Here is a 70,085-nt window from a genome sequence, read left to right as displayed (position 1 = left end):
TGCAGCGACCAAATGGTCGCAGAGTTTGAATATGCAACACATTCAGTCACTTTTGATCAAAAGGCAAATTGCACAGGTTGCACTGCAATCAGTCTGAGTCAATCTGCCCCAATGAAGGCAACTCGTGCAGGATGTGACACATCTCTTTGCAATAAGGATCTTGACTCAACTGGTTGTATTCTGGTTATGCTGCAGTTATATCGCTGTTCAACACCAACTTTGTCTCTATTTATGGAGGAATTTCTGTTTCAGATCTGTGTGATTCTGGCTGCACTCACCATGTAAGTAATTAATGTCAATTTCTATTTAATGTAAATGTCTGTGTATGTAGATAGCAATGGATTTGAGATTTTTCCAGAATCATCACAGTTAATGGCAAAGACAGATTGCATGTAATTGCCAACTTGATCCCATTCAGTCACAAACTGATAACAAACTGGCACCACTTTGGTGATGCACCAAAGTCACTTTGAAGACAAGACCTGGTCCCTTGCTGAAGTAGCCATTTCAAAGGCAACAAGATTGCAAGTTCATGTCACATTTATGCCCATTGTTTTCTCTAGTGTCACAGGGGACAAGCTAGTTTATGACTCTCAGTGTTGACCTTGAGCTTTCTCTAACTGTGGTAAACTAGATTTAACTGCCAAATTCAGCTATCATTATCTAGGGAGGTGGCAGAAGAAAAAAAAAAAGGTCTTATGAGTTTTTAACAAGGCTGTGACTAATGTCGCCATTTAGAGAAGCGAGCTTGTTGAATGCAACAGCTCAACAGTGTAGACAGGTCCTCTCCACTGCAACAGTGTTCTGCTGTGCTGCAGCAACATATACAGTTACGTAATGAGTTTCAAAGCAATAGTTAACATTCCTAACACACACACCCAAGCGCACACACACGAGCACACAGACACCAAATCCGACTTTGTTAAACCTCAGCACCTCAGTTATCACCCCCCCACCCCTTCCTTGCACCCTCCCCTTCTCCCTCCTCCCTCATTCAGCTGTATCATGATTCTGCAGCTCAACCTCTGCAGCATGACTCCACTTTCCTCTCTGCACCTCAGTCCCCCTCTATTTGTTGACGAGTCCAGGAGAAACAGAAATGGCTTAAAATAACTGGAGGCAGAATAGTACTATAGTACTTTCACACTTACACACAAATATCACTGTCCTCTCTTTGTCATACATACAAGCACTCATACTGCAGACTTGCAGCATGACCACAAATTCTTGCATACACACAAACATCACAGACAGCACACTTCATACTAAGTGGTACTTTAAACATCACAGACACTTTAATCTTTCCTAATGTGGTTAACGGCAGACTGAGATATAACAATACATAGCTATGTAATGTAGGTCTATAATGTACTTATAATGTAGACCTTATAATATCCTTCAACACTACATAAAGAGCTTCATCCTCCATGCTCTTATTTAGAGGAGAAAAACCTCCACCTTTGTCTGTATTCTTTACACAGAGACGAACCTGTTATGACACAAAAGCTGAATTCTATTCATTTTTGGCATGAAAGCAAAGGAAAAAGTACAGATTTGAACAGTTTTTTAATACAGTTAAAGCATTAAAAAGTTTTTGAACACATTTTTAAACCATTATTTCCTAAAAATAAAAAACTTGTTTTGTTGTTTTTTTTGGGTTTATTTGTTTGTAAGAAATCTTCAGGTTCCCGCAGTTTTCTATTTTTTCCTAATATTATAGTTGCAAAATTTTCAGAAAATGTAATTTTATATCTGAGACCAAGTGTTTGTAATGCAATATCACAGGCAGTGTGACATATTTTAAAGCATTTTGTCTCTAAAAGTTTTAAGAGTTTTGGTTCCCCATCTGTAAACAGGATAGGAACTCCCATAATCTTGTGATTTGTAAAGAAGTGGTTGACTGTTCTGCGTGAACACAAATCTGCATATATTTTCCCAAATCAAATGTTTGAGGGTTTTTTCTAAAAATAATTTGACTGGCCATGTTTAATTGTACTAAAAATGTTTGGCTTACTGGGTTATAGCATGTCATCGGTATATCTAATTATCTTGTGTTGTTGTCGTTCATCATAATTATGTTGCTCCAGGAACAAAATGGCAACTGACCAGTGAAGTTGTTGTGACATCATAGCTTTGGAGTGTGGTGGGAAAGAAAAATCCTTTTGTATATAAAACTCTCTTCAGAACCAAAGAAGCTTTTATGGTGTTTTTTTTTTTTTTAAGCAATATAACAAATAAGGTTTGTAAGGTTGGATTTGCTGTTAGCTATTTTTGTTTGCTTGTGATAGTTTTTGATGACATTAGGTACAGTAACTTCATCCACAGGGATATCAGATTGCGCTTATGTTATTACTATGTTACTTTGCACTTATTTGTGGGTACCTGCTTTTGTGCATACAACCCATGCAATAAGTTTGCATGTTATTCAAACATACTTGCATTAGCTGATACCTGAGCCTCTCAAACCAGTCTGTGAAGTCACTGTGGCTATGTTCATCTTTTATGTACAGTTTGTGGATTTGACAGTGCCTTCTAGCACCCTGTTAGCACCTGTCAGCACACCCTCAAGTCTTTTTTTTGCTTACAAATGAGAGCCACAAACCCACTTTAAGACAACCAACAGTGTCTACAGTCCTCAGCACCTCAGGGCAATCTTGTCCCAACCTGATCTGCCTGTTTTGCTGCCAGGTGCAGACATGGATACAATTTGATGGATATGAGTGACATCACGCCTTCATTCTCGGTGCACATTTGAGTTGACCAGAAAGATGTACCAGAAAACACATTATACAATCACCCATGCTGTGTACATTTCATAAAGAATATATTATGCATTGTCATGATGCTGTTGAGATGCTATTAGCACAGTTATATCCAGTTTGTTCATGACAGCTATACTAAGTACTATAACCTAATTATAAAAAGCTAAAGAGCTACAACACTATTTTATAGGAGAAAATGACATTGAAAGTTCACAGCAAAAAACATTAAAGCAAAAACATTAAAGACACTTACCCCCAAGAAACTTTTAAGTCTCATTACCTTTTATGTCTAATATTTCTGACCGTTAAATTCAGCGTGGTCATGTGTGGGCGTCATTTTCATTTCCATTATTGTGAGTACACATACTGTAATCTATTCTCAAGTCTTCCTTTCAAAAGAGAACTTCAATGTGAGCTAATTAACAGCTACATTGTCTTATTTTTTTTTCTACTTTTCTGGTTTCTTCATTTGCCGCAACAGAAAATACACGCTGAGGTAATTTCCTCATGCATGGGTAGTGAATAGACAATCCACAGAGGGCATAACACTAAAATGTCTCAAAAATGATGGAGGTGGAGGATGGAGACAAAAAGAGAGACAGTGAATCTGCTACTGTGTAGGTGGAGACAACAGAGGAGGGAGGAGGGTTGCAGTGAAGGAGGCTGATGAGTGACTCTGCAGATTAAAACCATAATGTCAGAGTACTACAGATGAGCCAGGATATTGGAGATAGATGGCTAGAACTGGAGCCATGCTGTTTGCAAGCGACTGACATTTTTAGGAAATAATATCTGCTTACTTTGCTGAGAGCCCTGAACAGAGAAAAAAAATTAACGGGAATGCACTTTAAGATAAACACAATTAACTTTTGTAGTTTAAAATAGAAAAGAGTGGAATAAAACATCAACACAGATTAACGGGTTTGATAATATCAGTGACTTTACACAGAGAAGGAAGTATTAACATTTCCCTCCTTCATCTTGTGCACTGGTATTTTTATAGCCTCTGCAGATAGTGAGCATGAGTCAGGTCTTTGGGACCTTAGGGACGCACCTGGTTACTAGATTGTTCTTTTGGATGAATGTTTCTTCTTTGTTTATAACTGCTAAAAAACTGTCAGATCAAAGGCATTTCAGAATGAAGTCTAATGTATTATGAATGTAAGAGGCTGATTTTGTGACAAGATAAGAGAAGGAGAGAAGGGAAGGAAAAACTGACACTGATGAAATAATTAAGTAAGGGTCGCAGAGCATTTTCCCTCAGTGGGGTAATTGGGTTTAGTCTGCTCTGCTTCAGCTGATCGTTCACTTCCTCCTCTAGACATCCAAAGCTGCTGACTTCAGCTTTAAATACCTTTAAAGACTCAATATGAGGCATTGCCCCATCAGCGTGTGTGATGCATCGAGGCAGGAAAAGACGGGACACAAATTTGCTGTGTTCTCCGTGACTGCCTTGACCCTGAAGAATGGCATCCTCTACAGGGATTCTGTGGACCTATTAGCAAACTGCAACATGTGTAAACGAATTTGTCTCAGTGACATTGGTGCCAGGACACATCGACAACTGGCACAGCCAGTACATGCTGACACACATGGTTCAGGGACAACAAGGGCTCACATATCCAGGAACAACACTGCTGAAGGCAGAGGAAAGATCTTCAGCAATAAACATTCCATACATCCTGAAGGTAGTTTTTATGCATAGACATAACAAGACAAAGGAAGCAAAGCAGAATACGCTGACATAAGATAAGGACTATCAAAGTAAAACAGGAAGCACAAGACATTCGCAAAGATGAAGACTCAGAAACACAGACTTGACACTGAGACATGACTGACTGGATATGCAACATGGAACACATGGAAGACATGATGTGACTGAAACTAGGGGCTAGAACTACAGCTATAATATAAACAGAAAACCAAAGCCATGAATAACAAACAATCAAGGGATATAAGTTAAAGAAACACATGACCGGGTCACAGACCCAGTAACGTGACGTGAGAGTCAGGATCAATATTAAATTAGTAAAATTCAAAAATTTGATTTCATTTTATTTGATTGAAATTTATTTAGCTATCTGTGAAGTTTATTAGATGAATATGACATTTTAGTTTAATTCTACTTTGCTTGTGACTTCAAATGGCAGTTTATAAGTAACTGAGATCACGCTATTCCTGCTATGGAATTTTTTTGAATATTTTTAATGGATTTTACTAAAATACTGTGGTAGTATGGAAAGATTCTGATACTTTAAATAGTTCTCAGAAATATGGTTGTGAATAGGTTTGTTCTGTCAGTCAAAGAATTTGTTGAAATAACCACCCTAAAGTACTACTTTAGTACAATAAAGTAGCACTTTATTGTACTAAAGTACTATTTTATCATATGACATTTTGTAATACAAAGCTGAATTTGTATGTATTGTCATCATCATCATCATCATCATTATTTATCATTCTTCTTCTTCTTCTTCTTCTTCTTCTTCTTCTTATTATTATTATACCACTAATCTAACTTGATTTCTTGTTTCACAAACACTGTTCAGGTATTGACCAGAGACTGTAAAAAACAAAAAGAAACTGGATTAATGTTAATGAATAAAAGATTCATGTAGAATAATTAGTTTTTTATTTAAATGCAAACCCCAAATTAAACACACAAACACAATTGCAACAATTAAAAATAAACATAACAATTAGTTCTGAATACTTTTCAAATACTTTGTTTTACTTGTAATTTTGTTTTTTCTTTGCTTTTTTGTGCTTTCTTATTTTGCTCTTCTTTATTTTCTTTATGTTTCCTTTCTTCCCTTTTCCCTTTTATAATGAAGGTGAATGTGAGTACTGATTTTTCCCAGCACAATCATTATTGTATCCCTATGCCTGAACAAATGTAATGAATCATTTAAAACACACAACCCAGTATGACACCATCACATGCTGAGTGGTTGTTGTACACCATAAGTTGCATGGCTCTTTGTACTTCTATGCCTGAAGACAAATAATAGTGACACTTCTATCAGCAACAGCAAATAATTATACAGCGTGGCTTTCTCAAAGTAACTGTAAGGTTTTCACTTTCACTAATCATACTGCTTGCTGTAGTGTGATTATTAAGAGTGTAATATCTGGATATCTGGAGTCCAACACTTTCAGTGACTAATGGTGGTCTGACAGGAGGTCTAAGCAAATATTATCATAATATATAGCATAAATAGGCAATCTCATCATTAGTCTGAGCTCTAAATCATTTATCTGGAGCACCAAATGCTACAGATAAATGCCAACAACAAAATAAATCACTGCCTAGGCAACACTGTGTATTTCCCTTCATCACAGGGAAACGAGAAAACATGTTTAGTGGGATATAACGTGTTTGTGTGTGTATATATGCTTCAGATTAGTTTTGCAATTTTCTCAGCGAGCTGACAGATTGATACAACACTCCCCAGTTTGTTTGTCATATATTTTGTTATGTAACTTTATTAGAAGGTGAGTGATTGAATCTCATGTTGAATTTATTAAAGGTTTGATGGCTTCCCTGCTGAAGAAGTATGTTGAAGGGAATCACTTTTTTCAGGTTGCTTTTCAAACATTTTCTAGTGGAACAAGTGATTTGTGTATTTGTGCATTTCACATATACCCGTTTTCCCCTATTGATTTGTGGAAATAATCAAACTGATTTAGAAACTCGAAGGACTGAATATTAGCATTTTCCCTGCTGATGCCTGCTCCATACGATCAGTGTGTGTGTGTGTGTGTGTGTGTGTGTGTGTGTGTGTGTGTGTGTGTGTGTGTGTGTGTGTGTGTGTGTGTGTGTGTGTGAAGTGACAGGCCTGTCTTGGGCTTTTGCCAATCCTTTTCCCTGTGTGAGGAAAATGTGGAACAGTTTTATTTCTGTCTGTGGCTACTTAGCCATCCACAGAGGATCGCCTATGAGAAAAAAACTCTGCTCGATGTTAACATGGACATACACACACAGAGAGAGAGAGAGAGAGAGAGAGAGAGAGAGAGCGAGAGAGAGAGAGAGAGAGAGAGAGAGAGCTACTGATGCATTGCAGATAAACTGCAGATCCTAGTGTAACCCCTCCCTTTCTGTTCTCCTTTGCAAACCCCTTCTACTGTTGTTCATCTTTTTTTTTTGCCCTCGCAGTATCCATGACATCACTCGCTCCCCACCTCCCACTAGCACCACCCCGTACAGCTATCTACAAGCTGTCACACCCTGCTTACCTCCCCACAAGATGCTCTTACCCTTCCACCTCTCAACCATCCATCTCAGGAGGCGTACAGCCAATCTTTGACCTTTGCAGAACACTGAAGACGAAAGTTTTCAGATCCTCTACAACATAAGATTGTTTAACAAATCATTATTGATTTGGCCTTGAGCCAAAAATCCATGGTTATGCAGACTCTGGCTCTTGTTATTTTAAAAGTGAATTGTTACCCCACCTAAGAAATCTGTGGACAAATAAAATGTTCTGGAAGTGTAATTAAGGTGTTCATTTATATGAAAATTGACGATTTGTCACCGCCACCACCAGGACAGTGAAGTCTGGTAAGTTACAGGAGTGGATTCAAATGATTTTAGTTGCAGAATATCATCAAAACCCTAAAAAATTGACACAGAACTGAAATTGTTTTGTGTAAGTTTACTTTTGTATTTTTCTCAATTATTTTCACTCAACCTAAAAGACAATGTACAAATAGATTTTCTTCCCTGGTGTGTGCATCAGAGCAGCTTTGAAACCCACCGGGGAAAAAATATGTTAATCAATGTACAGGGCACCTCGAAGGGGAGCTGATGAAGCAATAATGTAAATTCACCACTGACACTCCATGTGCCTGTGAATTGCAATGTATGCACACACGTAAACAAATTGAAATGAAGAAAGCAAGTGATACGGTCAAATATTTTGACATTGTTTTAGAAATTATGTTATTCATTTTAAACCAAAGGTTTAAAATAAAATTACTGTAACACAGTCTTTCATGCATCACTTCAGAAAATCAAGCATGCATATATATATACACATCAGTACAGAGTTTTAACCTATGTATGACATTTTTACAGTTTGGTGCTTTGAAGGACACCAGTGTTACAACTGCTAGTACTGTAGATGAATTTGACAAGGTTACCAAGGTGGATGAAAGTGTCATGTGTGGCTGTGTGCAGGCAGGAGTGGTGGACCCAAAGCGCAGACACAAGGAGCAAAAAGGTGAACTCAAATGCAACTTTACTGGTGGAGGGCTGACTGGAAATACAGGAAACTTAAACTGGCAAGCAGATGGCCAGAACACACAGCATGGGATGATGGAGATCGCAGAACAGACAAAGGAAAACACAGGGCTTAAATACACAGAGGGAGCAATCAGTGAATGAGAGACAGAAGGGAAACACAGCTGGGGCAAATCAGGGCTAACAAGACAGGGGAAGCAAAACTTGATACAATAACCTGAGACACAGACTTCAAAGTAAAACAGGAAACATAACACAGAGACGCGGACTTGACAAGGGGATACAGACAGACAGTGGAGCAACTAAGAAACACAGACAGAAACCAGAAAGTAGAACACGAACAAAGAAACCAAAAGACTAGAAATGATAAATTAAGGCAAAATCAAAGTACAATAATAATGAAAACCCAAAACTCTGGGTCAATGACCCAGGTCTTCTAACAGAAAGCAGATAGTCAAAGATGTGACATTTGATCATTAATCCTTTTAGACATAGTGGTCACTACAGTGAACAGCTATTCAAAGGCTGTTTTCTTGTATTTGTGTCAGTGTTGATGGTATACTTGCACATAAACCACTACATTGGACACTGTTGTGTCACTCCATACACATCAGTTGTCCACATAAGTGGACATGTAAAAAATTCTTTGAAAAGTGCATGCTTAAAAAAAATGAAGTTCAAAAATCTTTTTTTTCATGCCTAAAGATGAATAAAAATACTTAAGAAAAAATCCTGATTGAAGTTGTCATAATTCATGCATGAAAGGGTTAATCAAATGTCCTATTTTCATATATGGACCTACAATATAATATAAGTGTATACCTGTGAAGTCTCTCTGTACTGAGGAGCTGAGAATTATCAGCAGACGTCTTAATTAATCTCCCTGTGTTTATGTGTGTCTGATTATGTCTCAGTGTCATTCTTCCTCTCCTCTGGCTCATGACATATTGCTTCACCCCATGAATAAATAAGTGACAGAAAGGCAACAGTCAGCCATGTTAATTGCATGAAACATCGAAGCATTATTGTGGTAAGTATTGCAATTATTTAGTTAAGCTATAGATTCCCAGTCCTCTTGAATACTATTACAAGAAGGCTACATTAAAACCTTTAGGTAGATTAAGCTCTAAATATAATACTACAATTAGAGATGACTAAACTTGGTGACTACACCAACTAACACTTGTAAAGTCTCACTTTGAATCAAAATATATGTATTTTGTAAAAAGCAGTCTTAACTCCTGCTAATTGATGGTTACCTATTTTCAAGCTGGGCTTTAGTTTGACAAATGTACTAATAAATTGTAAATTTGAATACTATGCCATGGTTGAATCTGGAAGTAGTCTGACTTATTGACTTCACAAACACAAAGCATTTGTCATTATCCAGTTATTTAATTCAATTCAGTTTTATTTGTATAGTGACAAATCACAAAACACAGTTGCCTCAAGGAGCTTTATGTTGTAGATAACCCTAAAATAATACAGAGAAAAAAAGACAAAATCCCAAGAATCAGATGACCACCTATGAGCAAGTGACAGTGGGAAGGAGAAACTCCATTTTAACAGGAAGAAACCTCTGGGAGAACCAGGTTTAGATTTGACAATTAAACAATTGTTTGGACTTTAGTATATGTGCTCTGTGCTTGAAGCTATTGTCTCTCCGATTTTTTATTCAGTGTAGTTGTACCAAAGTACAAAACTGCTTCACAGTAGGAGTACTTCAACTTAACCAAAACTGCTTTAGGGAGAAATATATATGTGTACATACATATATTCCATTTAAAAGGTAAAAGCCATATTTCTATCAATGAAATGTATGTATAACTATGTATGTATAACTTTGAAAGTCTATGGCTATAACTACATGGAAGTCTACGGAATCATCATTAGTGCAAATATATTATTTTCAATACACACTTAGCGTGTAGAATATGGAGTATGAAATTATTTCATAGGACATTTTTAAGCATAAAATATCACTCGGCTTAATGTAATGCAGAAAGTGAGCATGTGTTCACCAATCATATAAACCATGAACACATAAATAAATAATAAATAAATAATTATGACCCACTATCCATGGGAAAGTTGAAACTTTAGTGTTAGTTTTGTATTTCATGACACTTTTAGATGGGAGAACTGAAGCAAGTAAGATTATTCAGATAGCCAGGTAACCTCTGAAACAGGATGCAGCAACATCTGTTGATATTTGTTGATTAACAGTAATACACCTTTAAGCACTATTTCTTTTCATTAGTGAACTACTTTTGCAAATGACCACCTCTGGCTCTACACAAAATGGCAAAAAAATTAACAGCATGTATGTTCATGTGTATATAGTTTACACATGAATGTGAAGCAACCACAGTCAAGGTATTATAAACTGTAGTTGAACGACTAGTTTCATTATTAGTCAGTTGATTATGCAAGGATGTTTATGTGTTAAGTTTACAGGTGAATGTCTTACATATGTATGTGTTATTCTGTTATTACAAAAGATTGCTATGCTGCTGCTCATTTTTATGATCCACTCATATCGGTTTAATAAAAGGTCACGCTGACCTTGCAGCTTACTGTGAATATGTAACAGTACACCTCTACACTATACAACTTAAGGCTGTCCGCACCTTGACCCCATTAAAACAGGGTACACTTCAATACTGTGGAGGGCTCACTGCAGGTTGCAGGCTGGGACAGACTGGGGCTGACTGGGATGGGCTTGTCTCCTTGTTAGAGCCTGTTTCTACTGCAGTGCTATTTGAAAACACTCCAACCCTTCTGCAGTGCGCTGGAGCCCAAAACTGATGTTGAATGACTCCCCTTTTTCTGCCCAACCCACCCACACTCACTCTAAGTTGTACATCACACCACCACCGCCCTCATAGGGCATTCAAAAGCACCTCAAGGTTCTGAGTCGACAGCCCTACAGCAAATATATCTGTCTGAAATCCTGCAGCCAGTATCAGGGCCTGAAGAGAACGTCATGGGACAGTGATCAAGGGCACAGTAAAGTCTGCAAACAGAGAGACTGGGGTGTGGCTCCTGGAGTATAATCACTTACAATACACGATGGCGCTTAAAATAGGCAGACATGCACAAACAGGGCGAGAAAGTCATTGTGACTTTCTCTGTATCCCTCTCTGTCTTCCTCTCTCTCTTTTTCTCTCGCTGTCTGCCTTTCTGTCTCTGGAGCAATCTAAAATTGGCCAAGCTTGATGCATTTGTACTGCTTGACTAAACCTTTCAGCAGAAGGAAATGAGGGGGGGGGGACAATAAACTGTAGATCAAGGTGATAATTATTATTATTATTATCATTTGAAAAGCTTTGAATTCAAAGTGCAATCTCCAGATGTGCAATAAAAGTTTCATGTCCGCACTGGCTTTGCAGGATTTTAAATATGGCTGCACTTGCAGAGGAGAGGTTTGAGAATTTTGACAGAATTAAATAAGCAGTGGATGGGAAAAAAAGGCGGATGCAGCTGTTTGTGGTGCATTATCTTCAACAATCATTTTCACATTGACCAAAGTCACACGATATTTGAGTGAAGCTTCAGGATTGACAGGAGATCAATACCCTGATGGCCCAAGCCACAATGCAGCCAACCTACACAGTGAGGCTTCATTTGTTGAGGGTGAAATGTTCTTATCAAATGCTTCGATAACTCACAAATCCCATGCAAAAATCCTACTAACTTGGAAGAAAGTTTACGTGCAGCATGTACAAATATAAACACTGACTGTTACAGTGTTGTAGCTAAAACACATCTCTGTGTAGGTTGTACAGACTAATTTGTAAACAGTTCTGTAAATTAACAAAGATTATATTTCGTCATGATGGAGATTAAAAAGAAAACAAAAGTGGGTTAACATTTTAGTTTTCACATTTCACTGAAGTTATCCCAAGTTATTGAATGAATACCTGATGTCTAGACATTCAATTACAAGAACAGACTGTGTCAGGAGTTGGAAAATTCAATGTACTTTGTAGCTGTGCCTTAACCCAAACAGACTTCTCTTCATGAAAATTAATCCAGCTTCTCTATGATGATATTTTTCTTTTCACAGAAGTTTGGAAATCAATTAATGGTTAGAAGTGTCGGTAAACAGAAAAAACACTCAACTTTAAAGTTTGAATTATCTGTATGTGTGGCCATAGATGTTTGAAAAGGTAAGTTATTTGTTTGGGATGGAGTGCCACTATAACTCACTTGGTTGAGCAGGTTGCCCATATGCCAAAAGGCTTCTAGGGAAGGCACAGGCTTTATTCCACCCTGGGCCGTTTCCTGCAAGTCATTCCACCTTGATCTCCTCCTACTTTACTATAAGCTCTTTACTGCTCTGTCCAACAAAGACTAAAAATCCCACCCCCTCAAAAAAATGGCTTGTTTTTGATTACCCTGGGGAGCAGTGATCCAAAAATACAAACTATGGACAATATTAATGTAAACACAATAAAAGTCAATTAAAAACATTGTCAGTTTAAGAAGAAAACAAAATAACCTGAATGACTATTTAATGTTTCAACACGACATAGGAAATATTGGTAATTACTACCTATAGTTGTCTGCCGCACAGAGAGAATACAACATGAAGACAAGTACACACACACACACACACACACACACACACACACACACACACACACACACACACACACACACAAGCTGTGGATCACTGGGTGGGCACTCCCTTTTACCTTCTTTATACCGTATTATTGACAAGAAGGATCAGGAAGTTTCATTTTTCAACCGAGAATAAATACAACTGATACTGCTGTTGAACTGCATGTTGCTGTCCATGGTGCTGAACTAAGAGGGGGCTACATCTATCTATCTATCTATCTATCTATCTATCTATCTATCTATCTATCTATCTACTTTGTCAGGTTACTTTAAGCCGGACACCCACGTAACCCGTATAGCCCACGTGGTTCAGGCTGAACGGGACCCCGGACCATTAGCAGACGGCCCGAGGGGGATGCGCCCTCCCCTCCCCCTCTTTCAGTGGATGGAACAAAATTGCCTCATACTTGCTTTGGCAGCTGCAGAGCCTCGGATATATAAGGAGCACGCAGAGGAGGTCTCAGTCGCTGTGAGAGCCACACACCCCTCACCTGCACGCACACATACACCCACATAAACGTTCGCCACACTCCTGCACGTCCTGCACCGTCCTCCTTCATTCTTGCGCACATCCCCTTCTGTGGTCTAACCGGATGAGTTACCCGGTGGACACTGTAGGGAGTCCCTTCAGGAGAACTATGGATACTAGAACGACCAGCTATGGCTACAGCCGCTCCAGCGGCACCCCCTCCAGCGGCTTTCGGTCCCAGTCCTGGTCCCGGGCCAGTCCCGGCTCCACCGTGACCACGTCTTACAAGAGGAGCGTAAATATGCCGGTAACCCGGGCATACAGCTCAGCTGTGCTGAGCTCCGCCGACAGCGTTGATTATAGTCAAACCTCTATCCTGAACGGAGACTACAAGCGTTCTAACGAGAAAGAGCAACTTCAAGGGCTCAATGACCGCTTTGCTGTTTACATTGACAAGGTGCACTACCTGGAGCAGCAGAACAAGCAGATCGAGGCGGAGATCCAGGCACTGCGGCAGAAGCAGGTGTCGCGCTCCCAGATGGACGACCTCTATGACCAGGAGCTGCGGGAGCTACGGGAGCTGCTGGAGCAAATCCACCATGACAAGGCACAAATTCAGCTCGACACGGACCACATCGACGAGGACATCCAGCGGATCAGGGACCGCTTTGAAGAAGAAGGTCGCATCCGAGAGGAGACAGAGGCCATAATCCGTGTCCTGAAGAAGGACATGAGCGACTCGGAGTTGGTGAAGTCTGAGTTGGAGAAGAAAGTTCAGTCGCTGCAGGATGAAATCGCCTTCATCCGCAACAATCACGAGGAAGAAGTCAGCGACCTCATCGCCCAGATTCAGGCGTCTCAGGTGACAGTGGAAAGGAAAGACCTCCAGAAGGCTGACATCACCGAGGCTCTCCGGGAGATTCGAAGCGAGCTGGAGGGCCACTCCAACCAGAACCTGCAGCAGGTGGAAAACTGGTTCATGTGCCGCTACGTCAAGCTGACCGAGGCTGCAGAGCAAAACAAGGACGCCATAAAGTCCGCCCGTGACGAGATAGCCGACTATCGCCGTCAGCTGCAGTCCAAGACGGTGGAGCTGGAGTCCGTCCGCGGTACAAGAGACTCACTGGAGAGACAGCTTAATGACATCGAGGACCGCCACAACAGCGACCTGGCCAGCCTGCAGGTAAGAAGGCAGCCCGGTAAGAGCGGTGAAGGTGGGCTGAGAACAGACGTTCAACTCTAAAACAGGGCAATTCTGTTTTGAAATGTCATAGATTATTCTTAAAGAATTGTGTAGCCTGTTTTTAAAACTTGATAAAAGAGTTGATGTTCTTAATGGGACACATTTACGTTTCACTGACGCAGCATTTAGTCGTGAGCCTTTAAAATCAAATAAAAAAAACATTCACAAATATAAAATATTAGTTTCTATTATGTTTGACAGCTTCTGTAACATTTGTCCCTCTCTGTCTAACTGTGACTGTTAAGCACAAACACTTTTCTCTTAAGCAGGCTGATTGTATTCACAAGCTGGAGAGATTTCCAAGAGTCACGAAATGGTTAAAGGGAATCGCTGCAGCAGACTCTCTCTCTCTCTCTCTCTCTCTCTCTCTACCGCTCTCTCTCTTGCTGAGTCAGAGGCAATGGGTCGATGCCTTGATTGGCTCTGTCCTTGCATCACACCACTGAGATTTTAGGGGGAGGGTGGGGGTGTATTGAAAGAGTGTGGAGGCTGCCCTTGAAACAGAGGCATTCAACATCTCTAGAATACTGTATTGCGTCAGAATGTATTAAAAAGCAAACAGCCTTGTTGGCAAGAGTCTGCAGAGTCTACAGAAGGACACGGGCAACACTGCAACAGATAATTCGGAAAAACTATTAAGGCTTCAAAAAATATTGCATAATACATGAAGACTGGTTTTGAGCACTGGACCTCGTATTGCATTTAAATTATTCGACATATTCAACCCTATAACAACCTGATTTTTGTGTATTTCACTCAGGAAACAATTCACCAGCTGGATAATGAGCTCAAGAGCACCAAATGGGAGATGGCTCGTCACCTGCGCGAGTACCAGGACCTGCTCAATGTCAAGATGGCCTTAGACATTGAAATAGCTGCATACAGGTACAGGATACACTCATGCACAATTGAAATTTAATTTTGAAACAATATTTGCAGTCCTTTTCATATAAAAACATACTTTAAATATCTGATTTATGCATTTGTTACACTAGGAAACTCCTAGAGGGTGAGGAGACCCACTTCAGCACTTTCCCTTACCGCCAGACTGTCACCACCACTAAAATCTCTAAGCCTAAGTCAGAGCCCACAAAGCTTAAGGTGCAGCACAAGTTTGTGGAGGAGATCATTGAGGAGACGAGGGTTGAGGATGAGAAGGCTGAAATGGATGAGGCCCTGGCAGAGATAGCGCAAGAGCTCTCTGCCACACAGGAAGGAGAGGAGGGTGAAGAGGAAGAAGGGGAGGAGAAGGCAGAGGGAGAGGAAGCAGAGGGTGAGGTGGAAGAGGGAGAAGGAGAGGAGGGAGGAGAAGAAGAAGAAGTCGTAGCTGTCACTGAAGCCAAAGTTAGCTCAAGTGCGCCCAGCAAGGAGGAAGAGGAGGATGAAAAAGGTGGTGATGAGGGAGAAGAGGGAGAGGGAGAAGGTGGTGAGGAGGATGAGAAGGAAGAAGAAGCAGAGGGAGAAGGTGGTGAGGGTGAGGATGAGGGAGAAAAGGGGGATGATGCAGAGGGAGGTGATGAAGAAGGAGAGGGAGGAGGAGAGGGGGAAGAAGTTGAGGAGACAATGTTGTGCACCAAAGCTCCAGAGTCTAAAGCCTCTCCTGACAAAGAGAAGGCTGGAGACAAAGAGGGCAGTGGAGAAGAGGAGGGAGCAGGTGCTGAAGAAGAGAGTGGAGATCAGGATGAAGATGCAGGTAGTGACAAAGCATCCAAAAGTGGAGATGAGAAGGAGGAAAAAGAGGATGCAGGCAAAAAGGAAGATGAGAAGAAGGGAAAAGATGAGCCAGACTCAGAACCAGCTGTAACCCAGACAGAGGCTCCAAAAACTGAAGCTACAAAGGCTGAGGCCAAGAAAGAAGATGCTCCTAAATCTGAGGAAACAAAACCTGAATCTCCAAAGAAAGAAGAAGCTCCCAAAACAGAGGGATCAAAACCTGACTCTCCAAAGTCAGATTCCCCAAAGCCTGCGTCCCCCAAGTCTGAATCCCCTAAGCCTGCCTCCCCCAAGTCTGAATCACCAAAACCAGAGTCTCCTAAATCTGAATCTCCCAAGCCTGCTTCTCCTAAAGCAGAGTCTCCAAAAGAAGCATCCCCAAAATCTAGCTCCCCAAAAGCTGAATCCCCAAAGACCGAGACCGCAAAGCCTGAGGCTCCTAAAAGCACTGAAGACAAGACTGAGAAAAAGAGCGAGCCAACAGAGGAGAAGAAAGTTGAAAAGAAAGATGTTGCCATGAATGGTGACATAGACAAGAGCAGCCCTGAGGAGAAAGAGAAGAAGGATGAAGGAAAAGAAGCTGACGTGATCACCAACGGCGTAGATGAGAGTCCTGTCAAGGAAGACGGCAGCCAGAAGGTTGTGATCACCAAGACCGTGGAGACAATCACCACTGGAGAGGATGGGTCAAAGCATGTCATCAAGTCCGTCACTGTGACCGAAACAGTGAAGGAGGCGGAAGAGATGCTGCAGGAGAAACTGGTCTCTACTAAGAAGACCGAGAAACACTCCACTCAGTCTATCAAGCAGGTGACGGAGAGTGAGTGAGCAGAGAAGGAAGGGGAGGAAGGGGAGAGAACAACACAAGCAATCAATCCAGAACTAACATAACAAAGAAAATCATACAGCTAGAGCGATGTAATAAAGATAACCACTCTCAAACATACAAGTCAGAGCGAGAAGCCAAAAGTTAAACGCTACAAATTTCAAAAATGCATGTTGAGTGAAAGCTTCAAATGGGCTTCACAGCAGACGCGGACAGGAGCAAGTGACTGAGACATTTTATTCTTCCTTATATATTTTTTCCTTTCTGCAGTTAATGGGTGAGCTCACGAATAGGTGGGTGCTTGGGTGGGTGGGGTGTCTCTGCATGTTAGCTCAGGGGAGCGGAATACTTTCCTCTCTGTATGGTAGAAATACACCTTAAAAAGAGTAAATACTAGAAAGCAATCAATAAACAATATTACTGCGGAGAGGGTTTTTGAGTTGAAGCAAAAGTGGGGGACTGGCGGGATGGAGGGTCCTCGATGCAGACATATGTATTCTACTCACGAAGCCTTACTTGACACGTGAAGATACCAACTGAGCCAAAAAGAAACTAACAACAACAAATACACAGCCGACAGTGACGGAAGAAATGGACGGTGATATGATAAACACAATACCATATACATCCATTTACCGAAGCAGATAAAGCTTAAGAAACCTAAAGAAACTCCTAGCCTTAAACATGCTTTTTATCAGTGTCTGTTATGTTTACCTGAGTGCAACTGAAAAAAATATATACTGTAAATGATAGAAACATGCATTCCTGTATGCATAGGATGGACTTGAATTTAAATACAGAATTTAATGAGGTGCTACTGTTTGCAATCCCATGACTTTACTCATCATGAACAATTTCCCAGCAGCATTTGCTCAATAAATGTCATAAAGATCTTCAAAACGCCAACTGTCTGTTGTCATTTTATTATTCTTTTAATCATATTTTTTGCAACTGTATACAGCACTGCAGCAATACAGCATTACAGCTACGGAATATTACATAGTTTATTAGCAACTGAATGTAGTTACTGTAAGTGTTGCATCCTTCCTTCAAAAAACTTGACATAATTAAATATTAAGGTGGTAGAGGTGCTTGGGAGGGCTGTGGTGCTGTAATAATATTCCCAGGATGTTTTCAAAAAATATCATTTAATATAAAATGTGCCGTTTCTTGTCAACAGCAACATAAACCCAGCAGTGACGACAGATGTGATCACTGACAGGCTGGGTGCAGAAAATCAGTATTAAATAGCATCAGTGTCTTTTTAAAAACCCACCACAAGGGTCCCAAAAGCCTAATTTAATGACGTGGACCAGCATGTGTTTGTGTGTAAATGGCATTTTTAAACAAAAAAACCCCTAAAAAAATCACATTAGGATAGATAACAGAATATTAACTACAGGGAGCTATTTGAGATAATTGGGAAAACAATGCTATGGGCGATCTTGGTTGGGTGTCACTGGTTAATCATTAGTATCAGCATGAATTTCATTTAAAAATAAATACATGGAAATAAAGTAACTCGTAGTGTACTCGCACGTCTCCGCATTGCACCAGTTTAGAAACATTAAGTCCTGGACAAGCGAGTTTGGTTCTTGTTGCTACTTTTCTTTTTAAAGAAACCAAACGAACTTGGCAGTCATGGATAGGGATGGGTATCGAAAACCGGTTCTTGTTGAGAACCGGTTCCCACTGTTTCAATTCCTTGGAATTGTTTGGCACTTTTACAAACGATTCCCTTATCGATTCCAGTCGCCCCGAATGACGTCACCACGTTGCGGAGCGTCATTTACCTGGCAGGAAACATGGCGCCTAAGCGGCTCAAACACTCAAAAGTTTGGTTATACTTTACGAGAACGGATGACAACAGGGCAACTTGCAATACTTGCAAAGTAGATATTTCATTTAAGGGAGGAAACACTACGAATATGCAAACGCATTTGCTCACAAAACACGCGATAACCTCAAATGAATGTCGTGTTTTTAATTCCGCTCCGGACTCGTGAATCTCAACCCAGCAGCAGCGGTAACTTCTGCACGTCCTCTCCCGTTAATGCGGCAGGTAAATAATCAACTAACAGTGCATATTATGTTAGCGCGATCTGCCTTATTACAAAACCTGCCGTTACTGTGCGTTGTATTTAGGTGACCATGATGAGAGAGACAGACAGAGTCTGGCTGGCTCAGGTGCTGGCATTTCTCGCTGCAGTCTACCGGTAGCGTCTCCTTTCAGGCCAGGATAGACAAATGTCACCGAGCAGTGACTAAGTTTGTGGTTAAAGGCATTTGCCACAGCAGATGCCCCCGATTTTCGGTAAGTGAATGTGTTTAATTGTAGGCAGGGTCTTTACTGGATATTCTTGTGTAATTGCTACAGAATAATTTGTGTTATACTTTGTTATTGCTACAGAAGAATATTTATTTTATTATGTTACATTTACAATTTTTTTTTCCCGGGGTCCCTGTGACACCCCATTGAAAAGCCATAGGCTGTGGATCTCTTAAGATCTCACTGTTGTGTTTGTAAGGCCATGTTACTCCTAAATTTCTATCTTGTTCAAAGAGAAGATATAAAACAAAGTTCTAAGCTTATCGACCTTAGTGTTCTCTTTTTAAAAAAATAAGAATCGATAAGAGAATCGATAAAGAATCGAATCGTTAAACAGAATCGAAAATGGAATCAGAATCGTGAAAATCTTATCAATACCCATCCCTAGTCATGGAAGCTCGTTTCTCTGGCCTCCATTCCTCTCTTTCTTTATCAGTAAACTTTGGCTGTGTGGTGTTTAAATTAAAATAAATGTATGTCTTAAAAGTGAGAAGCGTCACTTTTAAGCATCTAAGCATCCCTTTACTTGCTCAGAGCCCAAGGCTGCTGCGCTTATAGACTATAGTATGGCTATAGACTGTATATAAAAGATGGATGCATACACACAATACCTGCTAATCAGAGGTGGGAAGTAACGACGTACAAATACTTCTTTACTGTGCTTAAGTAGAATTTTCAGGTATATGAACTTTTACATGAGTATTTATTTTTCTGACAACTTTTAACTATATTTCCCTACATTTTTAAACAAATATCTGCACTTTCGTGTAGTGTTTTTATTATATTATATTTATATTAAGTTGTGTTTGCGGTACTTCAGAATCTGGCTAGCACTACAGAAGAGGAGGAAGCCTGAAGGGAGGTTACATCAAGCGAAGCAAAGATGAATTTTGCATTTAAGCTGATGATGTTTAGATTCATTCACTGACTTCCAACTTTATACAGTCTAGTGCAGGGGTGCCCAATCCCAGTCCTCGAGAGCTACTGTCCTGCAGCTTTTAGATGCAGCCCTACTCCAACACAGCTGAATCAAATGGTTTGATTGCCTCTTCAGCATGCCATCAAGTTTGGCAAATGCCTGATAACAAGCCATTCATTTGATTCAGGTGTGTCGGAACAAGGATCCATCTAAAAGCTGCAGGACGGTAGCTCTCGAGGACTGGGATTGGGCACCCCTGGTCTAGTGTAAAGACAGTATAAACAAAGTAGTGTCACTGTAGGGGATGGACATCAGCCAGTTCAGTTGCATAAATCCACAAAGAGCAACAGGTCATCTGTTTACATCATGTACACCAAGAATATCTACTGAAGCTTATATTAGAAATTATTGTGAGTTGTGATTATTTTCCCCATGCTGATCCAGTACACAGATCACTACACGGGGTTTCCCGACCTGCTGAATCCCACTTTAACCCCTGACTTGTTTTACTGTTTAGGTGTGGAGCAATGTTCCCTCTAAGCTGCGCACGTGCGCAATTGCGCACTGCTGGCACGGTCTCTGCGCACAGAAAATCTGCGTTGCGCACAAAAAAAAAATCTAACCTGAATTGAAATTAAAATTAATACTTTAACAATTCTGTTTTTCAGTGTTAGTCAGTAAGTGACTGGCTGCTCCCGTATGGGATTAGAACGATGCCACTTTATCCCATAGTCCAGCCAATAATGCGATTCACATTCACGTATATACGCAGCCAATCAACGTCGTTGACAGGCTATGACAGCGTCCTTATGTGCCGACACTGGAGTTTTAGCTAGCAAAGCGGCGTGGCTGATGTGGAGTGAAGCCACGTTAATGACAACGTGGACAACCATTGAAGATGTGAGCAGGACAGACGAACAATTGACGGAAAAAGTGTGGACTTTATACCAGTTTTCAAATTGTGTTGATAGGCCACGTAAAACCAGAGTTGTGATAAAAAAAATTATGCAATGTTTGGTTTTCTTCCTGAATACTGTCGTTGTTTATATTTACTGCGGGAAGAAACGGTAAAAACTGCGTTTTATAAGAAAAAAGGCTCGAAAGCGCTCTCCACCTGTGAGCAAAAACAAACCCCCACCCCCCTCTCTCTTTCCTATTCGTCCAAAAAAAGTACCATGTCGACCAATCAAAAAATGGTATGGCAACGTGGCATCTAGTTGTTAAGAAACGGGGGGAAGTTTTAGGAGTGCCGGCGTATTTTGAGATGTGAGAGATTTGAGACGTTTAGCGCAAATCTTGTGTAGTTAGTGTGTAGTGTAGTCAATAGTTTTGTTGTGTGTGTCAGAACAATGAGGCGACTGCTGAATGTTACAGGTGTTACAGGAGTGATACATCTCCTGTTGTCAGGCCTGCAGGTATCAGGCTGTTGTTCTCCTTTATCTCATAGTGGACAGAAATTTTTTGGAGTGGCACAAATAATTTGTGTGGCATCAAATTTGATGCAGAACAGCTGATTGTTCTGTAAATAGTTTGAAATGTTTATTTAAAAATGCATTGGCTGCATTTAAAAAAAATAGCTGCAAAAAACTTTGTTTGCCAAACTGAGTTACTTTTTTGAGGAGTAACTATATGATTAATTGCCCAGCATTGGTCATTATATACTGTATTTTGCAGACAGAGAGTTACAGGACTCTCTCCCAGACCACAGACTCATACTCATAATACAAGTCAGAGCTTTATTTAAAAAAAAAAAAAAGAAAGAAAGTTGTGTTTTCGAAATTGGAGTTCAAATTATTTTTACTTCCAATAGTGTTAACATACTACACAGGCCAATGGCTAGATTTTTTTTTTTACATTTTCATTGTAAGTGGGCTAAAGCAGTTTAAAAGTAGTCTAACATAAATGTAATTGCTGTAACTTGATTATTTTAATAAACCATGTAACTTGGATGGATTAGATGCTGGCGTGACCACAGTGCACACGTCTGATGTCGCTCACAGTGGTCCAAGGGATCGCTCAGGGAGTTTGTGTGTTCGCTCAGACACATGAAAAATTAGAGGGAACATTGGTGTGGAGGGAAAGTCCTCGTCTGCAACGTAGGTGACAGAAAATAGCTATTTTTTAAAAATTTTCCTTCACTGCATGTGCCCTGTATAATAGATTCAAACACAGCAGTTTGATTGAAATTAGAATGTTAAAATGTTAATAATTTCTATATTCTCATATACTAATATTTACTTATTATTATATTTAGTGTTGGGGAGTAACGGAATACATGTACCGCCGTTACGTATTTAAAATACAAAATATGAGTAACTGTATTCCGTTACAGTTACCGTTTAAAAAGGTGGTATTTAGAATACAGTTACTTTGTTGAAATAAATGGATTACACGGCGGTATTTTCCTGTTTCATATTGTCGCGGGTCAGGACTGTTTGGGTTTTGTTTGACAGCTATGTTCTGTTGCTCCAGGCGGCAGCGTTACTGTTGCCATGGTTACAGGGTGACACTCTCTCTGCGACTGTGTGTTTCCTGGGTGAGAGAGCGCCTTTTTGTTGTTGTTGTTGTGCTAAGCTAATAGGCAGAATGCTACAGGCATAGCCCTAAAGAATGTAGCCTCATGGGCAGTGTAGTCCGTGCTGCAGGGAGAATGGACTGCCATACACGTTATGTGTCTGTGAGCGCGAGGAGGGAGAAAAAGGAGAGTGGAAAACTACGAGTTGTCATCGAGCAGAAACGGGAGCTGGAAGCATGTAAATATAATGATAACCACTGCAGCCAAGAAGAGTGCCTGACGAGCCCAGTTGTAAGTAAGCTATTAAGACTCGACTGTACACTGTGTTCGTGTTTTCCTCTGAAACAATAAGTTTCGTTGGAGCAGCCTTTTCAACGCCCGACACGGAACCGACGTTTTAGCCAGAGGTCCCTTTACTATGGTTCGGAGCCGTGGACCTTCAGTAATAGTAATAAATCACATTCATGTAGTTGTAAACAGCATGATAATATATTAAGTAATCCAAAGTATTCAGAATACGTTACTCTCATTGAGTAACGTAACGGAATACGTTACAAAATACATTTTGTGGCATGTATTCTGTAATCTGTAGTGGAATACATTTTAAAAGTAACCTTCCCAACACTGATTATATTAATATAGCACAAGGTTCAGTTACCTTTGTACAAAAATGGCTAGTAGAATTGTGTAGCTACTTTTTACATTGTTACTCTGAGTAAATTCAGAGCCTGTGCTTTTTTGCTTTTACTTGAGTAAAAAAGTTGCTTCAGTACTACAACTTTTACTGGAGTAAAGGCATCTGTACTTCTACTTAAATAAAGAAAGTCAGTACTTTTGTCACTCCTACTGCTAATCAATGGTAGTAATCAATGCTAATAAACCTAAAATGCCCTACAAGGCACTCACATCACAAACATTGGCGACATTTCCAGTTCAGTGACTCCCAGTCTACCAACAACAGCAGCCTGTGTCAGCAAACTCCACCCCTTAAATCACAATTCAAATGAATCAGCAGGTGAAGGTGGTAACTATCCATAAAGACCAAAAATATTTTTGTTATAGTCTGAAAACATGCCTTTTAATGCTCTGAACTTCACTACTCTCAATTCCTTGTATAGGGAATTCAATTAGCTCACAATACTTTAAGGTAATTGGTGACACGAGGAACACGTTTTTGATATTATTGGGATGATTTTCTTTTCAGTTCTTCATTGCTGTTACACAGTTGTAATGTGGTAGATGAAATTTAGCTATGTGTAAATGCCAACATATATTTCTGTCATATTTCTGATAAATACATAACATACTGAGCATATTACCTTAGCTTAATAAAGATGAATACTTTGCAGCCCTTGATGCTTCTTTTCTTCCTCATATCCATTTGTCATCTTCCCTTCATTCCAATGCATAATGATCTCAGATCTTTGAAGGACTAGGCTAGTGACTATCATTGGATGTTATTCTTAAAGAGGCAATGTGTGATACTTTGAGTAAACTACACAGTGAGTTTAGATACTCACTATAAATCCAGGCAGCATTCAAAAGTTACAAACTTGCTCTGTAACCCAGTATATGGTGAGCAGCAAGTGATTTCAGACAGTATAGAAGATGAAAGTTTTAAACTGATTTTACTACTAAACAGTTTTTTATTTGTAAGATGAAGATTATGGTTTTTAAGCCACATTCTTTGATGTTCAAAATCAATCTTGAACTACAGCAGGATCTTTTGTGACAGTGTTTATAACACAGCAGGATAGCAATTATCTTAGAGGCAGTGTTGTGACACTAAATGTCTGTATTTGTCAGTGTGAGTGCGGTAAGTGATTGGGCTGCTCACCTCTCTGCCTGCTGAGGAAATAATAAATCAACACATGTCTCTACATTTCCAAGTGCTTATGAGGACTATATCATAAATCTGTATTCATGTCAGCATAATCTTTAAATCAGGGCTCAAAATCAGTGAGATGCACGGCTTTAAGAATAATTTATTTACCCACCAGAACTCTCACACACATACACTATTACATTCACTCAGAACTGTGCAACAAGACCTTTATGGGCTATGCGGAACACTGGTAAGCATTTAACCTTGATTTGTTGCTTTAAATGGCTGTTGGACTGTGTTATTGAGCACCATGTCAACAAGCAGATCTAAGAGGACAGCACTGTTGCCTCTACCTGTCTTTAAGCTGCATTTTTTTGTGGACAGTCTTGACCATAACGGTTTACTTTTTATCCTTTGTGCTCTTCTCTTCAGCTGGCTCAGGTTGGGCAGCTTTCTCTTCATCTTTCTCCTTTTTTGCTTCGGCTTTGTCATCTTTTTTCGGAACAGCTTTCACGTCTTTGTCATCAGCTTTATCTTCTTTCTCCTCACTCTTTTGAACTTCCTCCTGCTCTTGTGCTTCATCTTTTGTATCATCTTCTTTGTCATCAGCTCCTTCTGCTTTTGCCTCCTCTTGTGCTTCAGTTTCCTCCCCTTCATCTTTTCCCTCTTTCTCTCCTTCATCTTCTGCAGCTTCTGCTGCATCTTCCTTTTGCTCCTCTTCATCACCACCTGAATCAAGAGATGACAATTTAGTTACCATGACATTAATAATTGATATTTATTTGACTGATAGAACATGACTGAGCAAGTTAAACCAACCCTCGCCTTCTTCCTTATCCTCTTCCTCTACTTCCTTAGCTTCATCTTCTTTCTCACCCTCCTCCTCACCTTCCTCTTCCTCTTCATCCTTTTTCTCCTCTGTTTCTTCTCCCACCTCTTCTTCCTTAGCTTCCTCTTCCTCCTTTTCCTCCTCTTCCACCTCCTCCTCACCAGGTGGGCTGGCCTCTGCTTGCTGGGCGTGGCTGGCAGAGATGATGCCTTCAGTGGTGCTGACACTGGAGCTGAGCAGGCGTGAGGTCATCAGGTAGGAGGTGCCAGAGCTCAGGCTGGAGAAGACGGGCCTAGCGAAAGAGGGCGCTGACAAACTGTGGCTGTACAACGGGGACACTCCCCCGGCCATACCTACACTGAAGCGAGACTCCTCCCCTTCCAGGAGCTTCCTGCGTAAAACAATGAAAAGAAAGGATGGGAGATCAGTTAAAAGCATGGGTCTTATATGTAACAGTAAGTGGCCATTTATTTACTCTTAGAATTATATTGTCTGAGATGACGTGCATAAAATGAAGCACATATAGCTTCACTATGCTCTAAAGAGGCATTTCGTAGTAAAGCCAACAATGAAGTCATTTTCCACTTTTGTTTCCCCTTTGATGGCCCTTTTCTTACTACTTTTACATTTAATTCAAGTACAATTTGTTGGAATCAGTGTTAAAGATAAATTGTTTAATTTAAATGAGATATTTCTTTAAAATATATTTTGCTGTGAAATACAATAGAGACACCTGAATTCCTCAGTACCATCTAACATGTCTACATGATTGATGTCTCCTTCGGTGTAACTTTGTGCTGAACATTGGGGGGGTCAGGATCTCTGCCTAAATAAATAAATAAATCTGGGTAAATTCCGAGATGATTAAACTATTTTGCTGGTAATACCTGAAATGAGTAAAGAAAATCAACAGCCTATTTATGCAAGATAATTCATAATTTTATTGGGGCTTTATATTGGTTGGGTCTGATTATTGGGGAGTCATAACCCCCCTAACCCCCCTGGAAATTACGCCCCTGCATGTCTCAGACATTAAATGCAAAAAAACCCTTCACTGACTCTGATACAAATCCAAAAACATCAGTTTCATGCATTTCCTAGGTGCCTCTAAATAGGAGTTTCTATATAATTTTGCAACGCTAAAAAGAAACCCTTTATCATTTATCAGACTCACTCCCTGTTTCACCTATTACCTGTATGCAGCAATCTCGATGTCCAGAGCCATCTTGACATTCAGAAGGTCCTGGTACTCCTTCAGGTAGCGTGCCATTTCCTGTTTAGTGCCCCTCAGCTCACTCTCCAGTTCTGCAATGGTATCCTAAATAAAAATCAAAGTTAAGTGTTATTTTATACAATGAGACAAAGGGAAATAACATACTGCAGGATCAAATGAAAACCTTAAGTAACACACTTCAAAGATCTGGACCACATTTACAGACCTGCATAGCTGCTATCTCTGCACTCTGTTTCTCCTCCATGTCATGCAGCTGTTTTTCCAGGGATTCATTGAGGCCTCTGCATGCATCGATTTCCAGTATGCGGGCTTGTAGCTGACGTCGGTACTCTCCTGCTTCGTCCTTGGAGCTTCTCACAGCATCAGTGTGCTGGGCCACAGTTTCAGTCAGGGAGCCTACCTTGCTTCTGAACCACTCCTCAGCTGCCTGCATGTTCCTGGCAGCCAGCCTTTCATACTGGGACCGGATATCCCTGAGAGCCCCAGAGAGGTCCGGAGCGGCAGCCTCAGATTCCACAGCCACCTGCACACCCAGCTGGACTTGGGCCTGAAGTTCAACCACTTCACCCTCATGAATCCTCTTGAGGAAGGCCAGCTCGTCCAGCAGGATTTCCACACTTTTCTCCAGCTCAGCCTTTGCTAAGGTAACCTCGTCAGCCTCCCGACGAGCCTCCATCAGCTTGCCCTCAGCTTCTTCACGAGCCAACACCTCCTGCTCATATCGACCCTGCAGAGCACTCAGGGTTTGCTCCAGCCTCTCTCTCTGACTTAGGACAGCCTGTTGTTCTGCCCTAGCTTCATCCACAGCTGCTCTCAGGGACCGGGCCTCTTGCTCATACAGTGCTCTCAGGCGGGACGGCTCAGAGTGCCTTTGCCTCAGCAGCAGCAGTTCTGCCTCCAAGGCACGGTTCTGCTGCTCCAGCTCACGCACTCTCTCGATGAAACCGGCAAAACGGTCATTAAGGTCCTGCAGCTGGCTGCGCTCTTGTGTGCGTACAGCTCGGAACTCGGAGCTGATCTGGGCCGCTTGGCTGAGTTCCAGCTCCAGGGAAGAGGCTGGTGAGGAAGAAGAGTAGAGCACACGGCCAGGAGAGGAGTACTGCAGACGGGAGGAAGACAGTGGGGATGCATGAGTAGAGAAGCCAGAGAGGGTCCTCCCTCTAGTCACCACCACACGTGCAGGAGGCTCAGCAAAATAGCGTCTGTATGATGAGGTGGAGTAGTAAGGGTCATATCCGATGCTACTCATGGTTGAGTGTTGGGAGGAAATGTTGCTCTTCCTCTCCTCTTGCTGTATGTGTGCGTGTGGAGGTGTACGAAGGGCTTGGGTTTAAGTCTTGACTGCTTGCTGCTGCAGCAGCCTGCGCTTTTATAGCTGGATGGTGGGGGCTGACGCAAGCACTTTCTGCACCCTCTGACAATGAAGGCTTGATAGGTTTACACTGCAATGGCAAGAAATGAGAAAGATACGAGCCATGGGAATACATGGAGGAGGGAAATGAGCGAGGGTTAAAAGCAGAGAGGAAGAAAAACAGTTTCTAAATAAACTAGAATATAAAAACAGCTTTTTACAATAATTTTTAAGACTACAGCAAAACTTTAAAAAAGTCTATCACATGGCCAGTTTTAAACACATAACCTGATCTTTTTAAGAAACTGTACAGTTTTTATAGTAATTTTATGTTGTAAAAATGACAAAACATCACTCAAACACATTTTCTGTCTTCTCACTCACTGCAGAAAAAAGGGTGAGGGTGGGGCTGGGGTGTCCTCATTTTACAATCATGACACAGCATCTCTCCGTGTGGTGGGGAGCAGAACTACAGCCATGGCCTCAAAACACCTGCAATGATAAAAATCCCACCCAAACAGATAGCATAACACTATTAAAGGCATGACTTAGAGTGGGTTAATGTGCAGCTAAAACAGTGTCTGAACTATAAATAAATACAACATGTGTGGTGCAGTATAGCAAAGCTTGCAAAAATATCATAATTGATTTTCATTTTTCTCAACAGGTTTCTCAACTGTTTGCTGTTAAAGGTTATTAATTTTTACATGCAGGGTGTGTTTTATACTCTTTTTTGATCCTTTAGTTAAAGAATATTTACTGTGATTTCTTTTTCTGCAGAAGTTGAAAATTGTGTGTTCACCCAAATACCTCCTCTGCTATATATATATAGAACAAATATTCTCAAGAGCATCATATTGTCCATAACAGCGACACTAGATATTTAAAATATTCAGTGACCAGTTACAAATTGTGTTGCCCTCATGATTTGAAACAGAAGAAAACATATCCATACTGCTACATATGGCATGGCATGTGTGTGTGTGTGTGTGTGTGTGTGTGTGTGTGTGTGTGTGTGTGTGTGTGTGTGTGTGTGTGTGTGTGTGTGTGTGTGTGTGTGCGCGCGTGTCCCCGCATTTGTGAAGTAAAGAGTTTCCGTTCAAAGATTCATTTTCTTTCCAGCTTTATGAATAAATGAAGTGCATTGCAGTGTTTTGCAGCATGAATTGTGCAGTTTTGTGTAATTGTCTATTGTTGTATATGGGGAAAGCTCTACAGCATGTATGGCTGGTGTACTTTGCCTTTGCAGCAAATGCCTCTAGTGCCTATAGGCAGTGCTGTGCCCAAAGAAAAAGGAGGCAGGTGGTGGGAGGTGGGGGGGCTTCTGTGGGAGCTGCATAGGCTGCGCTGCTGGCTGAGTCATCGTAACAGTTGTGATCACACAAACTCCCTTGTGTACACTTTTTTCCCACCGTAACAGCAGTATGACAGTCTGCATCGGGGCGATTTCTGGCAGACAAGGCGCTTACAGGACCTGGGGAAATAAAACAGAGAAAGTAGATCATTAACTTCTCTTCCCAAACACATTAAATCACTTACAGCGCTAATTTCCAGGTTGGTACTTCTTGCCTCCACGATGCTGACTAACATAAAAGCTCGGCCTACATGTGAAGACGACAGTATTATTGCAGTCAACATTGCTAGCATTTTACAAAAAATGATGCCAGCATCATACTTCTGACAAGAGCAACAATTTTGTGATGCATGATAACATCTGCTGTCTTGGTGAAATAAACTAATAAGATGCATTAGTCCAGTTTGACCACCAGAGGGCCAAAAATACCATCCATCCATCTATCCAGCCACCACCAGACAACTTAAATTAACATAATAACCAATTGTCTATTTGATAAATGCAAGTATTTATGTTATATTTATTTTCCAACTTAACTTCCTGTTCTGCAAGACTTGCCAGACAGTTTTTTGATGGTAGGCAGCACACAGAGAATTTGAGTTGAAAGACTACCCATCATTCTCTGTTAAACATCTTGTACTAGCCATAAAAATGAAAAAATAGTGACTTTTCTTCTTCCTTGTCACAATCCTTCTCATTAGTTTATACTCCGTATAGAAGAAAAACTCAATGTCATGATCACATGATGCAGGTTGGCGTCATGCCTGGAGTTCCATTAATTTTCTATTTTTGGATTATTGTATTTCCTCTGGATCATAAATTTGATTGTTCAGGACACAAGGCATCTACTTTTCCTGTAAGCTCTGCAGCTCAGTGCCCCTGCTTTGTCAGCTCTTTGTCTGTCAGTGTATTTTCTCTTCCCAGCTTTTAATTTAATTTAAAATAATAAAAATTTTTGTGTGATATGTGATTATTTGTCTCAGTAGCATATGTCATAGGTTCACTTTGGTGGAGCGCCAGGCCTTTTTCTATTTAAGACTAAGGATACAAAGTGATTAAGTTTTAATCAAAGCATGCAGCAGAGATGGTGACAATTTTCTATCATATGGAGAAAAGTGGATTATTGGATTTGTAACTCATTTTGTTTTCAACATACCCCTAAAATATTCTAACTGTAATTCACAAAGGTTTTTTTATGTGGTGTTTTTATCTCATAAAAACAAGTTTCATGTAATACAATGGTAAACATAATCTATATGATACTAGAGCAGCTCCTAGAGGTGATAAATTGAAATAACACCTTATATATTACCCTGATTTCAGATTTTACACTGACTTGATAATGTCTTTATGTTGCACCAAGATAGGCACTTCTGACAGACTTTTGCACACTCCTTTTATTGTTTATGAACCTTTATCTTGTTCTTTAGTTAACACCTTCTTTATGATAATAAATAATTGTTGCTTATAGAAGTAAGAGTAAATCTAGCACCAGTAGTCAGCCGCATAGTTTTTTTGTTTTTTCTGCTGGCACTGGCAGCTACTGTACGCAGCTGTTTAGTGACACACTGAAAATGGAATTTCTCCAGCCATAGTGGAACAGAGAGGACCTGCATGAGTCGTATAGTCACTGTTATGCCCACACAACAAATGCCCTGTGGACAAATATTTACTAAACATACAAAATCTTCACTGTGCAGTGAGTTGAAGAGTGACGAAATTCTTCATCTGAGCATGAGGTTCCAACTCTGATCATTACACTTTTCTTGCACAGATGTCAGTTTAAAAGTCATGTTGCTATTCTGGATCAGTATCTGACCTCTGGCCTTCCCAGACACCACATATCCCAGGATAGACGCCTGGCTCTATTGGTCCTCCCAGTGTGTCCATCAGAGTACAAAGGCCTCTCACAGGGGGAAAGTAAAGAAGGCCTGTCTGCTACGCATTGCCATGATCCAGGTTGCTATAAAAAGGGTGTGGTATGCTGCCTTGGGCTTACTGTTGGTCAGCCAGAGTGTGTGTGAGTGTCCACAACTTAGGAGGGCTGAGGGCTCTGTGTCTGGTTTAAGTAAAAATCTAGGGAAACAGTATTAAGCATGGCTGCCGCCCATCGTTTGGTTATTGTCCGCCATGGCGAGAGCGCCTGGAACCAAGAGAACCGCTTCTGTGGCTGGTTCGATGCTGACCTCAGTGAAAAGGGAGTGGAGGAGGCCAAGCGTGGTGCCCAGGCTATCAAGGAGGCAGGCATGAAGTTTGATGTGTGCTACACCTCTGTGCTGAAACGTGCCATCAAGACCCTGTGGACCATCATGGAGGGCACAGACCAGATGTGGCTGCCTGTGATTCGTACCTGGCGTCTGAATGAGCGCCACTACGGAGGCCTCACTGGACTCAACAAGGCAGAGACGGCTGAAAAGCACGGTGAAGAGCAGGTGAAGATCTGGCGTCGTTCCTTTGACATCCCACCTCCACCCATGGATAAGGACCACCCTTATCACAAAATCATCAGCGAGGTGAGACAAATGCAAAGTAGCTTAATCATTTCTAAGCTTAAAGAGCTCCAGAATTTGCTTGAGAGTGCTGTCAGTTATTAAGCTTTTGTACTTTGCGGTGTTGTTTTTGCCTCCAGTCTCGGCGTTACAAAGGCTTGAAGCCTGGTGAGCTGCCCACATGTGAGTCACTTAAAGATACCATTGCCCGCGCTCTGCCTTTCTGGAATGAAGTCATTGTTCCTGAAATCAAAGCTGGGAAGAATGTTATCATTGCTGCCCATGGGAACAGCCTCCGTGGCATTGTCAAGCACTTAGAGGGTAAGCACTGTGGACAAAGCTTACAAAAAGAAAAGAATGAGAAGGTTGGACACAGTAGATAGAGTGACTTAAAAAATGACATTGCAAAACACTTAACAGTGAAATTCTTTCATGATAGCCAAAGACTTCTGCAAAAAGTTGACCTGAATAGCCAGTGTCACACATTTACACAGACTTTACACACATACAGACAAGAGTTGTGGATTGCATTGTCTATAAATAGCAGCAGAGGCTCACACCAGATCTCAGGGACAGGGTAGAGGGTCATGAGCTTGGTTCCCATTACAGTCACGACCTTTATGTAGAAAGGTTGTACTTTTTCAAGGAGCAGCCCAGAGACGGATAAGGGTTTTAAAGAGCTTCAAGGGCAATAGTAAATGTCAGATAGGAGTGGCAGGTCCAGTGTTGAGAGACAGAGGCAGACCTGAGGGAACTTAAAATACACTGAGATATAAAGAAAACATGCTTTACTTTTTTTTTTTCTGTTGTCCAACATAGTCCTGTCTATGTTGCTGGGATTCTGACAGACTTACGGTACAGTGTATTGTATCAGTTACAGCCCCCTGATGCTGATCTCCGCATGTCTCCATCTGCTCTGTCTGCTTGCATCACCAGGTATGTCTGATGCAGCCATCATGGAGCTGAACCTTCCCACAGGAATCCCAATTGTGTATGAGTTGGATGCCAACCTGAAGCCCATTAAGCCCATGTCTTTCCTCGGTGATGAGGAAACTGTAAAGAAGGCCATGGAGGCTGTAGCTGCCCAGGGCAAAGCAAAGAAATAAGCCAGACTCCTTGCGGAGGCAGAAAAAGAGACTGTTACCCACCTTCAACCTTTTCCTCTAATCTATTAGTAGATCCTTGTTGTCCATTCCAACTGGGGAAACGTTTAATGGTTCTTTTGGAGACGGGCCACTTTCAGCACATTAGCTTACTGTTTGCTTAAATGACAAACACAGGGATGACCTTTCAAAGCAAAAATGCAGGGCCTAACATTTGATGTCATCACACACCACTCAGTCCTTTGTGGCCAAGCCCTATTTTGTGGGCCCTCGCCAACCTGGCACAACCAATAAAGAAACCATCTTTTTATGTAGTGCTGTATCAGTTTCATTGTCTTCCTTATCTTCTTGCGCCTCTTTTCTCTTTTTGTGTCTTTAAATTACATCGTCATCCTTATCTCCCATCCTTCTTCCCTCCCTGTTTGAAAATCCGAGCTTTCAGCAAAGTGCTAAAGGTGCTGTGAAATCTTATCCAGCTGTAGCGAGGGGAGGAGGAGGGAAGAGAGCGAGAAACACAGCCTAACGGATAAGTCAATGGGTTCAACCTGGCAGCACTCCCATAATGCAGGAATATGCTTGCTCATCCTCCACTCCGGTCAGATCTCACTGAAAAACGTGCACACGCAATAATTTTAAACAGGTACCTATTGCACTTAAGGCCCAGGTAAGAGTCAGTACAGACAAGTGACTGCAGTCATTGGGAGAAACATAAATGCAGACATTTCCAGATTTTTCTGAAGGTTTTTGGTGGACTTGTCCCTTTTGACAAAGTGTTACTGAAAATTAATGCAAATTTATTCCGAGTGCCTTTTTTGTGTGATAAAATATTTCTATCCTGATGGGAGCAGTGTCTTCTAGGATGACAATGCCTCAGTTTACACAAGCTTGCTGAACTGTTCGGTGAGTATGACAGTGACATCATCATACATCATCTTCTGGCTTCCCCCATCACTAAATCTCCACACAGTGCAGCACCACAGGAAGATGTTGAACTGTCATTTTGGCTAAACCCCAACCGAGACATCCTTTGGAAGAATGGTTCATCCCTGTACAAGTTTTCATGGCTTAATAGCATAAGACACTTTGTCATCTTCCTGCAAGTACATCCAGACTGTTTAGTTGTCCCCTTGAAGTGATTTTATGTGAGGAGAAATTCTTCAGGCCTGCGACAGCATTCTAATACAAGCCTTTGTTTTTTTCACAAAGTTACACCACAGTAACATTCTTTTTGATTGTCGCACATTCTCATCTTGTTAGCAAGCTGAGGTCAGAGTATGGAGTGCTGCTAAAGAGGACTCAGCCCTGAGTGCTTAACATTGCGGTACAGGGAAGCTTGAAATCCTAACCTTCTAATCAGTCATCCAAATGTTTCTGAATGAATGTTTCTGCTACTATTGCCCATAATATGGATCGCCATTGTGCGCACTAAAAACAACATATAGCTTTTTAGCTGAACCAAATCAACTTAAAGTTGACCTTCACTTACATTATAAATATGATTTTGCCTGTGTTCTGCCTTCAATCATCAAAGCAGTCCCTTCCCCTCTTTCATTTGTGCTATCATAATAAAAGACCCATGAATTAAGTACCGCACAATTCCTCACAGGTTTATTTTGAGATCGGCGTGGTCAGTTTACAGACATTTTTTCGCAGTTTAAAACAGTGTTATATTAAACCATTAAAAAACAAACATTAAAAAAACAAAACAACACAATATGCAGCACTGTAGTTTTAAAGGGCAGCAAAGAGAGAAGGAACACTGTAGTGTTGTCATGACACCTACTGGCTAAATAAGAGACTGAAGGAAAACATAAAAGGGGCTGTTTTGCCATTTCTAAAACCTAAACCCTGAGGACTGGGAATCTAAATACACTGACTGAAGGTGGTAGGAAGCTGCTGCCTTGTCCACAGAATGCTTTTACTATTATCTAATGAATTCTTTTCATTAAAACAACAGCGTCATCAAAATCCTTTAGAAAGGAGCCTGAGGGGCACACAGGCAACATAAATCAGATAAAACTGACTTCAATGCACACCAGGACATTTGGTGTAGTCACTGTTCACACAGGATCAGGGGCACTATTTTTCTTGAGGGACTTCAAGAAGTTCGGCCGAAATGTTATCTTATAAGGATTCTTCTTGTAGTCCACTGCTCTGCTTGTTTCTTCTTTTGATCTGTCTACATACTCTGCAGCAGTTGTGACATTTCTTTCTATGTTGTTGATTAACTCGCCCTGGGAGAAGAAAAAAACATAATCAATGTCATTCACGAATATGTTACATTAATCTTCATTAAACATTCCCAGGCGAGGTAGCTTGTTTTACCTGGAGTTCCAGCAGCATGGCAGTGTCAACAAATATCTCGTGCAGCTCTTTAATGCTGGACTCGAGGCAGAGGATTTCCTGATGGCGAAGTTCAATCTCAGTCAGAGCCTGGCTGGAAATCTGACTGTCAGAGGTGATCTGCGAAAGAGAAAATGCTCAAGCTGTGTTTGAATTATCATATAAATGGCTTCAAACTTACAGAAACTGCATATCTGAGTGACCCAAAAAAAAGATGTTAAATTCCACTCACGTCAGATATGAAGATGGCAAGATTGTCACGTTCCAACATCTCCTCCAACTCTTTATCTGTAGTGCTTTTATTCACTGAAAGTAACAAAAGATACTAAATAAGTTTCATCATGTTTGTGGAACTTAATTTATTGAACAACAACTAAATAAATAACAACAAAGACCAAGACTTATTTTGTGCTACCAAGGATGCCAGTTAGATAGTCACCACAGGATGGCGCAATTACACCTCAACTTCTACTTACTGCTATAATGATATACATTAGTCTGTTTACTAAACGTACTACTGTACATTTAAATTACAGTGTATCGTACTGTGGAGCAAGACTGCTTAAGTACTACACTTAAAAGCAGTTTTCACAGATACACTGCACCCTGTAACTATTCTAGATGTTATCATGGGGAACCGCATGTATGAGTGCTTATTAAACAGACTTTCACCCTGCCAGCTGCTTAGTACAACATTAATTGTAGATTTGAGGAAAAAAAAAAATCAAATTTAATGGCATTAACATACTGGCAATTATCATAGCATACTTGCCACTTTTATAGGTACACCTATTCAACATCTTTTTAACATAACTCTTTATTCAGCCAATCACATGGCAACGCAGTGCATGCATTTAGACATGCAGACATGGACAAAGTGACCTGTTGAAGTTTGAGCATCAGAATGTGAAAAAAGGTGATTTAAATGACTTTGAATGTAACATGTTTGTTGGTTTCACACTGGCTAGTCTGAAACTGTTGATCTACTGAGATTTTCCCACACAGCCATCTCTAGGGTTTTTAGGGAATAGGCCAAAAAAATACCCCATGAGTTTTCTGGGCAAAAATGCCTTGTTGATACCTGAGGACAGAGGCGAATGGCCAGACTGCTTCAAGCTGATAGGAACGCAATAGTAACTCAAATTATCATTCTCATTACAACCAAGGCATGCAGAAGAACATCTCTGCATGTAGAAAACATAGAACCTTGAATGTGATGGGCTAGCAGCAAAAAAACAAACAAACAACAAAAAACAAAACAGTGGGTACCACTCCTATCACAGGAAACTGAGTCTACATTCACATGGACTCACCAAAAATGGTCAACAGAAAATAAGATAAACATTGTCTGATCTAATGAGCCTCCATTCCTGCTGCAACATTACGATTGTAGGTAGGGTCAGAATTTGGGGTAAACTAGGCGAAAAGGTGGATCTGTCTTGCCTTGTAGCAACGGTTCAGACAAATCTGCATCAACTGTGTGATGCTATATAACCCGATATCACAGCAAAGAGTGCTACAGACAGGTCGATCCACCATGTCTATTTCACGCTTTGTCTCTCAGAAGCGTGAAATGGACATGCGTGCAGAGGAGAGGAGAAAATATATTTAAAGCCAAGAAGTCACTAGCGACCACAGAAGGTATGAAGTTCATTTAAGCTAGGTGGCTAATATCTATTTACATCCAAATGTGTTAGTAAAGTGTGCTTAAACGCTTTGCTGTATTAATTTCATGTTAATGTGAAATGAAATATCTCCCCCTGCAGCTCAATGCAAGTTTGGAGAGGCAGGGCATGAAATGGACCAGTCGACCAGCTTGTCCAGTACACACCTTGCTGTCATACTGGGTTCTGCCATCATGTCAATATGAAACAAAATCTCTGAGGAATGTTTCCAGCACCTTGTTCAATCTATGCCATGAAGAATTAAGGTGAAAGTTAGTCCAATCTCTTTATTAGATAATAATAAAGTGTATCTAATAAGGTAGTTTGTGAGTGCATGTAAACTGTAAGGCAGCACTGTTTTTAACAGGAATTGAAAGGACAGTTTGCTTTACTGTTTAAATGTATAAAATAACTTCAGACTACAAAAGGAGAAAAAGAAAACTGTAAACATGATGTATAATAAAAAGCTGGTTATAATACTGTGAAGCAGTGAGTCATGAGAAAGAACAATGAACCTGACACTTATTTACAATACAGCGCTGACCATAAACTGTAGACTGTAAATTGCTGCTCCAAAATGACACCAGCTTATTATCCAAAGTGCTGCTACTATGCAAACACCCTCACAGTGACTTACACTAGTGTAGGTTTTCCTGCTAGTAAAGCATTGGCAGAAGCGCCCTCCATACAATGCAGTATGGACTGGTGTATGAAATAAAATCCATTCACACAACCTGACCTGAGGGTGAGGAGGGACAAGTGCTCCCTTTTAGATTTGGCAACTTACCAATCTCCAGCTGTCTCTGAATTTTTGCCTTGCATTTTTCTCTGAAGGAAATTTGTGCCTCATGGTAACCCTTCATGACTTCAGCAAACCACCGAGTCAAGTACGAGTGCTGTTGAAAGAGAGCCAGAGAATGAAGTGAATCAATTCAAATGTCAATAAAGAGACCTCTGTCAGGAGTAATTTTGTCGGGCGTGTTTGAGACTGCAAAGGAGTGTCAGACAATCATTTTGCACCTGGTTTATGGCAGGAAATAAAACTACTTGCACACCTGGGTATTCCTAATACGTTGGGCTACTGTAGCTCCGGTCTCATCCCCAGGCTTCTGCATTGCTGAAAAACAATCCGATCTAACATGAATACAGGACCAAGTGAAAACTAAACAAAGTCTGCTATGTCACAGTCCTTTTCTGCAGTTACAGTAAAGAGCTCAGTGTTATTGTCAGCTTGTTTGCGAAAGGCATGTTGAGTGGGCTACACCACACTTCCTTTTTACACATTTACAAGTCAAATCCTGTGTTACAAAGTATTCCCACTGTATGAGGAACTCAGCTGCACTGATCCTCCCCATTTCATTATATTAAACAATAACAACACAGCTAAATATGCAATATCCATATCAAAAAAATGATTAATTTTATCTAACTACACTAAAGCATGACAAAAACTTACACTGCATAAAAGCTAATTTTGCAGTGCTTTACAAAAAAATTGTGTCCACCTACATTTTAGCTTTGCTTTGATTAACTTAGCATTCTTCTTGGTCTCACTGTTCAGCAACTCCAGCTCATCTTTGTTTCCTGTGAAGAACAAAACAAGTTCACCCCACAGAGGAAATAACTACTGTGTGTGGTGAATATCACCACAGACAGACACCACGGGTGTCAAAAAGGATTAAGTTTTATATATAGTGCTTTTGTGATGTTCATATTATATCTGCATTTTTAAAAACAGTTGGTATGTTGTGCAAAATGTGAATAAAAACAGAATGCATTGATCAGCAAATCTAATAAACTCATATTTTATTCATAACAGAAAATGTACAATTTAAAATAAACTTTACTCATTTTATGTCTCAAATAATTGGGATAGGACAAGAAAATGTTAAAAAAAAAGTTAAATAAAAGGTAAGTGGTACTAAGAAGAAAGAGCTGGGGAACTGGCACTGGATCAGTAACATGAGTACGAATGAAAAGAGCATCTTAGAGTGAAGTGAAATTGCATTTTTGAGTATTAATATTGTCTACTCAAATATAAACTACAAAATGCACTGCTGCTATAAGCACAACAAGTCATTTCTTAATAATAGTGTGTAAAGAATACCACCACAAGCTGGAGACGGTTTAATTTAAGGTACCTAGTGACCTTTTGCACGCTACACTGTTATTATCTCCATCTGTGGGTGTATATATATGTGTGTGTGTGTATATATGCAGATTTTGAAGCTATATCTAAACTTCCTAAGCATGTTGATCTGTGTAACATTTACCAAGTCTGTTGCTGTACAAACAGCTGCAGGTGTGTTTGTCAAAGGCTGTTTAGCCTCTTCGTTGTGTGTGTTTCTGGTTGCTGTTGTGTGACAAGGAGAATTTGAGATAGTTTGAAAGCTTCGGCATAACAATGAAGAATTCACTTTTGTCCTTGCTTCTTTTTGAAAAATAAAAATAAAAATCAGCACTTACTCTTGTCTTGACTCGGAAACGCGAGGATGGCAGCTTGTCTTCTCTCCACATCCTCTGCTTGACAGGAGATTTTTTCAATGAGGCCTCTCACCTCCCCCACCTACACATGCATGGATGCAAACACTACTGTTACACAGCTTGGAACACACAACATGAAAATATTATATGGGGTATGGTGGTGGGAACTGGTCTGACAGCACACATGATACTTTGCTTTTGTGAGGCTAACACATTTCTAGCAAAATGAACACACGTTTATCAGACAACCACTGCCAGAAATTACACCTTTAAATGTAATTACACAGTCTATGACAGTTAACTATTGTATTAAGTATTGCCTTTGAAATATTGTACATGTGAAATTTGAGCTATGTTAGGTTGAGTCTCAGAAAGAGCAGCGTAGCTCAAAGCTGTGTCATGTTTACCGTTTTGAAAAAATCCTCCATGTCTTTCGTGGCCGTCATTTCGTCCTTTTACAGGTGAGGAAAAAGGATATTTAGTCCGTTAAAGAGATTTGAAAAACACCACCTTCACAGGGAAAATCCGTTGAATGTTTTAGCATTAATTTCTAATACTAAAAAACAAAATACAAAGCGCGCTGCTGGTATAAGCGAGACAAACTGGATGAAGTTTTTTTTCGAGAAAGTCTTTTAACTTTAAAAACCTTTAAAAAACCCACCAAACGGCTAACATACGGTCGGCATTGCGGTGACTATAACGACAAAAAGAAGAATCCTCGTAATACTGTTACTTTCGGTATTGGCGATAAGGCTCGGCCTCACCTGCTCTCTGCCCTTCCTCTTGTTAGCACAGCTCGATGAGCTCACCTGTGTAATAAAGTGCGCTGGCACGCAGGCGCGTTACCGTCACAACAAAGCAAACAAAGAGCCTGTCCTGCGGCTAAAGGTACTGTACTTACGGAGCAGGTGTGGGAGTGATGCACCTGCCGTCTGTTTACTGTAGTTCACCGAGACTTACGTATTTCAGTTTAAATATACTGGTTTAATTTTGAGCTTGAAGCAAGTAGCTAGTTTGGAAAATTTTGCTGACATAATAAAAAAGGCAGTAAATGAGCAAAAAAACCAAAAACAATTATATATATATGTATATATATATATATATATATATATGTATATATATATATATATATATATATATATATGTATATATATATATATATATATATATATATATATGTATATATATATATATATATATATATATATATATATATATATATATATATATATATATATATTTAGGTTAGCATTACAACTATACCAGGGAGGGAGATTTAGGGGATTGAAAAGCTTTTCCTCAGGTTTTTTTCCTTCAACAATTACTCAAATCACACCGGAATATACTGTACACAGAATAGTTTTACATAGAGTGCACTGTACTTCACTGAAGAATGTAACCATCACAGTGCACCAAAATATTTAAATGACCTCATATGAAATAGAAATGGTCATAACAGCATAACAGTATGTCTACACACACTCCCCCTCTCTGCTTCCTCACCCAGCGTCACTTGCCAGTACCACTTCCCTCTACAGTATCTGTTGCAATTGTTCACACAGGATGAGTGTTAAAATAATAATTCATGCAAGAGTTCAGGCAGCTTTTCTCTAGAAAAAGCATGGTCTTAGGATGTGTCCACTTACAGAAAATGAATACATACAAGTTTTCTTTGTCAAAAACAAATAAATAAAATAGTTGGGCAAAAAGTATTCCCTGGTGAGCTGCAGAAGACCTTGCACTGGTGAGGGCAGCCTAGCTCCTCATTTACAGGTCATCAGGGTTAGCTAAGCCATTTTCTATGTCCTGTTAGCTGCTACAGCTAACCTGTAGCTTCCTAGTAATTTTTAAGTAAGTGAGAAAAAAACCCCTCCCTTTTAAAATTGTTTTGTTGTTGTTGTTGTTGTTGTTGTTGTTTTATTAAAAAATGTATTTGACTTTTGGATGAGCCCCCAGCTGTGGTTGGCTCCTGAGCACATAGAATGCCCATTGTATTATCCAGCCCCAAATTGCCCTATCGAAAAAAATATCCTGCCCAACATAAACAAAACAACCGATAATCCTAATTTATGATATTACACTGTCATGACATTACTTATCTCTTCTTAGTCTCTTTTGCTTTGAGAGCAGAAACAGGTTAACATTACTTTCATATCATGTGCACATATTAGTAATTTGTCCATCACGAGGAAATGAAAAGAATGTACTGAGTAAACTAATAATGATTTCCGTGACACCTTATATCATTAATAAGTAGCTATGTCTCAGGAGGACACAGGCTTTTAATCTGGAAGTCATGGTCTGATCCAGTCTGGATGTTGAAGTGTCCTTGAACATGACAGGCCTAATGAACCTCAAAAATGTTCTAAACTTACCAGAAACTGCAATAAATGTTGAAAGCATAAGGCATAAAGGGAATTTAAGTGGTAAGAAAAGTAAATGGATGTATAAATAAATAAACAAATACATGAAATTCAGTCCAGTTAGAGTTAGCTTTACATTATCATCTGAAAATTTGGGGCGGCTTGTATTCAAATTTATCCTCTCACTAAAATCTATTTTAGATGTGTAATAGTATCATTATTTAAAAGTATCATTTATTTCATTTAGTTTTTCATTTATGGTTCCAATAATGTTACTTCCAATGAAAGTTAAACAGCCAAGCGAACAAAGGAAAGAGCCAGATGGATACCTAGAGATATTTGCCCATTATTGTGGGATAACATATCTGTACAGCTTTAAAAGGACTCTCTGCCCTCTTTATAATGACTTTAGAAAATCAGGTATGTTCATTTAGGAAATTTTAGTGATCATCTAAAAATTATAAAATATGTAATAACTGATTCTGTTTCTGTAAAATAAAAGTAGACATTTGGCTAAAAAGGTGTTCAAATAAAGACCTTTCTAACCAAAACCAATATTTGTTTGTCATTGCGTTGTTGCTGAATGCAACATTAACAAACGCAACATTTGCTAATGTTAATTTATTGACCAGTCTTTGTTAATGTTGCTCAATGCTGCAACGTGATCACACACCTCACATCTGCAATAGTGGCAGATTTTCAGAGTTCTTATTCAACTTGTGCAATGGCAGAACTGAATAATAAGAAATGTTGGTGAAAATCTTTATTCTGATGTTAAACACTGGAGCTCAAGATGAGTGTGTTGGCTCCTCCAGCAGCTCGTCCTCCAGCTGTTGCTCTATAACTCTTCACTGTGGGGGAGCACAGAGGTCAACAGAAATAGAGGAAAGGCAACCCAAGCTCCTCTTTAGTCATCAAAACAATTTTCCAACAATAGAAAGATTTGTAACACTGACTGTGTCAGCGTGGTCGAATATCCCTATTATCAGAGAATTGGTGAATGTAGAAGACTCAATATATCTAGCTCTACATCAGAGGTTGTAATATCGGGGTCAGCTTTTCCTTTTGAGCAGTAGAACTAAAAAAAGAAAGAAAGGCATGTCTGAATTATACATTTACCTCACCCACTTTCCTTCTCCATTTAAATAAAATTCAACTAATGTAATCTGATAAGGACTCTGAACCTTGTTCCAGACTCAGGTCTCCAACCATATTCAATGGAGTTCAGACTACTATCAAATTATCAATATGGCAATTAAACCTCAGTTTTTGTCAGTGTGCTGTGTTTTACAGCATCTACCCACCTGAAGGTCGCTGGATTGAGCCCTGAATCTTCCAGTCTGCGTGCCCAAGTATCCTTGGTATCCTGAGCTGCCCTCAATCAGAGTGTGAGTGTGTGTGTGAATGTTAGAAAGCACTTAAGCATAGATAAAAGCATTGCATGAATGTGTGTCTGATTGGGTGAACCAGGCTTGTAGAAAGTGCTTTGAGTGCTCGACTCAGTAGAACGGGACTATGTAAGTGCCAGTCCATTTACCATTTAGTCTACAGGTGCTTCTACTGTGAATATTAGTAGCTTTCTAAAAATGATTCATTCTCATAAATATAAAAATATATGAAACAATCTGCTTCAATTTATAAGTGAGAAATCTCATGTAATGTGGCTATAAGGCACGAGGCACAAGTATGCGTTTATACAATATTTATCACGTCCTTTTTAACAAAGCCTAGAGTGGAGTGCACATTAAATTTACCCTGAAATTTCTCTACAGTGCCCACATACAGAAAGATAAATGCACATTGTTATGTACATAAATGCAAGAGTTACATTGCACATGCTCCCCATGGCTCCTGCTAATATATCAGAATAGCTGCAAGCCTATTCAGTAGTTGCTTCCCTTGATTAGCTCATCAGGGCCTTTTAACTCTTCCCCAATCTTTTACATACATAAAAAAAAAATACAAAACTCTTTTGAGGTTCCAGCTTCTTCAGTTGTATATACAGTCTTTACATGTTTTCATTATCCCGCTCATGTATCTTCTGATTTTAACTGTGGCTTTAGCACTTGCATGCAAGCACATATTTCTGATGTATGTGTTTATGCAGTAAGCTATTTGACTCTAATTTAATAATTTAAATCCCCCAAATCAATGTTTAGTCCATATGTTCTTCTTCAGGCTTGTGCCAAAGAGAAAAAGCAGGCAAAATCACTACTATAGTTTAGATATTGTCAAACAACCACTTAATTGACATGTGGTGGTTTTTCCCTAGCCGCATGTTGGTCACCAATTTGTGGGGATTTGGACTGATTAATAAGAACAAGTTGTTTTCAGGATTACATTATTAAACCCAAGTACTGTGTAGATGTTCCCTTTCCTGCAACTAAGTGAAAAAAACAATGTAATGTTTTCAATTCAGTGTATATCTTGAGTAGTTCCACTGAAAAACTTCATAGCAGTTTCTACATCCTAGATTTCAAAGATCTTCTGTGACTCGTTTCAGTTGGGTTCATAGTTTATTCATGATAGCTGGCTGATTAGAAATTATTATGTTAGCGCACTTTTTTTTCTGTATAAGGAAATGATGCAGATTTCTCCTGGTTTATTTTTCTCCACTCCTTTTTTGTGTAGGTGAGCAAAAAGGGATTCTAAGTATTCCATCCATGCCTCCACCCCTGCCATGTTGTAAACAGAGGTGCTGTTGATGTTGCACTCATCAGTGCCTGCTACTCCATGGAAGATTCGAGGGAAACCCTGGGACCTCAAGAGAGAAAAAATTGCGTGCGTTTCTCTACATTACCGTCTTGAGAAGGAGTTTACATTTCCATTTCCTTACCAAAAGGTTTTCTTTTGATAAGTTCTCCATCATAAAAGATTTCATTAGAAATGCAGGATTGGACCTAACATTGATTGGAGAGGAAAATTAAAGGGGGCCGGGAGGAGGAGCTGGCCGTCTGGTTGGGGTCTGAGCTGGTGGGCTGCTCTGCTGCTGCGGTGACCTGCTTGTCTCCACCACAGAGGGAAGGGAACCATCTCCTGGGTATGGCGGCTGATTGCCTCTCTGGACGTATTGGTGCCTGGACCTGGGAGTATAGAGTGTGTATGGGAAGTGAGTATGTGTACGGCGTCCATTTCTTTGTCTCTATGTTGGGTGTGTGTGTGTGTGAGAGAGAGAGATTTTGCATATGTGTGCGTGAGGGAGGGACTGCATGCTTGTGTCTCTGTGTGTCTCTTCTTCAAACCTGGCCCAAGAGTGTGTGCATGATAACATTTCCATAAAAGTCTTTGATGGTGTAAATGTTCTTTACAAGGTCAGAAGGTAGGAAATTGAAATAGACTACTGTGTCAGAGTTCTTCACAGTGAGTGGCATGACTGTCAGTATCAGTAGGGCAAGTTCATGTCCACATATATAAAAATACCATCACATACTCATTCATGGAGCTATGAAAACAAACTTGGTATGTAAAAAATTAATAAATCTGTCACAGTGACTATTTACATAAACATGAGTTAAGATAATGGTTTAAAATAACTGCCCAAATAAATGTAAGCACAGCTGCCGAGTGGCGAGACTTCCTAAACAGACCATGTTCCTGTATTTAAATCAGTTGATTTTGATTTGATTAAACTTTATTGTCATTCCACATGTATAAATACAGGGTAATGAAATGCCCTGTATGCATCTAATCAGAAGTACAAAGAGCAGTAAGTGCAAGAAGAGAAGATTATATACAGATAAGGGTAGTATAAAAGGTGGGATTAGTTATGTACAGATTATGTACAAATAAATTAAGTATACAGATGTTTATAGTTCTATACAGAGAGCAAATATACAGATATACTACGGACAAATGTAGAGATGTACTGATGTATACATATGTAGAGATATACAGATGAACTGTATGGCATAGAGTTGTTCTATATTGCTATCCAGACGGGCAGATATACAGATGTGCTATGGACAAATATACAGATGTGCTACATATATACAGATGTACCGATGTGTGGTAAACAGATCTACAGAGTGCTATGAATATATCTACAGTAGTAGCAGAGTAGCGCTCTGAACATACTATAATAGTGTAAGTGTAAGTTTGTACTAGAACAGAGACTACGCTATGTCAGTGTCCTAAACTATAGCAGTACCCAATATGAGCATACAGTGAATTTTGAGAATGAATGACAGTCATGATCATGGTCATTGGGAGGGATAAGGAGGAGGAGGAGTGTAGCAGGTTAAGTGAGTGTCGATAGAAAGGTTCAGCTTGGGACTGAGTTCAGTAGGGTGACAGCTGTGGGGAAAAAGCTGTTCCTAAACCTGCTGGTTTTAGTCTGAAGGGTCTTGTAGCATGTTCTGGAGGGGAGGAGCTGAAAGAGTTTATTGGCAGGATGAGAGGAGTCCCTGAGAACGATGCTTGCCCAGCGTAGACGTCTCTTCTTGTGGACATAATCAATGGCAGAAAGTGGAGTCCCTGTGGTGCGTTGGCCGTTTTTCACAACCCACTGTAGTACCTTGCGGTCAGCAACAGAGCAATTCCCATACCAGACTGTGACACGGTTGGTCAGGATGCTCTCTATCGCACAGCGGTAGAAGTTACCGAGTATGTCAGCAGACAGGCGGTTCTTCTTCAGTGTTCTCATTAAAGAGAGGTGCTGGGCCTTCTTGACCAGCATGGAGATGTTAGTTGAGGACAGATTTTCAGAGATGTGGGTCCCCAGGAACTAGCTGGAAACCCGTTCAACAGCCGTGCCATTTATGTAGATGGGGACATGGGTGTATCTTGTTAAGGTTCATTTTGAGGAGAGAGAGGTGTACGAGATCGGAATAACACACTGACCCTGTCAGATGGAGTCAAACGAAGATTTTAATGAAACACACGCAGCGTGTGGAGATGTAATCTGTACACAGACAGCATCAGATCTCCTCTCCAAAACTTCAGTACACAGTTTTATGCATCGGGGTATTAGAAAGCCCCCTCTTGCGTCAGTTACATGGATACATCAACTCAAAACCACAAACGTTCTATTTGACAACTTGTGACACAATTAAAGGACACTGGCTTCCATCTTCTCCCCGGTGGTTTCCCGCAAGCCAGCTCAGCTCTCGCATCGTGCACCTGCTTCTTCATCAAACAGTCACAGCAAACTTTCACCCAGAAATGATTCTCTCTAACTTGTATATGTGTGTATGTGCTAACCAAATAGGGTGCTAACCACAGTTGCACACTATTTCACCTCGCCGACTAGCTCCTGACCTCTCACCAGACAGAGAGACAGGAGCCACTCTCATATATGTAATAACCGAACTGAAACTATATATATATGTAATCTACTGAATAAATGTTTTAATCAAGAACCTCTACTAAAAGCTTAATCAAAAGATATAGATACATAAAAGATTAAGACTAAAGAATAACCTGATTGTTCATAACCTGCTCAAAATACTTGCACTCAGACTCTGCTTTCGGTTTCATGCTTTTGCAAAGCATGGCGTTTCCTGTCAGCCTGCAACTCAGTCTTTCACAAGAGTATAAAAACATTCAAAAGCATTTAGGATTATAGATTCAACTCAACAGTTTAACATGGTTCTTACTGGACCTGTAATAAAGACTAATATGATACCAATATGTTTAAACCTATGAATACAGTATCAATACTTCAATAAATGTGTCAATGCAAATGCTTTGATTGATTATGATGCAACAGTAATAACAAAATAATAAAAATAGAATTAATAAAAATAAAATAATAAATGGAAATAATAAAAATAACAAAAAAATAATACTTCCTTCCTTACAATCTCTTATCCTTCTTGAAGTCCACAATGAGCTCCATGGCTTTGCTGGTATTCAGGATCAGGTTATTGTCAGCATACCGTACAGGTAGGTGCTTTACCTCTTCCCTGTAGTCAGACTCATCATTGTCACTGATGAGACAAATCACCATGGTGTCATCTGCAAACTTGATGATGGAGTTGGATCCATACGTAGGCCTGCAGTCACAGGTGAAGAGGGAGTAGAGGAAGGGGCTCAGCACACAGCCCTGTGGAGTGCCAGTGTTGAGTGTGATGGTGGTAGAGCAGTTATGGCCTGACCTAACATGCTGGGGTCAGTTGGTCAGAAACTCCATAATCCAGTTACAGATAGAGTTGCTGATTCCAAGATCCACAAGTTTAGTGATCAGCTTGGACAGAATAACTGTATTGAATGCTGAGCTGAATTCAACAAGCAGCATTCTTGCATAAGTATTCTTGTTGTCCAGGTGTGAGTAGGGATGGGTATCGTTTAGGTTTTATCCGATACCGGTGCCAAGCCGGTACTTTTGAAACGGTGTTGGTGCTTAAACGGTGCTCGAACCGGTGCTTAAAGAATGGAGAACACAAACTTTGTCCAAACACCTCTCATGTTTAGCTGGTTTTTTTTTTTTTTTTTTTAAAGATAACAATGTTAGCCTTTTTTGCAGCTATAGGGCATATATGGTATCGTTCTTGGCTGGAAGCAGTGCTTAAACAATGGAAAAAACACAAACTTTGACCAAAAACCTCTCATGTTTACCTGTTTTCCACTTTTTCTTTGGTCATTTTAGCCTTTTTGGCCAGGGTGAAGGGAGCATCTGCCATCAAACAAGAAGACAGCTGCATGTAACTACGACGGTGTTTGCCAGTTCACCTTACATCCATTAATTTAATAACGTTGTTACTCAACGTAAACACGAACAACATTAAGTTACTCACGCGGAGAAGAACAGCTGCTGCTGCCATCATCATCCGTCATCATTTCTGCTACACTGTCAGGGCTAGGGGCCAGGACTCTACTCTTCGGGTTCTTGGGAGATGTTGCTAACTCCGGGTCCGATAACAGGCACCACACCCGCAGTAGATGTGCTCGGTGTAAGGTCTCGCTTGCTGCAACCGAGTACAACGGTGCAAATACGGTGCATTTGTGTTGATGTATTCCAGTACTGAGTACGTGTAAGAGTCGATGTTAATGTGGGAGCCACAGGTTCTTGTTTTTCCGAAATCCATGACCACTTCCTTTGTTTTCTTGGTGTTTAGGGTGAGGTTTTGGTAGTTACACCATTCTGACAGTCGCTGGACCTCATGTCTGTAGGAGGTGTCATCATCGTTGGTGATGAGCCCCATCAGAGTGGTGTCGTCTGCAAATTTGATGATGATGTTGCAGGGGTGCGTGGGGGTGCAGCCACTGGTGCAGATGGTGTATAGGAGTGGACTCGGCACCAGTGTTGGTCAAGTTACTTGAAAAAAGTAATCAGTTACTAATTACTGATTACTTCCCCAAAAAAGTAATCCCGTTACTTTACTGATTACTTATTTTCAAAAGTAATTAATTACTTAGTTACTTAGTTACTTAGATACTTTTTAAAAACACAATTTACAACCTGAATAGGTGATAAAGTGATAGATCTTTCAGCCCAATTCTACTTTTTCTGCATAATCTATCATACAAAATGTAATCAAATGGAAAAGTCTCTTTTTAAAACTTGTTTTATTAGTTTTAATCTTTGAACTTTATACATCAAGCAAAAATTAAATTATATGCAACAATCTCTGACTGGAAGAAATTTGTTTAATATTTAAACCTATTTTCTGCACATTCCAGCATATAAAATAATTAAAAAAAAATTTTGTTTACACTCACTCTTTCAAATAGATGTAGTAGAAGTAAAACACAGCAGAAAATAAATAAAGTCAAAGGCTAGTTGCTCTATTTTCACCTGTAAAGCAGGACTGGGGTAGGCGGAGGTTTACCCTGGTGCAGGTGTGCCGCAGCGGTCAGTGGAAGAATCCGCCAGTTTCTCTGTGAATTTCCCATTGCAGTAGTAGCGCACTCAGCGCTTGCTTGGAAGTTAAGGGGTTTTTTTTCGCTGTAAAAAGAAGTTTTCTTCCCACGCACAACGGACACTAATGTTTTTGTCACTTTTTATGGAATCAAACTCAAAATAAGGTCAGTACTTCCACGCTTTAAACGCTGCATGCTCATTTTCTCTTCCGTACTTGATATATTATCCATTGTTGATCTGCAGACAGCTATCATGAGACATTCTCGCAAAAGACTCACGGTTTTAGTAACGCAGTAACGCAGCGTTCCTACGGAAAGTAACGGTAATCTAATTACCGTTTTTGCAATGGTAATCCCTTACATTACTCGTTACTTGAAAAAAGTAATCGGATTACAGTAACGCGTTACAAGTAACGCTTAGTAACGCTTACACAAGCTTAAATGCCTGCGTAAATAACCCTAAATGCCTTTATTTAGTTCATTGCACCTTATTTTGACACTCATCATTGTTTTCTACTACTAACTTCCTGTGTGGGTGTAGAAGCTTTTATTTTGATGGGACGATTTCCTGTAAGACTGTTTCTTGGTGCAGTTTTCAGCAGCAGTCGCGGGAGTTTGAAATGTCATGGTTTAACGGAGCCTATGGAGATTTCTTTTGTTATTAGCAGCCCCCTTGATAGAGGCACAAGGTATGGTTATGACATAAATAAGGACATGTTTAGACAGCTTACACGCTGTTTCTATGTATACATCCCCAGCTCTTACGGTGAGATTGATGGTTTACTGCCATTAAACCTTCAAAACGTCATCAGTAAAGTGTCATCCTTCATTCGGGGGTGTTCGCTACAGCTTGTCTATACAAATGTCTGGGATGATGTTATTGAAGGCAGAGCTGAATTCAATAAAAAGCATCCTTACTGATTTCCCAGGATACTCCAGGTGATGCAGAGCAGAGTGAAGGGCGGTGGAAATTGCATCCTCTGTGGACTTGTTTGCCTTGTAGGGTGGGAGGCAGTCATTTATGTGCCTTAGGAGCAGCTTCTCGAAGCACTGTGCAATCACTGGAGTCAGTGCGATGGGTCTGTAGTCGCTGAGGCTACTGATGGTGGTGGACTTGGGGACTATTGTTGCAGATTTCAGAGAGTGAGGGACAGTGGCATGTGACAGGGAGAGATTGAATAGTCTGGTGAACATGGGAGCCAGCTGGTCGGCGCAGGCTTTGAGCAATCTACCAGGTATTCCATCAGGGCCAGCTGCTTTCCTCTGATATTCTGCTCTGAACACATTGCGGACCTCATGTTCTTGGAGGCTAAATGTGTGGGGACTGTGCTCAGAGGAGGCTGTGGGCAGGGCGTCGTGCATGGTGGGGTTGACTGCAGTTTTCTTGAAGCGGGCAAAGAAGTGCTTATGTTCCTCTGCTAATGAGATGTCCATATTATCTATATTTGTCCCACTGCCTTTGTAATTGGTGATGTGTTTCAGGCCTTCCCATACCTTTCTGGAGTTGTTATCACAGAGGTGGTCTGATAGATTGTTTGAATAGTCCAGCTTTGCTGCTCTGATGCCTTATTTAAGGTCTGCTCTTGCTCTGCTGTACATGTCCTGGTCCCCAGATTTGTGTGTTGAGTTGCATGCCTTTAACAATGCCTGAACCTTACTCGTCATCCAGGGTTTACGTTTGGGGTAGAGCCGGACAGGCTTTTCCGTGGAGACAGTGTCCATGCAGTGCTTGATGTAACCTGCGGTTGTGTGAGTCTCTAGTTCATCATGTTAAAAGACACTCCACTCTGTGAGGGTACTTGAAAGGGTTCTGAAAGCGTGAGGAAACACATCCCTGTAAACCAAGAGAAGACACAAGTACACGTGTTTCTTTCGGGAATGTTCCTCCTCATATACAGGGCGAACATTTGTACTGTTTCAAAAGACCTTAAAGTCTCCTCTTATTTTTCTTAAAGCACACAAACTACAGAGTTGTGCAGTGAGTCAACGTGTTATTAAACAACATATCATGTGACCCAGATGTTGACCCGGAGATAATGGAGGAGTCAACTTGATGGAGGTTTTGTGACTTTGTGGTGTTTTCCTCCTGCAGGCTGTCCTGTCGTCTCACTCCTCCCCTGTTTGATCCACATGGACTCGGCCATCTCCCACCACAACAAGCTGCAGACTGCTCACACCTCTGTAAATACCCACACTGTGTAACACACCTTCTGTTACACATTTTTGGTGCAACCCTTTAAATTTGGGGTACCCCTTTGGCCTCTCCCCTTTTCTACAATTCCCTGTAGGAGAGGAACTGGAGCGGGCAAGTTAATTACTTGGAGGTCTTTCATTCTTTTTACCTTTCATCGCAGGAACACAATGCAGGAACACAGCGGTTACATATACAGTAGTGTGCCAAAGGTTTAGGCAGGTATGCAACAACGCTGTAAACATAGAATGCGTTCAGAAAAATAAATAAGTAAATAAAATTATATATATACTGTATATATATAGCGCCTTTCTAGACAGAGTCATAAAGTGCTGCACATAAGATAACCAGTCATAAAAAGGTAAAACAGACAATATCAAACAGACAATTTAAAACAGGCAAAATTAACCAAAAGCAGTTTTTTTTTAAAAACAACTACTCCATCCACAATTCTTAAGGTTTGGGGGAGAGAGTTCCACAGTCTAGGGACGTAGGGCTGTAGCAGATCAGAGATGTAGGCTGGTGCCAACATCTCTGATCTAAAAGTCAAGACCAGGATCTTAAAATGGCCTCTGAATTCAACAGGAAGCCAGTGTAGCTGAGATAGCAACGGTGTCACATGTGAATACAGATTTTGTCAAAACCCTAGCGGCAGCGTTTTGCACAACCTGCAGACGATCCAGAGAACCTTTGCTTAGATACATCAACAGTGAGTTACAGTAGTCCAAGCGTGAGGAAATAAATGCATGTATAGCAATCTCCAGTTCAATTCATTCCATTCAATTCAGTTCATGAATGATTAATGATTGTTTATTAACCCCAAATGTATTCTACAGCAGGACAACGACCCCAAACACACAGCCAAAGTCATTAGGAACTATCTTCAGTGTAAAGAAGAACAAGAAGTACTGGAAGTGATGGTACGGCCCCCACAGAGCTCTGATCTTAACATCATCGAATGTGTCTGGGATTACATGAAGGGGTTGAGGAAGCCTGTATCCACAGAAAATCTGTGGTTAGTTCTCCAAGATCTTTGGAACAACCGACCAGCTGAGTTCCTTCAAAATGCGACGTGATTTAGATTTCTCTTTTGTTCATTCACTGCATTTTGTTGATTCATGAAAGCTTTGCACAGTACTGTATGTAATTATGTTTGTGATTCTGTGTCGTAATCAATGTTCTCTTCAGTTTAAGGACCCGCTGCCTTAATCTTCTGGGCTTCCAGCAGTTTATGGAAGACAGTGAAATTACCTCTGACCTGATGGACGAGGGAAAGGAGCTGAGCCGCCAGGGTGAGACTGTCGCCACCATCTGAATTCTGTTTAACAAGACAGTTATAATAAAATATAATATTTGTACAGTTATAGGAAGAGGCGGAGGGTAAATACCTCTTTGTTTCTTCTGTTTAGATTTCAGAGAAAACTAATCAGTGTATGATATAACAATAGAAGTCACTCACACACATCAAAGTCCTTTTACACATCTTATTTTAATAACATAAAATATATATTTTCATTGTGTATTAAGTGCACAGACTGCAGTTTACAGCAGGTTTCCTCACATATACTATATGATTCCAAAATAAGAAAGTCATCTGCTGGGAGAAGAAACAACAGTGAAACGGGAAGTACAAAGAAGCTGCTCATCACTGGATATTCTGCCTAAGATTGAAGATTGAACATCTGCCTCCCAGCAGGTCAGTAAAACCGAGACAGCTCTTCAGAATCGGCGACAACATCTCCAGCACCATCAGACTGAGAACAGGAGCTCCTCGAGGCTGTGTTCTCACCCCGCTGTTGTTCGCTGTCCTGACACTGCACTGCTCTACACAGCTCCAACCACATCATCAGGTTCGCTCATCAGCAACAACGACGAGTCGGCGTACAGAGATAAGGTTGAGCAGCTGGCGTTCTGGTGCAGCGAGACCACCAACACCACCTCCATCACCAAAATAGCCTAGCAGCGCCTCCACTTCCTGAGACACCTGAAGCGGGCCAGCCTTCCTCTTCCCATCCTCACCGTGTTCTACAGGAGCACCATAGAGAGTGTTCTGACCAGCTGCATCTCCGTGTGGTTCGGCAATCTCATCCAGCTACAACGGATTGTTAAAGCAGCTGCCAAGATCACTGGAACATCTCTCTCCCTCACACGCACTCTTTTCTCTCCTCCCGTCTGGCCGACGCTATCGCAGCATTGGGGCCCAATCCTCCAGGCTGCGAAGTAGCTTTTTCCCACAAGCCATCAGACTCTTGAACTCACTACCGGCTCTCCCACTCCCCCCCACCACCCACACCCACACAAACCGTTACCTAACTCTATTGCACTCCACATACCACTGCCTTTGTAATGCAGATGCTGCTCTATGGACAATCCTTACACTCAAGAACTCTGCTCATGTTTACAAGCTGCTACGCTGGTCACTTTAAATCACTTCAAGGTCACTTTAAATCATTCAAATTGTAAATTGTTATTAATACATTTACCTCCAAGTCTTAAAGTGTATATTTATTTTTTCACTCTTCTTATATTATTATTTCTTTGGGGGGGGGGGGGGGATTGCACTGAATGTAACTGGAGCCTCATCATCTCATCTCTAGATACTGTACTGTATATAGCGGAGATGACAATGAAGCGTACATTGGCTTGACTTTGATGTGACAGACTGCAGGCCTGAGCTTCTAAACAGATCAAATCCTCAATTTACTGCCTGTCATGCCGGCAGTAGAGACAGTCTGAGCACATGAATGTGAATCACTTTAAACGCAGGTTTTATGAAGGTCTTGCTAATATATTTCATTTCTAGTGTTTAATGTTGTAGATTTATTTATCTGTCTGTCACGATGGGAGCTGTTAGGATCAACTGATTCAGTCACTGATAAACCTGAAGTCCTTCAGTCATGTAGGAGGTCAGAGCTTCATGTTTATGGGATTCATGTGCAGTTTAATTGCATCTGTATTTATGTCATTTAAAGTTGATTGGCAGGTGATTGTGTGTGAAACCATGTAATCACTGTAAGTTCATCAACACCTTCACCATGTTTAAATACGATAAGATAACATGACCTTTAGTAGTCCCACACGTGGGAAATTTGTTTTGTCACAGCAGGAAGTGGACAGTGCAAAAGTTCTGAAGCAATAATTAGACTACAATAAGAATAAATACAGTACACAACTGTACAGAATAGAATAAAATCAAATACTATATACAGTAGAATAAAATATACAATAGGATAAAAATAGAATAAAATGTTGTACACAACTGAGTAAAAATACAACGATGCCAGAAAGGAGTATTGCACTTAGTGTTATTGCACATGTGTGGGTGTGTGTGTTTGATCAGTTAAAGTCTTTGTTGTGGAGTCTGACAGCAGTGGGTTGGAAAGACCTGCGAAATCTCTCCGTCCCACACCGTGGGTGCTGCAGCCTGCCACTGAAGGAGCTGCTCAGTGCTGTCACAGTCTCCTGCATGGGGTGGGAGATGTTGTCCAACAGGGATGACAGCTTAGCCACCATTCTCCTGTCACTCACCACCTCCACTGGGCGCAACGATTCATTGAAACGTGCAAATATTCCAATATCCATTAAAAAAAATACAGAATATGAAGGAAAAACAAAGCTTTTACAGTTTTAACGAGCTTGTAAGTGAATGTGTGGTCTGACCTATATCCGTCAGCTCACTCTGAACTCTCTGAGCAGCTCTCGGTCATCTGTGTGAGGATCTGCAGGAACACTTCTCCAGGCTTCTTGAAGGACATTCAAAGCTCTTCCTTGGATGTTTCTGCCATTTGTTGATGATTCCACACTTTTATGTCATGCTGAGCTTTGTGCTCTGGGAAAGCCAGCCCATGACTGATAGTGTTATCGTCTTATATCTCACATCACTGCTGAACTGTTTTTCTGTTTCTTAAGGACGTGACTTTGACATACTGTTCAGAAAATATTCCAAACTTTGAATCAAAAATATTAAACAAATTAAGGGCAGCTTTACACTTTTGGACATTACTGTGCGCTATCGAAGGAAATATTGACAAGTGTTTGCTTCATACATGGATTACAGAAGTAAGAAAAAGAGAAGTGACCTTTTAAAAATCAGTTTCAGCTTCGAGGGTAACCGTGGTGCTGGTCATTCTTACAAAGCTGTCATGTTTTGCTTTGGATGGTCTTTCTTAACTTCCAGGCAGCCAATGTTATTTTTGTAAAGTACAGAGTTTCATCTGTGTGTTGTTAGATTTCTATTTGTTTTTGTTTACATTAAAATAAACTGGAAATATGAAGCAGATCCCCGATGAACCCCAGGAGTCATTGTGGGCTTGTACTGATTGCTAAACCAAGCTGCACAAGATTGGACTGAAGTAAAGCAAAGGCTGCCTTGAAAGTAGGAAAACGATATGAAACCATGACAGTGAGCTTTGGAGGATTTCTTCAGTCACGTTTTTATGAAGCATTTGTTTATAGCATTAAAATGAAGTGAGCTAAAACTGTAAAAACACAGAACTGGTCCTTTAAATGTGTTTAGCAGTAAGTGTTGTGGTGCTGGCAGAAGTGATCTTCAGTCAGAAAGGTTGATGGTCAGGATGAACCTGGACAATTCTCTGTTTATATGTGTCATATCTTTTGTATGATATGGGACAATTATTGATAGAGACAGACGTAGCCTTGTACTTACATTTCTTGCCGCCTGTCAACACTGCATCTCCTGCCGTTACAAACGGCTCTTCTGTGTTTGTGTCTCATCGTTCTAGTGATGAATATTTATCGTCCACCATGATCTCAGCCTATTGTTCTGGTTCTGGTTTTGGAGAGTAGACTGTGTGTTGATCTGAGTCCTGTGAATTATTCCCAAGACAAATTAAAAACGTCCTCTGATGCCGTGTTGTTGCACAACAAATATGATTGAGGTGTCAGAAACGGTCTGGCCCTGGTTATTGTCTCAGATATGGTGCACGTCTTATCCTTTCTGCTTCTGTGGGTTTCCTTCTTTTTCTTCTTGTTATTTTCCTAAAATGTTTTTCATTGTGACAAAAATATCTGCTGGAGTTTATGGTGCACTAAAACCTTTATGAAACAGTTGCACTCACCGTTAAAAGGCAAGCCAGAAAAGCAGTGTAATGCAAAGTTATTTAAGGGCTAGAATTATTGCAATGGGTGTGTTACGTTCCCCTAAAAGGGTCCAGGCGATGAAGGGGAAGTAACAAAATGTGTCTGGGTCAGAAAAAGGAGACAGAGGCAAAATGGTTAAATTAAAGAGTTTTATTAAAGTTTCTATTGATACTAACTGAAACTAACTAACTGTGCTACATATGACTTATATGTCATATAGCACCAGCCTCGGAGGAACGTTGTCCTGTTTCACTCTGTACTGTACCACTGTACATGGTTGAAATGACAATAAAAGTAATAATTTGACCATCTCAACTTTTTCCTTTTATTGGCTTCTTCTTTGCCGCTCTGCCAGAAGGCGCAGCAGCCTGGAGACCACTCTTCAGTGTGGAGGCTGTGACTGGTTTTTGACTCGTGGGTCATTCCATCTCAGTCCATCAAACATTTCCATCAAGACTGTGATCATCAGTCTTTCTTGAATTAATTCCAAGGAAAGATGATCTAATTTCACACACACACACACACAAACAGCCACAGCATGAAATTACATGGAAACGGTGTCTATAGGACCTTTACTTCATCCTAAGTCATCCTAAGAAAAATTAGTTATAGCAGGCTGATGTTCATGTGATGTTCTGGCCAGTCTGAAATAATTTACTTAGCAGTAAATGAGACAGTGGCCAAAATGTAAAACTGTTCATTTAAATAAATAAAGCAGTAGGAGATTTTTTAATTTTTATTTTCTTTATTTTCATTTGTTTTTAACTACATTTTCTCTTTTTCCATAGTTTTTTTTTAGTGCTCCCCATCAAGTGAACCCCTCACCTGAAGTTTTTTCACTTCAAGCCAATTAATTTCAATCCAATTGGATTGAAATTATCAACCCCAACAATCAAATGATCCCCTATGAGCAAGCACTAGGCAACTGTGGAAAGGAAAAACTCCCTTTTAACAGGAAGAAACCTATGACAGAACCAGGCTCAGGGAGGGGCAGCCATCTGCCATGACTGGTTGGGAGATGAGGGGCCAAATAAAACATAAAAGAGAGCACAGTATAGTTACCACAGGTTGGTATGGTCAGTAGAACGTGGTTGGAAAACATTACTGTTCTTTAAAATGTAACTGGTGCACATCGACAATTGCAGTAGGGCTCGAGTAGATAATAAGCACAATTCCACAAATAGCAGCTGGGACATTCACTTCAGTTGAACATCTTTGAGTAGGCCCAGCAAGCAACAAGGCCCGCTGTGGCAAGACCTAAACCTACTTTAAGTAGTCGTTTGGCACCACAACACCACGAATCACTAGTCTGAACCTCGTCAGGAGGATTCTCCAGCTGCAGAAGTTCACCAGCAATCTGACATTCCTCTTGCACATTGTTCACATCACCCGATACATTTTGTTTTTGCACCATACTGAGCACATCCTTAAGATCTTGGGCCGTCTGTAGCCTTGTTTCTAAAACTTTATAAAGGTCATCTATCAGTTTCCACTTGTACACAATTTCCCTGTACTGTCTTTCTATTATGTCATTATTTTGAATTATTAGACGATGAGCTTCTCCCACTTGGCGCTCAAGTGTGTGTAAAGCAGCAATGCTCCTTCTCCGCTTAAAGAGAAACGCTTGCTTTTTTTGAATCTCATGCAGATGCATCTGAATGGTTTTAATCTCTGCCCTGTTCTGTTTTGTTATTATTTCATTGTTTTTAATTATTAAATCCTGTGCTTCTGACACTTTGCACTCAAGATTTTCCAAAGCTTTCCTGAGATTTGTGTTATCTATCTTTTCTCCATCTCTCTCACTTTCAACATTGGAAAGCTCAGCAGTAATGCTGCTGTTCTGCTCAAGGAGAAATTCTTCCTTTTCCTGAAGCTCATGGAGCATCAGATTAATGTTTTTAATCTCTGCTGTGTTCTGTCTTTCTATTATTACATTATTTTTAATTATGAAAAACTGAGCTTCTCCCACTTGGCGTTCAAGACTTTCTAAGCCAGCAATGCTCATTTCCTGCTTAAGGAGAAACTCTTGTCTTTTCTGAATCTCATGCAGATGCATCTTAATTGTTTTAATATTTGCCTGCATTCTTGTCTTATGAGATACCTGTGCCTCTGTATGTCTTTGTGATTCCTCTCGATTCTCTTTGTCAGAAGGTGAATAATTGAATTTTTCCTGTGACATTTCTTTAAGAGCTTAACGCATAAATCACTAAATCCTTCTCTTTCTCAAAATTTCCTGGTTTGCAAAAACAAATCGCTGTTTCTGAAAATGTTCCAAGTGAAACTGTGTTTAGGAAGGTGAAAGTGGGGTATTTAAGCATTTCTGTGGCGGCGACAGTGACGTCAGCGCTTTGATCTACTTTGATCTTCTCATTTCAAAGCGCTGACGTCACTGTCGCTGGAACCCATAAAGTGGAGCGTTTGCATTCCGCGCATGCTCAGATCATGCGTATTGAAATGAACGGGAGTGTGTTTGGGTTTAGGTCTGAGCTTTAATTATGTTTACATTTTGATTTCTAAAAGACAATATACTAGTTACATAAGAAAAAAAAGTGCTCAGTTTGATGAAAATAAGTTGTATTCCAAAACTGACGGATCATTTAAAGTATGAGAAACCTGTAATGAGGTTTTGAGCTGAATCTTTGTGTTGTGGGGCAGATTTTTTGCAGTTTTTGCTGCGGTTTGCAAGCGCAACCCTTGCAGTTTTTTAGCTTTTGTTGTTTGAGGAATTGGTTGACTTTAATTTCTGTATAGAGTGCAGCAGAGATGAAATGTTTTGTTCAGAAAATATTGTACTAGTCCTGATGATCCTGTACATGAAAAGCAACATGTGCATATCTTTAAGGAGCATAATGTTGCAGATTGACACGCTCTTAACTGAAGGCAAAGTTCCAAATTAACCACAGACTTTTTCTGAAGATCCCTTGACATAGCAGTCAAACATTAGAAATTCACATGAAAATAAAAGTGTGTGTGTGGTAAGACTTGACTAGATGTTTGCCTATTGCAGACTACATATGAAATATGGTTAAATCAAAACAAGAATGTTAACTAAGAATATGGACAAGTGGTGTTCTTACCCACTTTGTCACAATGTTCTCAAGTTTCTAGTCATGAAGAAGAATGTTACATCTTATCTGTCACAAGTAAGCAAAATGAACCCACTGCTTGATTAATCCAACAGCATGATTTTTCTTCATTACCTAAAAAGGAGAGCCCAGTTTTTGATGGTGATCTACTTCAGTACCTGTCATGGTCTGGGTGTGTTTGTGTGCCAGTGTTTTTTTTTTTTCTTTTTTTCTTTCATTGAGCCGGCAGTTTCCCTCTGGGAGGATCCACAGTGTCCCTGCTAATTGCTCTCACCTGTGGGTAATAAAGCTGTCGAATTATAAGGCCAGCGCTCTCAACTTCGCTTTGCCAGATTCGCAGCTAACCACAGTTAATGCAGGCCACTGTTGTGTTTTGTAAACGTCATAGTAAATTACCTTGCCCTTGTACCTGCATGCCTCAACATCAGGAGTTTTGGATTTCTTACCACTCATCCGGATCACTCTCCCCTCCACGCTGCTGATCCACCTGCGACAAGGAAGCAGTTTACAGGAACTTTCAGAGCCAATATCTGCCAGCATTCTTCTGGAACCATACCTGAACTTGGTTACTCTTGTTTCAGTGACTCTGACCCTTGCCCAGGACCCTCCATCCAGTCTGACTCTCCCTTTGGCCCCAAAATCGCAGAACTGCAGTTTCCTTAATTGAAATCTCACTTATTGTTTGCTTAGCTCAGATTGATTGCATAAGTGCTCCATAGTTTCGGCATTGTTCACGGCACAAGTGTAAACTCGCTGCTTAGTTCACAGTTGAATAGCCTTGTTGCATTCACTTGTTTTCTAAATAAACTTTGTCACTTAAACGTTCCCTGTGCTCCATCTGCATCCTGCATTGGAGTCCTTTTCTCTCGGGTCGGCTACGACTGTGACGCAGACTTTTATTAAATGATTTGAACACAACATTGAAAGCAGAAATAAAACCCTAGAGGTTTTCTTTATTATTTAGAACAATACACAAAAGGACAACCAAGAGAACCTGTGAGGAGTTGCCTACACATGACTTCAGAAGCAGGATTCAGAAAGTCTTTGTTACAGCAGCATTTTGGCAGCATCATTGGCTGTTTCTCGTATACGAGGAAGACCAACTGGTCAAAAGTTACCAGTACTTTTTATGCAAAAATGCTGATAAACTCAATTTATTTGAGTTGTCTTAATTTAGAAAATACTAAGTAAGCCGGAAGTTTTGCTTCTCACTGCGGAAGGATGAAAGATGTGTTTTGAAAATGCCAGGTCACTACCGTCCTTCTCCCTCGCGGATCAGTCCGCATGTTCATAGTGCCAGCATTTGTTATGGAATATGTTGATCAAACCTGGAGAAGCGTCAGCTCAAGATGTTATCATCGGGTGAGAAAGCCGAGAAAGACAAGCTGATTCTGATGCGTCGGGTCCGCTCTGTGTGGAATCCGTGTGCCTGCTCTCATTTGCTGTTTGTTGAAATAGTTTTGTGAGCTTTAAGGCACCGAAAGCGCTTTACAATGCCATTATTCATTCACGCTCACATTCACACACTGGTGGAGGCAAGCTACGGTTGTAGCCACAGCTGCTCTGGCTACAACCAGAGTCTGGGGCAGACTGACAGAAGCGAGGCTGCCATATCCCTCTGGCCAACACCAGTAGGCAGTAGGGTAAAGTGTCTTGCCCAAGGACACAACGACCAGGACAGAGGCCGGGGATCGAACCGGCGACCTTCCGGTTACAGGTGCCCTTCCCAACCCCCTGAGCCACGGTTGCCCGTGATTGCACAGCCATTAAGGATGAAATCAGTTTCTGAAAAATGTTCTGTTTTTTTCTCCCTCTGCTTGCTTCTTACTGTCTTTGAGGCTCGGGACCAGCACTCCTGTTGTTGGACAAAAAGAAATCAACTCAGTGGTAAGTATTTTGGTTTTCCAATATATTAGCAACTGTCAGTGACATTTATATTAATCAGGCTGAACTTTAATCATACTTTAGATCAGCCTGTTTTACTTATTGTTTAATTTTGCTTTGGTTTGGGGAAGTTGTTTCTTTACTGATCTTTTCCTGTCTTCTGTTATTAGACTTGAGATATGACTGCACTATGCTGTTGCTGTGACTCCAGTTAATTCTACAAGACATGCTGTGTAAGTAAACAAACAACAACAGTTTGGTCTGCATTTCTTCAAACTTAGTTTAGAGGGTCTACACTGTATATAGTGAAGTCTGCAAGTTTTCTAACAGCAAAATTTGTTTTGTGCCCAAATCATTTTGCACATCATTAGAATGAAAGTTATTGGCCATGTTTGCATAGCCCTTTTTAAAATGATGCTTTCATGACATTATTGTGTGTTGAGAAAATATATTTTACTGTTATTTTATCATTGCATCAGAATCATATGTAATAAGCATTACATTAAAGCATTTATTGAAGCTATTGACATTACATTAGTTTGGATGACAGTGATTGTTATAACCTCATGTTAATCTTCTATTTACAGGTGTTAGTATAATCATATAATCTTTCATTGCAGGTGTAACCATGATCATCTTTATACATATTGCCCCCTGGTGCTTATTATGGAGTTGTGCTCAAGTCAGTAAGGGTTAAAAGCTACAGTCAGCGGGATGTCTGACTGATCTATTGAGGGAAGTGGCTCAGAGCGTAGAAGGCCGCACAGGCTTACAAAACACATATACCATGTTATGCATCATTATCCTTTATTCATTTATATTCTTTTATTAAGCGTTGAGTAGTGGCATTTGATTAGAACATTTATTCAACATATTAGCTGTATGGTTTCAGTTAGGTTATTCCACATATGAAGAGTTGGCCTCTGTCCTTACAGACAGAGTGAATGCTGAGGTCGAGGCACACACGCACACACACAAGCAGTAGTTAAACTCATGTGAAGGGGAGAGTTCAAATATTTAGAAAACAGTTTGCAAGGCCTTGTAGCTGTTTGATTGTGCTTGCAGGAGAGACTGTTTGTTCCAAGGGATAAGCAGAGTTAGAAGATTACTGGGAAGGATCTGGCCTCGGGAAGAGGAAGATGTTCTTTTAATGTGTTAAAAGTTGTCAACATTGATTGTATTGTACCTACTTTACGCATGAGGGGGCGTTCTAATACCCTGAGGTTCATAAAAACTATTGTTGTGTGGTTTTCGGTGAGAGATCGATGCTGTCGGCGCAGTATTCATCTCCCACACGTGTGCATTAAAATCATCGTTTTGACTTGACCCGGCTGGACCAGTGTTGTTATTTTGGTTTTCCTCTTGTATCCATCCCCAATATTTTGAACTCATAACAGTTATGGGGGCTCGTCCTGAGGTATTGGGGTGGAAGTTGAATCTGGAGGCTTGGACGGTCCGAGGTGGTCGAACGGACAGGCGCGAGCCAGTGAGCTGAAGTGAGTGGGCAGACCGGTCACATCTAAAAGGTGAGGCACTACCTGTTGATTTATTCCGAAGTGTGCCAAATTGGACATTGACAAAATTAAAAGTCTGCTCACTGAAATTACTGGTAAAGGTCTGTTTTGATTTTGGTGAAAACCTCATGAGAAGTGTATTGTTGTGAATATGTGATTAATGGCTGTGGTTGGCATATTGTGATGCAAAGCTGGATGTTTTAGAGTTTGAAAATGCTTTTGATTCAAGTAATGTATACATGATGATACAAAAGGTTGAGTTTCTTTTTCTCTCAGCTTGAAAACACATAGATAGATATTTTTGATAAATCAAGTTACCGTTTGGCTTTAGTATAATGTATGGTGTATTTAGAGTATGAGCTATCTTGATACAGAGAAAGTGGAGTTTGCCATCGTGGAGGATTGAATGATGTTCTGCCTCTGTGGTCAACTCCAGACACAGGCTTTAAGCAGTCATGAGCTGCTACGTTCACACTGCAGGTCTTAATGCTCAATTCCGATTTTTTTGATCAAATCCGATTTTTAGTCTGCTTGTTCACACTACACATAAAATGCGACAGCAAACGCTCTCCAGTGTGAACGCTCAAAGCGGCCCGCATGCGCAAAAGAAGATGTCACACACAAGGTGCTGTTTAGACCCAGAGCAAACAATATTGTTTGACTGATGGCCCTTAAAATAAAGACTTCGGACTTTACGTTTCACAATTTTTGCTTTAAGTTATTTTGTTATTTACATAATAATGTATATAACCTAATAATTATCCTTATTGCTGTTTTAGAGGAGCGGTGCTTCAAAGGATAGTTGCAGATTACTGTCAGATTCTGCAGATTATACAGTACAAATAAAATGTTCATGTTTCTCCAACGTTGTCTTCCCAACAGTTTCACTAACATCTACACTGGATGGCCAGGAAGCGTTCGCGATGTCCTATCGAGTGCTTCTCCGGCGCTGATAATCGGCGTCTGTCTTGTGTCAGTGACGTAAAAGACGGATTTAATGCGACCTGACCGTTCACACAGCAGTCGCTTTCTAAAACATCGGATACGTATCGGATTCAGTACCACTTACGAAAGTGACCCAGATCGGATTTGAAAATATCGGATTTGTGCCGTTCACACTGTCATACCATGATCGGATACGGGTCGCATAGGGTCGAAAAAATCGGATTTGATGCGCTTTCGCCTGCAGTGTGAACGTAGCCTAATGAGCGTGACAGAGCAATAAGCTTAAACAAAGTACATTTGGTGAATCTCTCTGATAAAAAAAATCTATGAGCACGCAATAAAGTGGACTTGTTAGGGGCAGTTTAACATAAGTCTGGTGAAAAGTTTAAATTGATTTGTACTTACAGACAGACTTTAAAGAAAATTGTATTTGTAATGATAAAATCATAAAATGATTTGGATCATGTTTGCGGTGTGAAGCATGATTTTATAAGATCTTTAAGTGGTTATTGTTTTAGTTGAATAATATAAGCATTTACATTTAATTTACTTTACTGTTTGGTTCTATCATTATATAGGGTGTGATTAAGCATGAATTTCACCACTATATGTGGTGTAGCAACTTAATTTTGTGTAGATAAAGGGCATGCTTATTTCAGGGCCGTGCCAAATTGAAATTTCACCTATAGGGGATTTTCTTTACATGAATTGCATTTGTCTCAGTGAGTATGAATAAAGGATTAAATACAGTGAATTCTTGAGGGTGTGTGTGTTTCTAGGGGTAATACTGGTTTTATACATTGATATTGAGGAGCGGATGATTGTGGCTAAGTGTGCGGATAGATACCGTGAAGACAACTTTGCAGCTGCTGGGTGTGAGTAGCTGTGTGTGTGTGTGACAGGAACTCTGCATGCCCATAAAAGGCAACTGCCAGACTGTGTGGAGTATGCACCCAGACAGAGAGAGAGTAAAATCTAGGTAGATGAAGTGAATGGCGGTTTTCAGAAATGGAATACTAATTGAATGTTTTAGTGTGTTAATACAGGTGGATTTCTCTCAACCTGGAAACCTGAGTACAGCGAAAAAGGATAGATTAACAGGATTAGGACGACAGACTGGCTCAAAATTTTACAGCCTTGACCTCTTACTTGGTCCCCACCCTGAGAAGAAGCTTAAAAGACATCTTCTCATCCGGTTATCGGTTACCATCACTGGAAATTTTCAGGCAAGTTTTTGGCTAAATTGTTGTTAGCACCATGTGTCCCTGAATCTCACGAGCAAGCCCTAACTCCTGGCTGAAGACAAGGAATGCTGTTATTTAAGGTGGGAAATCAAAATAAAAACACACACACAACCAGAGAAATGTATGAGAAAGGAACTTGTTAGAGGAATGCCTTGCTGGAGAAGCAAGTTAAAATAACCCACCTACAAACGCACACACATGCAATGAAGAAACAGCTTACACTCATGAACATGTGAAGATTTTCCAGCAAGGTTAAAGCAGCGAAAATTAACAGACACCTGTTGTTTTAATGATGAAGTTTATCCACTACTAACAAATAAACTCTCTGGGTTGCAGGACAACAACTTAACTTCAAAAAGAAAGATACTGGTATGACCAACCAGTGTTGAAACAACAAATTTAGTGGTTAAGAGTCAAATTGTGAGATGTTTTCTGCTGATTGAATAATATAAGTGATTACTGAAGGAAGGAAATTGCTTTTTGGGCTTTTAAACACGATCCTAAGAATTTTAACATGTACCTGTATTGTCCTGTCAACTTGGTGGGTTGATTATACGGTGAGAAAAAACAAAAAAAGGGTGAGAGAAGGCTGACACAGGGCCTGGCCTGGTGTTTCTCCCCTCTCTGAATAACACAGCCAAAACAACATCATTTTCCTGTTCGTCTGTTTTTGTTTTGTTTTGTTTTATCTCTTTATGTTTAATTGCAGGCTGCGTTGCCAGCCCGGAAAGCCGAGGCTGACCTGGACTCCTGCTCTCCCCTCTGCCATCTTTGATGTGACCCTGACCAAACGCTGCAGCAGCTGGACCCACAACAACAACCTGAAAATGTAAACAGTGCTGCAGGAAAGCGATCTCATGCAGCAGAGACGGAGAGCGTTAAACCCAAGGCTCGTTTCACTACACGGGGGAGATTTTGAGACAGCTTCAGCTGACAGAGCTGTGACGAGACGCCCATTAAGCCCGGATGAAAGGTGAGGCCGAGCAACAGAATGCTGACCTTAACAACTCTGCATTAACACTGTGCAGGACAGTGATGGACCAACACGGCAGCAAAAAAGGCGTGCCAGAGACAGGAGGAGTAACTGAGGTCAGGAGGCACCTCAGAATGGACAAAAGCACAAGAAGAAAATAAGCTGAAGGCACAGGTGTCGGGGCTCAGCCAGGAGCTGACCTCTGAGAAGAGCCGGACAGCAGAGCTGCAGAAGTCCGTGGAGCAAAGCAAGGAAAACATCAATAAACTTAAATCTGACGTGTACGGAAAAGACTCTGAGGTTTCTGTCCTCAGTAAGAGCTCAAGGCATCAGAGCAGAAACTGAGCATGGCTCAGGAGGAGCTGGACAAGGAGAAGATGCAGGTTTCACCTGCGGTGAACATGGACACTGGAGAAAAGCACTGCCTGATTTGGGGCCAGAACCAGGACAGACTGAACTTTGAACAGCAGCAAGGGTGGCGAACAGGCTGAAATGGAGGAGGGCAGGACCCCAGGGCACGCTTCAGGCCGTGGTTTACCCAAGACACCAGAACAGGAAAGTGATGAACACACAAACACACACATATATATACACTGACTCAGAATGAAGAGAAACACACACATGAACACATGTGCACTCGTTGATTGAGTGAGAAATGACACACACACATACACACACACAACCACACACCTGAATCGAAATGCTGAGGCATTAGAAGTGATACATACACATGCACACGCTTGTGCAATGAAGAGTGATGCGCACACACACATGCGCTGATGCAATGAAGAATGCTTTGCTAACAAATGCTTATGCTGATACGCAAAAAAAAAAAGAAAAAATGCTGCACACAAACATCCCAACACAGAATCTGTCACAACAACAAGAAGCCATTGATTGTTTATTGGTAAATGCGTTTCATGTCACCCAGAGGGCATTTGTGTAGATTTAAGGGACAGGGTCTAAAGCAGTTTGGTTATGAAAACAATGTCTGTTTATGGCTCAGGGCCTCGACTGAATTGTTTACTGTGCTTCACACAGCCTGTGTGGTACAGAGTGAAAATGTTGAATTAACGGTGTGAGTTTTATTTCAGAGCACCACATGTTGGTGATGGAGACTTAATTAAAGGAGGAACACACTGGAAGAAAAAAAGAAGGTCCTGGGTTCAAGTCCACAGTCTGGCTAGTTTGCAGTGGTTTCTCTTTGGGTATTCTGGTTTCCTGCCACAGGTAGAAGTCATGCAGTTATTAGAGCTAGGTTAATTGATGATTCTAAATTACCAGTGAATGTAAGTGTAAATGGTTGTTTGTTTTTATGTGATAAACTGGCGAGCCGTCCCCGCCTAGTAACCTATCTCTTCAGGGTTGTTTCCCAGCCCTCCTGCAACCAGGATAAAGATAGGAGGATGGTAGTTGTTGTAGGCCCATTCAATTTTTATGGTAACCGGGACCTAGACTTTGTTAAACAGTATGTGATATGAAGACAACATGTAGTATTTAAGTGACCGAGTAGTATTTATATAAGTCTTATTGAATAGTGTTGAAATAAATTGACAGAATTGTGAAGGATTGAAATATTCCAAGAGCTCAACTTACTTGATCTGAATATGTTTCAATCATGTTCTATGAACACAAAAGGCACAGGTTTACTGAATATGGAAAAGTTGTGTTGATTTAACTCAGTTGTTTAAGTTTCTGCCAATACAAAATATTTGTGTGCAACCGGTGTCCACTATTGAATCAAGTAAATCCAACATGTTTTTCAGTGCAAAAGGAGTTATGGTACCTGTATTCCTACACGATATTGTCCGTGGAGTGAGGAGAACTTTGTGGTGAAGTTTTGGTTAATTTTTGGGTTTTGCTTAACACTAGGTCGATTTTTATAAGTGAGGTTTGGGTTGTTTTCTTTCTCTAAGAGAGAGAGAGATGGGTCTATGCGTGGACATGTCTGCAACGGGCCCCAGTATTTGGTATTTTATTAGAATTTTATTGGTGACGTTTGTTTTTGCTTTTGTTACAGTGCACTGAGATAAGAAAATCTGAGAGGTGTGATCCACCGGTGGTGATATTTTGGTATTTTGAGAGTTCCTGATTTAACAAATCAGCTCTTTAATCCAGGCCTGAGAGATTGAACTTTAAAGCTCGATAAAATATTCTTACTGAAAACAGTCGCAAAGTGTTTTTCTCCATGATTAAAATGGGCTTGGGAGAACTTCACTTATATGGGACACTGATCACATGAGAAGTCCTGAGTCTATAAGGATTGCAGCGAGTCAATCCAGTCTAAAAAACAAGGAATTGTTTCCTTTAAAATGATGGCGTCATCTTGCTGGTGATGGATACTCGAATAGGTTGCGTGTGAGACTCCATTATCAGCAATATCTGGTACGAATGTGTGTGAATGTATGCATGTAACTGGACTGTGATGGACTGACTTGAGACTGAGATAAAGACTGCACCAACTTTAGGATTAATAAATGTCGACAGACAATTCACCCAGCCTGTGAGAGAAGGGTGGATGTTTTGTCTTGCCTTGTTTTTGTAGGAAGATAACAGAGACTGGAGGGGGAGAATGTAGCTTCACATGAGAGTGTGGAGCTGCGGACTTAACCGTTTGGTTGCTAATTTTGAGTTATTGATGTTTGCATTAAGAAAATTGTGTTTTATTAGTTGTGTTTCGATTAAAGTCATTACATTATATCCACCTTAAAAATGTTGGGGAATGTCAAAGGCTACAGTGAAGGAAAGGTTTGATGTTACTAATGACTGAACATGTTATTATTAACTATAGCAGGCCACTGTAAAAAGTCAATTAACATTTATGGAGAAAAAGCCAAAACTTTAATAAAATGCATGATTATCAGGGAAATGGAAAACTTCACATTCAGAATAAGAGATATGTAATAACAAACACTGGTCCATGTGAATTAGGTTCTTTCTTGAAACGGTCAGAAATTTAAAAAGTAGAATATAACCAACAGGGCCATGTGATAGGATGTGGCGCTGCATAAGAACAAGAGCAAAGTGAAGAAAGAAAACCTATTGTGTTTCGTGTATTTTATAAAATTCCTTTTGACAAATTCAGGTGAAATGTACCACTACACTCAGAGGATCAATATGAAATCAAAATGTATGCAAATTCTGTATGAAGTACATGACTGATAACTGTTCTGTCCTGAGCTTTTGTTTCCTATAGCACCCACTTGACCACACCAACAGCTTTTCGCCACCAAAGGAGGGCAATTGCCAATATTCGAGGGAGAAATATTATCAGTAGTGGGAAAGGTAAGCCCCGATGGGGGTGATAAAACCATAGATTTGAATTGAATTCTTATAATTAAAAACTGGGTTGTTGTTGTAAATTTAGTTTGTGTTGCATCTGATATGCGCTAACATAGAAGTCATTATACTCCACTCGTTAAAGGGGGACAGAGGACCTTAGATTTAGGAGCAAAAGAAAGCAATGGACCTCACAAAACTGGATTATGAGGTGTAGGTGATCTCTTTAAAAAAGAGATCACAAAGGGGGAATTGTAAGATTATTATATTGTGAAACTAGATGGTGAAACTATTATGTAGTTTTAGTTTGCATTGTTCTCCTGGATTAAAAGAAGGTGATAACTATTACACTTGTTTAAACTGATTTGTATTACATTGGACTGCTG

General features: G+C 40.4%; 4 protein-coding genes and 1 long non-coding RNA gene across 6 annotated transcripts in view; 3 read left to right on the top strand and 2 right to left on the bottom strand.

The window, feature by feature from the left end:
- The first annotated feature begins 13,033 nt into the window (after window positions 1–13,033).
- nefma (neurofilament medium chain a) lies at window positions 13,034–17,787 on the top strand. Its single transcript, XM_063478769.1, has 3 exons — window positions 13,034–14,282; window positions 15,103–15,227; window positions 15,338–17,787. Exons 1-3 carry the CDS (start codon window positions 13,224–13,226, stop codon window positions 16,881–16,883), a joined length of 2,730 nt encoding a protein of 909 aa, XP_063334839.1. The 5' UTR covers window positions 13,034–13,223; the 3' UTR covers window positions 16,884–17,787.
- A 6,823-nt stretch (window positions 17,788–24,610) lies between these two features.
- Window positions 24,611–27,861, bottom strand: nefla (neurofilament light chain a). Of its 2 annotated transcripts, none has more exons than XM_063480811.1 (4): window positions 26,738–27,861; window positions 26,492–26,616; window positions 25,289–25,689; window positions 24,611–25,198 (listed from the first exon to the last, which is right to left on the bottom strand). In XM_063480811.1, the coding sequence occupies exons 1-4, from the start codon at window positions 27,779–27,781 to the stop codon at window positions 24,870–24,872; spliced, it is 1,899 nt and encodes a 632-aa protein (XP_063336881.1). In that variant the 5' UTR covers window positions 27,782–27,861; the 3' UTR covers window positions 24,611–24,869. The 2 variants fall into 2 exon arrangements, with proteins under 2 accessions (XP_063336881.1, XP_063336882.1); XM_063480812.1 differs by having other exon boundaries at window positions 25,295–25,689.
- A 3,472-nt stretch (window positions 27,862–31,333) lies between these two features.
- On the top strand, window positions 31,334–32,832 carry pgam2 (phosphoglycerate mutase 2 (muscle)). The gene is made up of 3 exons (XM_063480810.1): window positions 31,334–31,750; window positions 31,867–32,047; window positions 32,663–32,832. Exons 1-3 carry the CDS (start codon window positions 31,334–31,336, stop codon window positions 32,830–32,832), a joined length of 768 nt encoding a protein of 255 aa, XP_063336880.1.
- A 2,057-nt stretch (window positions 32,833–34,889) lies between these two features.
- LOC134631727 (syntaxin-2-like) lies at window positions 34,890–39,766 on the bottom strand. Its single transcript, XM_065471480.1, has 8 exons — window positions 39,728–39,766; window positions 39,303–39,402; window positions 38,346–38,420; window positions 37,892–37,953; window positions 37,624–37,732; window positions 35,405–35,478; window positions 35,155–35,292; window positions 34,890–35,063 (listed from the first exon to the last, which is right to left on the bottom strand). Exons 1-8 carry the CDS (start codon window positions 39,764–39,766, stop codon window positions 34,890–34,892), a joined length of 771 nt encoding a protein of 256 aa, XP_065327552.1.
- Window positions 39,767–61,136: 21,370 nt separating this feature from the next.
- The window catches only part of LOC134630539 (uncharacterized), a 12,527-nt gene continuing 3,578 nt past the window's right edge, over window positions 61,137–70,085 (top strand). The window contains exons 1-2 of the long non-coding RNA XR_010094302.1: window positions 61,137–61,222; window positions 61,915–61,977. This is a non-coding gene — a long non-coding RNA (uncharacterized LOC134630539). The remainder of the gene's footprint in view (window positions 61,223–61,914; window positions 61,978–70,085) is intronic.

This window comes from Pelmatolapia mariae, linkage group LG7 (genome assembly GCF_036321145.2).
Source record: "Pelmatolapia mariae isolate MD_Pm_ZW linkage group LG7, Pm_UMD_F_2, whole genome shotgun sequence".
NCBI lineage: Eukaryota > Metazoa > Chordata > Actinopteri > Cichliformes > Cichlidae > Pelmatolapia > Pelmatolapia mariae.
This window is presented reverse-complemented; position numbering and strand designations above follow the sequence as displayed.

What these genes read in the sequence shown, in the direction of transcription:
- nefla (XM_063480811.1), bottom strand. Translation starts at nt 27,781, where the DNA reads ATGAGTAGCATCGGATATGACCCTTACTACTCCACCTCATCATACAGA. An exon ending in CAGAGATAGCAGCTATGCAG is followed by an intron (nt 26,617 to 26,737) that starts GTCTGTAAATGT and finishes ATTTTTATTTAG; the next exon opens with GATACCATTGCAGAACTGGA. An exon ending in GGATAAGGAAGAAGGCGAGG is followed by an intron (nt 25,199 to 25,288) that starts GTTGGTTTAACT and finishes CTCTTGATTCAG; the next exon opens with GTGGTGATGAAGAGGAGCAA.
- LOC134631727 (XM_065471480.1), bottom strand. Translation starts at nt 39,766, where the DNA reads ATGACGGCCACGAAAGACATGGAGGATTTTTTCAAAACG. An exon ending in AATCAAAGCAAAGCTAAAAT is followed by an intron (nt 37,954 to 38,345) that starts GTAGGTGGACAC and finishes ATTGTTTTTCAG; the next exon opens with CAATGCAGAAGCCTGGGGAT. An exon ending in AACGTATTAGGAATACCCAG is followed by an intron (nt 37,733 to 37,891) that starts GTGTGCAAGTAG and finishes CTCTTTCAACAG; the next exon opens with CACTCGTACTTGACTCGGTG.
- pgam2 (XM_063480810.1), top strand. Translation starts at nt 31,334, where the DNA reads ATGGCTGCCGCCCATCGTTTGGTTATTGTCCGCCATGGCGAGAGCGCC. An exon ending in ATCACAAAATCATCAGCGAG is followed by an intron (nt 31,751 to 31,866) that starts GTGAGACAAATG and finishes TTTTGCCTCCAG; the next exon opens with TCTCGGCGTTACAAAGGCTT. An exon ending in CATTGTCAAGCACTTAGAGG is followed by an intron (nt 32,048 to 32,662) that starts GTAAGCACTGTG and finishes TTGCATCACCAG; the next exon opens with GTATGTCTGATGCAGCCATC.
- nefma (XM_063478769.1), top strand. Translation starts at nt 13,224, where the DNA reads ATGAGTTACCCGGTGGACACTGTAGGGAGTCCCTTCAGGAGAACTATG. An exon ending in GCGACCTGGCCAGCCTGCAG is followed by an intron (nt 14,283 to 15,102) that starts GTAAGAAGGCAG and finishes TATTTCACTCAG; the next exon opens with GAAACAATTCACCAGCTGGA. An exon ending in ATTGAAATAGCTGCATACAG is followed by an intron (nt 15,228 to 15,337) that starts GTACAGGATACA and finishes TTGTTACACTAG; the next exon opens with GAAACTCCTAGAGGGTGAGG.